The sequence below is a fragment of the Triticum aestivum genome, chromosome 4A, assembly GCF_018294505.1.
Source record: "Triticum aestivum cultivar Chinese Spring chromosome 4A, IWGSC CS RefSeq v2.1, whole genome shotgun sequence".
NCBI lineage: Eukaryota > Viridiplantae > Streptophyta > Magnoliopsida > Poales > Poaceae > Triticum > Triticum aestivum.
The window spans coordinates 684,466,805-684,538,893 of NC_057803.1; positions in this window are offsets into that span (position 1 = coordinate 684,466,805).

Sequence of the window (72,089 nt, forward strand, 5' to 3'; positions counted from 1 at the left end):
CCGCACGGAGTTGATCGACTTCGACATTGCCTCCATTGGCCTCCCCAACAACGCCATCCTCGGCTATCCGGCCTTGGCTTGGTTCATGGCAGCAACTCACCCGGCGTACAACCTCATCAAGATGCCTGGGAGCAGCGGCGTCCTCACCGTGTCAGGAGACACAAGGGATGCGCTGCAGGTGCTCCAGATTGTTTTCAGGGCGGAAGCGGTGGCACAGCCCACCAGCACCGATGCCCTTGAGCCCAAGGGGGCTGCACCGGCTAAAAAGAAGAAGTTGTTCACCCAAGACAAGGCGGAAACCAAGCAGGTACCAGTCGATGAGGACGGGTCCACTGGCGCCACCTTCACCATAGGGGCCAACCTCGAGCCCGAGCAGGAGAAGGCCCTGATTATGTTCCTGCGTGCGAACAAGAAGGTGTTCGCGTGGGAACCTAATCAGTTAGCAGGGGTCCCAAGGGAAGTGATTGAGCATCACCTCAACGTGTGCCCCAATGTGCGTCCTGTGAAGCAGAAGGCAAGGCGGCAGTCTACTGAGAAACATGCTTTCATTGTTCAAGAGACCCGGAAGCTAGAGGCGGCAGGAGTTATCCGCGAGGTCCGCTACCCTGATTGGCTGGCTAATCCGGTCGTTGTGCCAAAAAAGGGAGGAAAGGAGCGCATGTGCGTCGACTTCACCAACCTCAACAAGGCCTACCCACAGGATCCATTTCCGCTCCCCTGCATTGACCAGATAGCCGACTCCACCGCAGAGTGTGACCTATTGTGCTTCCTAGATGCCTTCTCGGGCTATCACCAGATCAAGATGGAGGTAGAAGACGTGGAGAAGACGGCTTTCCTGACCCCGTGTGGAGTGTACTGCTATACGTGCATGCCGTTTGGGTTGCGCAAGCAGGCGTGACCTTTCAGCGGCTGATGTACATCGCCTTAGGCCGCCATCTCGGGAGGAATGCCGAAGCTTACGTCGATGACATTGTGGTGAAGTCTCGTGAAGCAAAAACCCTGATACAGGACCTGGAAGAAACCTATGCAAGCCTCAACGAAGTGGACCTACGCCTCAACCCGGAGAAGTGTGTATTTGGAGTCCCCTCGGGCAAGCTCCTGGGTTTCCTCGTATCCCACAGGGGCATCGAGGCCAACCCGGAGAAGGTCAAGGTAGTCAAAGACATGAGCCCACCGAGGACCCTCAGAGAAATACAGAAGCTCACCGGGCGTGTGACTGCGCTGGGGCGCTTCATCTCCAAGATGGGGGAACGAGCGCTGCCCTTCTTCAAGCTGATGTAGAAAAAGGGCCCCTTGAAATGGACTGAAGAGGCTGACAAGGCATTCCAAGACCTCAAGAGGTACCTTACCAGTCCACCAGTGATGGTAGCTCCGCTTCCTCGGGAGCCCCTGGTGCTCTACCTTGCGGCCACCCCCTACTCCGCTAGCGCAGCCCTGGTGGCGGTCAGGGAGGAGCGCTGTGCCAAGGCCGCGTCGACCGTCCGAACTGAAGCAAAGCGGAGCCATGAGGGCCTCGCGAAGGCCACAACCGCAGCCGGAAAGGAACAGCCGTAGCAGGAGAACGCACCCGGAGCAGGAGAGGCCTCTTCAGGCGACCAAGCATTGGGAGCCCCGTCGTCTCAAGAGATGCCTCGACCTCTGGAGGGCGCAAGCTGCGCCAGCACCCTCATCCTCGTCGAGCATCCTGTGTACTTCGTCAGCATGGTGCTACGAGACGCAAAGGCACGGTATCCCATGCCCCAAAAACTCCTCCTCACGCTGCTAGTGGCCTCACGCAAGCTGCAACACTACTTCCAAGGACATCCCATCAAAGTCGTCTCAGCATACCCCTTAGAAAGAGTGCTCAGGAGCTCCAACTCAGCTGGAAGGGTTGCTAAATGGAACATCGAGCTATAGGCATTTCAGCTAGAATTCAGTATGACTAGAGTCATCAAGGGAGCCGCACTTGCTGATTTCATGGCAGAATGGGCAGAAGCGCCGGGTCTCGAGGCAGGCGAAGACCGATCACTTTCCCCGGGAAGTGAAGCACCGGATGGCTGGGTCATGTACTTTGATGGAGTGTTCTCCCGACACGGTGCGGGAGCTGGCGCAGTGCTCGTATCCCCTACCCAGGACAAACTCTACTACGATGTACAATTTTGCTTCCAGCACAGAGAAAAGGTCTCCAACAACATAGCGGGGTACGAAGGCCTAATAGCAGGCTTGAAGGCCGCAATTGCCTTAGGGGTGAAGCGCCTAATCATCAACGGCGATTCGCAGCTCCTCGTCAACTTCTCCAACAAGATATACAAGCCAAAGGACGACCACATGGAAGCCTACCTCGCTGAGGTTCGCAAGATGGAGAAACAGTTCTGGGGGCTAGAGTTGCAGCATGTGCCTCGCGGCACCAATCAGGAGGCTGATGACATTGCCAAGAGGGCATCTAGGCGGCTGCCTCAGGAGCCTGGCGTCGAGGAGCGGCTCTTCAAACCCTCGACGGTGCCATCACTATCGAGCACGGCGCAACCAAGGGAGGAGCTCCCTCAGCCGCCTGCCTCAGGAGCCACGGTCTGCGGCCCAGCCTCAGGGGCGCACCTGCTCCTGGCGTTAGGGCCTCAAGAAGGGTGTTGGATCCTGGAGCTCAAGAACTACCTGATGCAAGGGACTCTGCCGGAGAATGAGGAGGAAGCGGAGCGTGTGGCGCGGCAGGCCACGGCTTATTGCATCAGGGATGGAGAGCTCTACAGGAAGCGACCAAATGATGTGTCCCTACATTGCATCTCCCAAGAGCAAGGGAAGGAGCTACTGGCGGACATACATGGCGGAGACTGCGGGCACCACTCGTCGTCACGGACCCTCGTCGGCAAGGCATTCCTTAGTGGATTCTATTGGCCCACAGCACCCAACGACGCCGTTGAGCTTGTGAAGGCTTGCGAGGCCTGCCAGTTTCACGCTAAGCAGACCCATCAGCCTGCGGGGGGGGGGGGGTCTACAGACTATACCTCTCTCATGGCCGTTCGCAGTTTGGGGGCTGGACATTCTGGGCCCGTTTCCTTGGGCGCCAGGGGGCTATCGCTACCTCTATGTCGCCGTGGACAAATTCACCAAGTGGGCTGAGGTGGAAGCCGTCCACACAATCTCGGCAGGCTCAGCGGTCAAATTCATCAAGGGCCTTGTGAGCCGATTTGGGGTGCGCAACCGCATCATCACCGACAACGGCACCAGTAATCTCTTCAAAACGTACATTGCTAACCTTGGAACGCAGATATGTTACGCTTTGGTAGCACACCCCCGGAGCAATGGCCAGGCTGAGCGGGCCAACGCGGAGGTCTTGAGGGGCCTCCAGGCCAGGACCTTCAGGAAGAAGCTGGAAGCCTGCGGCAGGGGCTGGTACGATGAGCTCCAGTCCGTGTTGTGGTCAATCCGCACAACTGCGACCAAGCCGACTGGCGAGACCCCGTTCTTCCTCGTCTACGGAGCAGGGGCTGTTCTCCCTCACAAGGTCAAGCGTCGCTCCGCACGGGTCCTGGCGTTCGACGAGACGCAGCAGGACGCCATGCGGGGGGAAGGATCTCGTGCTGGGGGAGGAACACCGTCGAGAAGCCGCGCTGCAAGCGGCAAGGTATCAACAGGCGCTCCGACGATACCACTGCCGCAACATCTGCCCCAGAACTCTTGAGGTAGGGGATCTCGTGCTCAGATGGGTTCTCTCCTGGGAGGGGTTGCACAAGCTCTCTCCCATGTGGGAGGGCCCATTCAAGGTTGTTCATGTTCCCAGGCCTGGCTCCGCGCGCTTGGAGACCCTGGAGGGGGTACCCATCCAGAACGCGTGGAACATTCAACATCTTCGGAGGTTCTATCCCTGAGCGAGGCCTAGCGCCTAGGAAAGGCCCGGTGCCTGTGAAGAAGGCGAATGCCTGTGAAGTTGCTGCGTTTTGGGAAAGGCCCGGTGCCTGTGAAGAAGGTGAATGCCTGTGAAGCTGCTGCATTTTGGGAAAGGCCCGGTGCCTGTGAAGAAGGCGAATGCCTGTGAAGCTGCTGCGTTTTGGGAAAGGCCCAGTGCCTGTGAAGAAGGTGAATGCCTATGAAGCTGCTGCGTTTTGGGAAAGGCCCGGTGCCTGTGAAGAAGGTGAATGCCTATGAAGCTGCTGCATTTTGGGAAAGGCCCGGTGCCTGTGAACAAGGCAAATGCCTGTGAAGCTCGCCGCCCATGATACTCTCACATAATAATGAGTGGGGTTGTACACGCCCCGGAGTCTCCGGAGTGCCACCCTCGGGCCTCGGGGGCTCCCGCCCACGCCCAATGGCAGCACTTAGCTCCGCGCTGGTGAGAAGACGTCGAAGACTAGAATAGGTGCCAGACGCGGCTTTCCCATTTGCTTTCTGCAGTTGGCTTGTTTATTCCCGTTTGAAGTTTTATTGGAGTTGCTGACGTTCCTTGCTTGTGACTCTTCGTCTTTCTTGCTCGCTTGCCTCGTTTTCTCCCGCACAAGCCTCGCGAGGGAGGTTCGCGGGCGCCCTCGGGAGTGTTTTCTGCCCCGATTGTTTGGAGCTTTCCTACCCGAGTCCTCTGCGGGAGCACCCCTCCCAGTCCATGCCCCATGGGCATCGTGACACGAGCGCAGGACATGGGCCGATCGCTCCCACAACCAAGACCGTAAGTTACCCCTCCTACTGATCCTTGCAGGGCATGAAGCGCACGACGAGGTCATGGCCTCGGGAGGTGACGACCGCGCCAAGCCCCACCGAGCTAAAATAGTTCCCGCGCATGGGTGCGCGGTGTAGAAACACAGCGTAGAAATAGCGAAAACAGCGCGATGGTTAAACAGCAGCAGTTCTAACACGCCCCTGCGGGGCCCTACATTACTTTCTATTTCTGTGCAGGATAAGAAAGAAAACAAAACGGGCGCGATTCGTCTTGCGCTAACCCACAGCGAAGGCTCGAGCTGCTCCTGGGGCTCAGGCGGATCCCTCCTCTCGCTTCACCGGGGCGCAACTGCGGGCTGACCTGCTACCTTCACCCAGGCAGGCGCGACGGTGCGGGGGCTAGTCGTGGCCATCGCTGGAGGAGCTGCTGCCTGAGAGGGGGTCGCCGAAGCTCTGCGAACCCCGAGCACCGCCGCCTGTACGCCAGTTGCCATGTTCATCCTGGTCAGTGCCGGGGCTGGGCAGGCGGCCGCGGTTGTCGACTTCAGGGCAGCACCCGGCACGGTGACCATCTTCCCCGAACACCCTCACGTAGAGGGTGGCGTCGCCATCAAACTTGAAGTACAGGGTGCACCACCAGCCCAGGCTGCGCGCGCGGGCAAACGTTTGTCAGCCGCGTGTCAGAGCCCCATTCCCAGAAACGGAGACCTCCAGCGAAGCCCAGGAGGCCCTGCTGCAGCAGCCGTCTGCCTGGAGCCAGAAGCCGCACCGAGCGCTGGCCGGGAGTTCATCTACGAAGAAATGGGGGAGCTAGAGCCTGGTGCTAGATGGGTCCGCCGACCACACGACGAACTCCGGCAGCACCTCCGCAGAGCAAAAGCGTGGCCTAGGGGGCGTGCACCCATGGCGTGCCCCCCGTCGACAATCGGGCACTCACCACCGCGCAGGGAACCGCCTCCATGGCCGCAGGAGGCCATCACGGGGACCGTGGTATACTTGCGAGGGCGGCCTCGGCCGTGCTTGGTCGGGGGGAAGTCAGGCCCTGCCTGGGGGGCTTTTCCTTTCTCCGCCGCCGAGAACCTCTTTGGGGCCACGGGGACGGCGAGTAGCCAAGAAGAAGAAACGGAGCAGCAAGAAGGGACGGGCTGAAGGGGCTCACGCGGCCCCGTACTTATAGCCGGAGGAGGCCAACCGCCGAGCACCACGATCGCAGGTAATCATGATCGGTTTCTATGCATGCATGGACTTATCAAGTCGTGCGGTTTCCGAGGCGTCGTGGGGAAGCACAGTCGCCCACGTCCAATCAATCGCCACGCGGCGCCCAAGGCCGCAGGCTGTTAGGGCCCATGGGGCTTCGCGCTTGCCCCTTCGCTTTCCTGCTAGGCCAAGCCCGGGCACGCCTTGGGCCCGGGGGCTACTGTTGGCGTTCTGGGAATGGTGGTCCCTAGACTTGCCTGCCTGCGGCCTGCGGCGTGGCTCAAGTGGGGGCCCAGCACGGCCCACCTTCATCAGCTCAAGCTCAAGACCCTCGCGAGGGGCCAAGCCTCGCGGGGCGGATGACCGGAAGCTTCCTTAGAGGCAGCCTCATTAGGCAGGCTCGCGAGGAGGCGGAGAGATCAAGGCAGGGGTACCTCACGAGGAGCCCGTGACGCAAGCCATGACGATCGAGACCAGGCGGGCGCCAGCCTGCGCAGTGTCCTTGTTTCCCCTTTGGTGGAAAGGGGGCAAGCACAGACCAAGGCATCGGGCAAAGGTTACCATTCCGGTGCAACGAGACCAAGACCAACAGAGCGGCAGGACGGAGGTCACCGTGGAGCCCAAGACAGTGTCATCACCAGTACTTTTGGCAGCCAAAGACCACCTTTGGTCAGGATAACTTGTACTAGATGTTCCCCTTCAAAATGGCCAATTGTTGGCGCCTGAGGGAGTCCTCGATTAGGGGGTGTCCGGATGGCCGGACTATACCTTCGGCCGGACTCCTGGACTATGAAGATACAAGATTGAAGACTTCGTCCCGTGTCCAGAAGGAACTTTCCTCGGCGTGGAAGGCAAGCATGGTGATACGGATATGTAGATCTCTTACCATTGTAACCGACTCTATGTAACCCTAGCCCTCTCCGGTGTCTATATAAACCGGAGAGTTTTAGTCCATAGGACGAACAACAATCATACATAGCATAGGCTAGCTTCTAGGGTTTAGCCTCTCAGATCTCGTGGTAGATCTACTCTTGTACTACCCATCTCATCAATATCAATCAAGCATGACGTAGGGTTTTACCTCCATCAAGAGGTCCCGAATGTCACACCCTAGCTAGTTCAAGCATTAGAGTGTGCATCATGTTTAAATTCCTCTTAAATTTGAAATGGGGATGATAGAACCCCCAGCACCCCCCTGGAACAACTAGGGTTTACTAAAAACTTTTTCAATGAACCTGAAATGCCCTTCTAAAAAGCCCACCCTTTTTGTTTTGGGTTAAAACCTTTGACAAAAATGGTGCACATTTTTCTAGGACATCATAAGGTCATTGGATTAATTCTTATAGTATTTGCATTTGGGCATTTAAATGCTATAAATTATTTTAAATGCTCAAATAATGATAAACTAAAATGTTTGCTATTGGATATATTCTAAGCAGTAGCCATGATTAATTTTATGATTTATGGAAATGCCCTGGCATTTTTAATAAAGCCCTGAAGTTACAGAAATAATAGAATAAATGAAAAACAGAAAAGGAGAGACAGAACAGAGACTTACCTGGCGCAGCCCACCTAGCCCACCAGCTCGGCCCAGTCCACTGGCTCCTGCCAGTCATCCTCCTCCTCTCACCAGGAGGACGAGAAGCGCGTGGCCGGGGCCCGCGGCCACACGCCGGCCACCTCCTGCTTCCGCCGACGCCCCGGACGCGCCTACGAGTGCCACGCACTCCCCCACGTCCCCCTCTCATTCTCACCACTCTCCCCGTGGCCCTCTCCCCCTCTCTGGCTCTCTTCCCATTCCCTGCCGAGCGCAGCCATCGCCGCCGACAAGCTCCACCGCAGCCACCGCCGTCCACTCGTTGCCTTGTCGTGCCAAGAAGCTCCGCCATCGTCCACTGCTTCGCCTCGACCCATCCACGAACGCTCGCTCGCCCCGGAGACGCTGCACAGAGCTCATCTTCAACCTTGGTCGCCGAAGATCCCCCTCGCCACCCCGCTTGCTCCAGCTCTTCCCCGAGCTCGCCGTTCGCTCCCCTGCAACCGCAGTGAGCTACTGACCTTCTCCCCCTCTCCGAGCTAGCTCTCGTGCACCGTACGCGCCGCCTCAAGTTCGCCCGAACGCGCCGCTGCGGAGCTCGTCATCGACAAGGCTCCGACCATGCCACGGCCACGCCACTTAGTCCACTAACCTCACCACGTCTCCAGGAGTCTAACGCACCTTACCACGCACCTCGCCGTGCCCCGCAGCCTCGGTTCCGAGCTCACCCGAGCTCCGGCTGCCGCCAAGGTCGACGCCCGCGACGACTCCGGCCACCCCAGGCCCAACCACTCATACCACTCGACACAGACGAGTGCCCGCATCACTTAGATGCTCTCCGCCGTCCTTTTGGTCGCCGGAGTGCAAAACCCGAGCCCCTCTGCCGCGTCTGGCCACGCCGGCAGCTAAACACCGGCGAGTTTGACCACTTTTGACCGTGGACTGACGCGTGGGCCCAGGTTGACTCCCCCTGAGCCTATGACAGGTGGGGCCGGCCTGCTAATTTGTTTAGGATTAGTGTTAACTAATTTTAATTAGTTTAGTCACTGACATGTGGGCCCAGGCCCCACTGACAGTTAATTAGTACTAATTTAATCCTGTTAATTAGCTGAGACACTGACAGACAGGGCCCACCAGTCAGGTTTGACCTGGCCGACCCAGTTGACCCGCTGACGTCACACCTATGTCATGCTGCCGCATTAATTCAATTATTGGAATTATTCTTATATAGGAAATTCCAGAAAATAGCCAAAACTTCTAAAAATTATAGAAAATCAACCATAGCTCCAAATCAAACAAATTATATATGAAAAATGATCGGAAAAATTCAATCTATCCATCTGTAATGGTTTCATGCATGACAAAACAAGTTAACCTTGATGTTTAAGCAAAATAAGATAATGCACTAATAAGGCTATGTTAAATGAGCTAACATTTGAATCTTTGATTCAAATGAGCTCATTCCTTTCTGTTTTAGCTTGCATTAGGCCAAGACACTTTCATTTTGCCATGTCATAGCATGCATCATATTGTTGCATATTGTCATGTGTTGATTATGTTCGGTGTGTCTTTCGTGGTAGGTTCTGCCTCCAAGAATAACCCCGAGTATCCGTCTGAAGGGCAGTACCCTACTACCACTACATCAGGCAAGCAACCCATTGATCATTCTGATACAAACCCATGTTCTCGCTTCTGCTCTTGTATACTGCATTAAGACAACGCGATTCAAACTGCTGTGTGCTACGGTAGTTGAACCCTTATCCTCTGCATGACGTGTCATTGCCACAGTAACTACATGAAACACACTAGCATGTGTAGGAGTTGATTGAGCCATGTATGTGTTTCCTACCTTGCTATGCCTGCTATGCTTAGAGTTGTGTCAGGTCTGGTTCATCTGGGTGATGGGCTAGAGTGAACTGATTATGTCGGTAATGTGAGGGATGTGTTGAACATGATTTGGTAAAGGTATCGATGAGAGGCCATGTAGGAGTACATGGTGGGTTGTTTCATTGAGACCGTCCATAAGAACTAAGATCTGTATGCGTGATTTAAGATTCAGCTACTACCACACATTGGGCCCCGAAATATGGCCCCGCTCGACTTATGGACCCCTCTCGTCCTCTGTCCAGGAGTTGCAACTAGTTTCTGGTGTTGTAGTTATGTGTTGGCGGCCGTGCGTAGCGCTGACCCTAGGGGTGGGCTATGATGCGGTAGATACAGCGTGGCACGATGTACCGAGTCGCCCGTTTGGTGTCTCGGGAACCCTGCACACATCGTTTGGGGCCGTTGAGGACACCCCGGCCGGCTCTCCTTGCGGATGGAACCTGAATAGGCGATAAACCTGGACTAGAGACTTGTGAGGTTAGTCAGGTCGTGGTCTACACCCACGTCGGCTTTCGCTTGAAGTCTGCCGAGCACATGTCGTGTGCAGACGCTAAGTGGTGGAAACATGTGTGAAGAAGTACACCCCTGCAGGGTATAAAACTATTAGAATAGCCGCGTCCGCGGTTAAGGACTACTTGGTTGCTTATACAGTTCATAGACAAGCTAATGGATACTACCAAAAGACTCAAGATAAGTGTGAGTACCGAGGATGGGCCTCTCGTAGGATGACGAGGGAGGATCCCCGGTGGAGTATTGTGTTGGTGAGTAGTGGACTCGTGTGCGAAAACTATTTTTACTAGTGGAGTTCCGTAGGATAGCTTAGCCAAGAGTCAAAGCTGGCTTGCTGCAATAACCCTACCACCTTCTTGAGAATGAGCATGTATAGTAGGTTCTGATGTAAGACTTGCCGAATACCTTTGTACTCATGTTTGCTTATTACTGTTTTCAGACGACAACACCGCCCCCTCCGATGGTTTTATGTAGACCTTGACATCGATGAGTGACTAGCCACCCAGGTGGTGATCCTGGCCATGGAGGGCCCTATGTAGATAGACAGGCTTCGAGAAGCCTTCTTGCTTTCTAGTGTCTATACTCAGACTATTTGCTTCCGCATGTGCTTGTATGCTTGTATGACTTAAGTGTCGGGTCATGTGACCCCTATCTGTATGAACATGTTATGTATGGCTCTCTGGAGCCTTTAAGTAAAGTACTTGAGTTGTAGAGTTTTGTTGTGATGCCATGTTGTATGTACTCATATCAGGCATATTGTGTGTATGATTGAAATGCTTAGTATGAGTGGGATCCAACAATCTAGTTGATTATCCTTGGCAGCCTTTCTTATGGGGAAATGTAGTCTAGTGTTCCTCGAGCCATAGTAGTCCGCTACAGCCCGGTTCACCGGAGTCTTGCTAGCCCAGCACTACTGCTCAGGACACTTGACTGGCCGGCATTTGTTTCACTTCGTTCCTATGTCTGTCCCTTCAGGGAAATGTCACGCGGTGACATCCGGAGTCCTGCCTAGCCTGCTACAGCCCGGGTTCCCCGGAGTCCTGTTAGCCCAGTGCTACAGCCCGGATTCACTCGCTGATGACCGACATGCTCGATGTGATTCATGTATGCCTGTCTCCATAGGTCTGCACTGCTTTGGGTTCACGACTAGCCATGTCGGCCCGGGTTCTCTGTCATATGGATGCTAGCGACACTATCATATACGTGAGCCAAAAGGCGCAAATAGTCCCAGGCCATGGTAAGGCGACACCCGTGGGGATACCGTGCGTGAGGCCACAATGTGATATGAGGTGTTACCGGCTAGATCGATGTGACTTGGAATCGGGGTCCTGACACCGAACCTGGGTAAAACATCGTGTCCCCTGCCTCCTGTTACCATCCGGCCTATATGCACAGTTCGGGACCCCCTACCCGATATCCGCCGGTTTTGACACCGACATTGGTGCTTTCATTGAGAGTTCCTCTGTGTCGTCACTTTTAGGCCCGATGGCTTCTCCGATCATCAATAGCGATGCGATCCAGGGTGAGATTTTTCTCCCCGGACAGATCTTCGTATTCGGTGGCTTTGCACTGCGGGTCAATTCGCTTGGTCATGTGGAGCAGATCGAAAGCTACGCCCCTGGCCATCAGGTCAGATTTGGAAGTTTGAACTACACGGCCGACATCCGCGGAGACTTGATCTTCGATGGATTCGAGCTACAGCCGAGCGCGCCGCACTGTCATGATGGGCATGATTTAGCTCTGTTGCCGAATAGTGCCCTGGAGGCCGCACCCGTGTCCGCTCCGACCCCTAGCTCGGAGCTGATCACACCAACCGAGGATGGGTGGTTAGACACCACCACGGGGGCTGCAATCTCTACGGCGATCGAGTCGAACACCAGCCCTATTCTATGCGAAGACCGTGACTCCAAGGAGCCGGACTCCTCTCCGGACTTTGAGCCCTCTGCGCCCTGACCGATCGAACCCGATTGGGCACCGATCATGGAGTTCACCACCGCGGACATCTTTCAGCACTCGCCCTTCGGAGATATTCTAAATTCACTAAAGTCTCTCTCTTTGTCAGGAGAGCCCTGGCCGGACTATGGTCGGCAAGGTTGGGATGCGGATGATGAAGAAATTCAAAGCCTACCCACCACCCATTTCGTAGCCACTGTCGATGATTTAACCGACATGCTCGACTTCGACTCCGAAGACATCAACGGTATGGACGCCAACGCAGGAGAAGATCAAGAACCAGCGCCTATAGGGCACTGGAAAGCCACCTCGTCGTATGATATATACATGGTGGACACCCCAAAAGAAGGCAATGGTGATGGAACAGTGGAGGATGACCCCTCCAAGAAGCAGCCTAAGCGCCGGCGTCAGCGGCGCCACTCTAAATCCCGCCAAAACAAGAATGGTGATTCCGGCACGGGGGATAATAACACCCCGGACAGTGCCAAAGACAACCGCCTCCAACAAGATTCAGCATAGGAGGATAGAGAAGCCAGCCCTCATGAGAGAGCGGCAGACAAAGAGGTCGAGGACGATAATTATATGCCTCCCTCCGAAGATGAGGCAAGCCTCGACGATGATGAATTTGTCATGCGGGAGGATCCCATCGAACAAGAGCATTTCAAACGCAGGCTTATGGACACGGCGAGCAGCCTCAAGAAGAAACAACAATAGCTTAGAGCTGTTCAAGATTTGCTAGCCAACAGATGGACTGAAGTCTTTGCGGCCGAAGAGTATGAACTCGAACGCCCCTCCAAGAGCTACCCAAAGTGCAGGTTGATACCCCAATTAGAGGAGGAAGCACCTAAATCACCAGCGCATGATGCGGCCGACCGGCCACCCCGTGGCCGCGACAGAGAGGCCTCTTGGCCCTCCACTCAAGCCGCACCCCAGTGCCGCTCAAAAAGTACCAAGGCATGGGAAAATGCGCCAGACCTGCGAGATATATTGGAGGACAAAGCAAGGCAAACAAGATCGATCTACGAATCACGTGGGCGCCCCACGGCACAAGACGGTACTCGTTACGCCGGATACAGTAAATCCGGCCGGGCCAAACACAGTAGGCAAAGCTCGTTTGAGCTGCGTCGTGATGTAGCCCAGTACAGAGGCGCCGCACACCCACTATGCTTTACAGATGAAGTAATGGATCATCAAATCCCCGAGGGTTTCAAACCCGTGAACATCGAATCATATGATGGCACAACAGATCCTGCGGTATGGTTCGAGGACTATCTCCTTCATATCCACATGGCCCGCGGTGATGACCTACATGCCATCAAATACCTCCCACTCAAGCTTAAAGGACCAGCCCAGCATTTGATTAACAGCTTGCCAGCAAAATCAATTGGTTGTTGGGAGGACCTGGAAGCCGCATTCCTCGACAATTTCCAGGGCACTTATGTGCGACCACCAGACACCGATGACCTAAGCCACATAATTCAGCAGCCAGAGGAATCGGCCAGACAATTCTGGACACGGTTCCTAACCAAGAAAAATCAAATCGTCGACTGTCCGGACGCAGAGGCCCTAGCAGCCTTTAAGCATAACATCCATGACGAGTGGCTTGCACGGCACCTAGGACAGGAAAAGCCAAAATCTATGGCATCCCTCACGACACTTATGACCCGCTTTTGCGCGGGAGAAGACAGCTGGCTAGCTCGCAGCAATAACATGACCAAGAACCCTGGTAATTCGGATACCAAGGACAGCAGTGGCAGGTCGCGTCGCAACAAGCAAAAGCGCCGCATCAATGGAGACAATGCTGACGATACGGCAGTTAATGCCGGATTCAGAGGCTCTAAACCCGGTCAACGGAAAAAGCCATTCAAAAGAACTACTCCGGGCCCGTCCAGTTTGGACCAAATACTCGACCGCTCATGCTAGATACATGGCACCCCCAAAAAACCAGCCAATCACACCAACAGGGATTGTTGGGTTTTCAAGCAGGCACGCAAGTTAAATGCTGAAAGCAGAGACAAGGGGCTGCATAGCGATGACGAGGAGGAGCCCCGGCCGCTGAACAACAGTGGACAGAAAGGTTTTCCCCCACAAGTGCGGACGGTGAACATGATATACGCAACCCACGTCCTCAAGAGGAAGCGGAAGCGTGTGCTAAGGGACGTATACGCGATGGAGCCAGTCGCCCCAAAGTTCAACCCATGGTCTTCCTGCCCGATCACTTTTGATTGAAGGGACCACCCCCACTAGCATCCGTCATGGCGGATTCGCCGCATTGGTTCTAGACACAATTATTGATGGATTTCACCTCACTAGAGTCCTTATGGACGGCGACAGCAGTCTGAACCTGCTTTATCAGGATACAGTGCGGAAAATGGGCATCGATCCCTCGAGGATTAAACCCACCAGAATGACCTTTAAAGCCGTCATACCAGGTGTAGAAGCCAATTGTACAGGCTCAGTTACACTTGAAGTGGTCTTCGGATCTCCGGATAATTTCCGAAGCGAGGAGTTAATCTTCGACATAGTCCCGTTCCGCAGTGGCTATCACGCACTGCTCGGGCGAACCGCATTTGACAAGTTCAATGCGGTGCCGCACTACGCATACCTCAAGCTCAAGATGCCAGGCCCTCGAGGCATCATCACGGTCAATGGAAACACCAAATGCTCTCTCCGAACGGAGGAGCATACGGCGGCTATCGCAGCGGAAGTACAAAGCAGCCTCTCAAGGCAATTCTCCAGTCCGGCCATTAAACGTCCGGACACCGTCAAGCGCGCCCGGAGTAACCTACAACAAGACCACCTGGCACGTTCCGAGCAAGCATAGCAATGCGACCCCAACCCCAGCCTTCGCGAACTTGCGAAACCAGTGTTGCCGTACATAACTACGCTCTAGAAATACCATGGGCACAGGGGGAGGGCACCATCACGGCACGCCCGAAACGCGGCTTAATCCGCACTAGGGGCTGCCGATTTCTTAATTTTCTCTTATTTTCAGGACTCCATTCTTCGGAAGGCTTGTCCCGCAGTACAATTGTCGCACAAACGATACAACTAGGGAAGCAGAACACTACGCTGCACTACAGAACTCTAAGGTGGTCTCTATAATGAGCAGTATACCTGTTTCGCATAACATTCCGCAGCTCGCCCCTAGAAAGGACATATTTGATAGTCCCATCTTTTGCTTATCGCACTATTTGTATCGTTCTGCTTTGATTGCAGCTTTTTTAAATAAACAATGCATAGCTTCCGTCTATTATTCCATTACCTCTTTTTTACGAATATATGTTCATTAATGACATGTTGCACCCGTACACTTTGGTACGGCCAATACGCCAGGGGCTTAAGTACCCCACAACATGGTGTGAGAAGTCCGAACACTTTCACAAGTGCGGCACCCCGAACTTATAGCATTATACGCATCGGCTCCGAATCATGTCTTGGGTCAAATGTTGGGTTTGCCCGGCTCCTATGTTTTGGTACCTTACGTTCCGTTATATCGGCTAAGGTAGCACTAGGAGAACTACTGCGATTGTGCCCCAGTTGAGCTGGGCTAAGCACCTTAGTAGAGAAATCTAAAACTGACCGTCATGATGAGGCGAGAGCTGGTCGCTGTTCGAGAGGTTTTCGAGTCCCTAAAGACTTATGCCGCTTAGAGCGAGGAGTCGGCTTCGTCCGGCCTAGGCGTGGATAGCGCCCAAAACTCGGTCTTCCGAACACTAGGGGCTTTGCCGAATTTTTTTAATTATAGAATTCTATGGCTAAGTGAGAGTGTTCAAGCATTATAGTCCGATTGCCTTGTTCGTTGTGTTGAGCGCCTCCCTCGAAGGACCCAAGAATGGGAAAAAGAGCGCTCATGTTTATCCCGAACACCCCAGCACTCGTGGCATGGGGGCAGAAGCCGACGACTCGCCATCTCTCAAATTTGATAAACGGCCGCACAAAAGGTAATATTTTAAATTCAAAAGCATTGCTTAGCGCATATGAACAAGTTTTCAGCGCACAGGATCACAAATGCAAGTTTACTCAAAAATTACATCTTTGGAGCATTCATCCGCTATAAGGCGGGCACCCTTCAGGACGCCCTCATCATACATCTCGGGCTTGCGATGCTCCTTGCCCGACGTTGGCCCGTCCTTCACAAGCTTCTCAGCATCCAGCTTGCCCCAGTGCACCTTCGCACGGGCAAGCGCCCTACGGCACCCTCGACGCATACGGAGTGCTTGATGACTTCGAGCCTTGGACAGGCCTCCACCAGCCACCTCACCAGCCCGAAGTAGCTCCCAGGCATGGCCTCTTCAGGCCACAGCCAGACTATGAGGCCCTTCATGGCCTATTCGGCCACCTTATGGAGCTCGACCAGCTGTTTCAGCTGGTCGCTTAAGGGCACCAGGTGTTCGGCCTCACCATACTGAGACCAGAACACCTTCTCCTCGAGCTTCCCTCCTTGGCGCGGTAGAAGGTGGCGGCATCCAACACGCTACGGGGCAAATCTGTGAATGCTCCTGGAGAGCTCCAGATTCAGGTAAGTGACAAGTAATTCACTTTTACGTGCTTGCTTTGCATAAAGAATGCCTTACCCGCCGCTATCTTTTTTATTGCCTCAACCTCCTGGAGGGCCTTCTGGGCTTCGGCCTTGGCAGACTTGGCATCTTCAGTGGCCGCCGCGAGCTCAGACTCTCGCGTCTTTGACTCAAGCTCCAAACTCTCATGTTTTTTCATGAGAGCTTGGAGCTCTTGCCGCACCTCGCCAACCTGCGTCTCATGCTTCTCCCGCTTGGTGCGCTCCGTGGCCACCCTCTTTTCGGCCTCGGACAGCGCTTGCTTAAGGGTCGCCACCTCAGTTATGGCCCCTACAATAGCTGCGTTAATCTTGCCACTTTTTGCAATTGCACCTTTCACATATTTCAATAAGGCATTTCTTACCTTCCTTCTCCTCGAGCTGCTAGGACGAGCTCTTGCTTGGACCACTCGAGGTTCTGCTTCAGCGTATCCACCTCCACAATCAGTGCGGCGGCGGCCAGCAGCGAAGCCTGCATACGCATATTGACTTGATTATGTTAGACTCCTGCGATTATTAGATCCTCTATTCGGCTTTTCTTTCCGAACGTCGAACAGAGCATCAGGGGATACTATCTGTGCGGTAATTATTTTTTACATATTCTTTACTTACCTCAAAGCCTGTTAGAAGGTTGGCACAGGCTTCAGTCAGTCCGCTCTTGGCGGACCGAACCTTCTAGATCACCACACTCATAACAGTGCGGTGCTCCTTGTCGATGGAGGCGCCGTTAAGCGTCTCCAACAAATTGTCCGGTGCCTCCGGTTGGACGGAGGTCACTGGCTCGGTAGGCTTGCTCCTCTTGGAAGGAGGCTGCCTACCGGAGTCCGGAACCGTTGAAGGTTCCGGCGCGGTGTCCGGCTCAAGGCCGAACTTGGAGCCCTTGGGGGTTCTATCCCCTCTACGCTTGGAGTCCGAGAGGTTGCCTTGCGGCACCTCCAGGACCACCTCCTCCTGGCTTGGAACCTGTTGGGACGCCACCTCGGCGCCATCCGTAGGGTGGGGGAGGAAGCCGTCGGAAGCGAATTCACATCCAACGAGTCCAGGGAGACGCTCGACGACTCGTCGAGCCCGACCTTGGGTGGACTGCACAATCAAGTTCGACGTAAGGAAAAGCTGTGCAATGTGGGAATACTATGAATCACTCTGGTATCCGGATACTTACGATTTCGCCAGGGGCTTGGCCCTGTGCGGCCACTCCTCTTTGCCGTTGTCGGCGTTGGTGGAGTACTCCAAAGGAGGGGTCTTCCCCCTCTTGGACCCTTCGGCCTCCCCGGTTGGGGCGGCCTTCCTTTTCTTCCCTCCCCTCGCTGGGGGGGGGAGAGGTTTCTTCTCCCTCCTCCTTGTCTTCATGGGAGGAGTGCGCCTTGGAGTCGTCGGATGGTGAATCCGACACCTCCTGGCGTCGGGCACTCTTTCGAGTCCCCGTGGCCTTCTTCTTGGCCTTCTTCTCCGGCACCACGTAAGGTGCCGGAACCAGCAGCTTCGCCAAGCGAGCATCCGCTGGGCCTTCAGGCAAAGGAGCCAGACAGTTGATCTGTCCGGACGTCTCCTGCCAATCCTGTCAAAGGCAAGGGAACTTAGATCCCGCATGGAGTCAAACTATGAAAAACTAATACCCTGTAAAAGGTGAAAACAGCTTACCGCACGAGCGTGATGCTGCGTGCTGAATCCGCGATCCTCGGTAGCGGATGCGGGGGCCTCGGAGCCCTTGAAAAGCACCTTCCAGCATCTTTGTACGTCGTGTCGAAGAGCCTGCTCAGAGTTCGGTGCCGCGCCGGGTCGAACTCCCACAGGTTGAAAGCCCGTTGTTGACACGGGAGGATCCGACGGATGAGCATAACCTGGACTACGTTGACAAGTTTGAGATTCCTGTCCACCAGGGTTTGGACGCATGTTTGGAGTTCGGTCAGCTCTCCTTTTTTACCCCACGACAGGCCCGTCTCTTTCCAGGAGGCGAGCCGCGTAGGGGGTCCGGATCGAAACTCGGGGGCTGCGACCCATTCAGGGTCGCGCGGCTCGGTGATGTAAAACCACCCCGACTGCCACCCCTTTAGGGACTCCACGAAGGAGCCCTCGAACCATAGGATGTTGGGCATCTTGCCCACCATGGCGCCTCCGCACTCTACTTGGGTGCCGTGCACCACCTTCGGCTTGACATTGAAAGTCTTGAGCCATAGGCCGAAATGGGGGCGGATGCGGAAGAAAGCCTCGCACACGATGATAAACGCCGAGATGTTGAGGACGAAATTCAGGGCCAGATCGTGGAAATCCAGGCCATAGTAGAACATGAGCCCCCGGACAAATGGGTGGAGAGGGAAGCCCAGACCGCGGAGGAAATGGGGGAGGAACACCACCCTCTCATGGGGCCTAGGGGTGGGGATGAGCTGCCCCTCTTCGGGAAGTCGGTGCGCAATGTCATTAGACAAGTATCCGGCCTTCCTCAGTCTTTTGATGTGTCCCTCCGTGACGGAGGAGACCATCCACTTGCCTCCCGCTCCGGACATGGCTGGAGAAGGTTGAGGTGGGGTGTGCGGACTTGGGCGCTGGAGCTCGAGTGCGCGGAAATGGATAGGCAAAGGAGGAAGAAAGCGTGGATGAAAAGGTGGATCCTTATCCCCTTATATGGGCGGACGCGACTATGCATCCCCACTAGCCTGGTAAAACTCGCTTATCTCCCAAGCGCCGTAGTCAATGGTGCGGTTGGGTTACCCACACCCGTATTGATGAGGATCCCGGAATAAGGGGACACGATCTCTGCTTTAACAAGACGTGCCAAGGAAACCGCCTCGCTAAACGCGCTGAGGTGGGACGATGAAACGATTCGAATAAAGACTTGGCCGTGGTGTGATGTCATGCCACGGAATACGTCAACAGATTAGATTTGTGTAAATATTATTCTCTCTATGGCAATATTTGGAAACTTATTTTGTAGAGCCGGACACTACCTTTGTGTTCAAAATCTTCTATGAAGTACTTGGAGGAGGAACCCGCCTTGCAATGCCGAAGACAATCTGCGCGCCGGACTCGTCGTCATTGAAGCCTGGTTCAGGGGCTACTGAGCTACTGAGGGAGTCCTGGATTAGGGGGTGTCCGGATGGCCGGACTATACCTTCGGCCAGACTCCTGGACTATGAAGATACAAGATTGAAGACTTCGTCCTGTGTCTAGAAGGAACTTTCCTTGGCGTGGAAGGCAAGCTTGGCGATACGGATATGTAGATCTCTTACCATTGTAACCAACTCTGTGTAACCCTAGCCCTCTCCAGTGTCTATATAAACCGGAGAGTTTTAGTCCGTAGGACGAACAACAATCATACCATAGGCTAGCTTCTAGGGTTTAGCCCCTCTGATCTCGTGGTAGATCTACTCTTGTACTACCCATACCATCAATATCAATCAAGCAGGACGTAGGGTTTTACCTCCATCAAGAGGGCCTGAACCTGGGTAAAACATCGTGTCCCCTGCCTCCTGTTACCATCCGGCCTAGATGCACAGTTCGGGACCCCCTACCCGAGATCCGCCGGTTTTGACACCGACAACGCCCTTCCTGCTCGTTATTTGGGGAGAGGCCCAGGGCCTCTATAAATAGAGCTAGCCATCACAGAGTAGAGAGACGGCTATAGATCTGGTAGAACCCTAGCAGATAGAGAGAGAGGCAACTGAACTCACCCTAGCAGTTCATCGCACCAGCTCAAGAACACCTCTCACGAGGTTGTTCTTCCCTTGTACTGTTCATCATCATCCCCTGAGGCTATCCACCACACCACACACTGGAGTGGGGTATTACACCACAACGGTGGCCTGAACTAGTATAAACCTCGTGTCCCTTGTGTTGTTCGTTGTTTCCAGCTTGGATCACGCGAGGAGATTGGGCGTAGATCGGTAGGGGAGAGATCTCCGCGCGCACCCCAGTGTTCGAACCTCAAGGGTCTGCCGAAAACTAAAATCCGACAACGGCCCAACGGAATACTGGGCCGTTAATGGGTATAAAGTGATACACTGTTCATTACGGGCCAGTTTTACCATGGACCGTTAATGGGACGAGGGTTACTAAGGGCCTCATATCGGCTGAAAGACGTCATGGGCCATACATGGGCCGGAAGTTAAAACGGTCTGGAATTATATTGGACGCCCCATATGATGCTACTGGGCCTAATTCGGGTAGGCCGTAAACGGGCCCTAGGTTAGCGGGCTAAATGGGCTATATGCGAACAGGCCGTTAATAGGCTTGCCGTGGGCCGGCCCGCCACCTTTTGACCAAGTCAAACGGGGTGGCCTTTTCACACGAATGGGCCTCTGTTGGGCCGTGCCACATGTCGATGTATCATAGGCGCTTTGGGTCCAATGAGTGGATGACATCTGTCCCAACGGTGAGCCGACACGTGTTTCCTCCATCCAATGATGATTTTACATGTGGAAAATCCCCATTGGTCAGGGCTGTTAACGGGTTATCGGATCCAAAACTGGACCTGATAGCTTAACGTAGTTCTGTTATGGTGGATGCCACGTGTCGGTCACCCTTGACGAAAGCACTTCTGTGACATGCGATTTATCGTCATGGAAGTGGACACTTCCATGATGATAATTTTGGTAATGTCATGGAACGCTTCTACGACAGCACAAGTATGACTATCTTGATTCTGTCATAAAATTGTCATGGATGTACATGCATGACAGAAAACGTGACCTACTGTGACAAACACGTATCATCAGGGAATTGTATTTTTTTGTAGTGTGTGTTGTTGCCATCAAGGATAGAAAGATGGGGTTTTCATCATATTGCTTGCGTTAATTCCTCTACCTCATGTCATCTTGCTTAAGGCGTTACTCCATTCTTCATGAACTTAATACTCTAGATGCATGCTGGATAGCGGTCGATGTGTGGAGTAATAGTAGTAGCTGCAGAATCGTTTCAGTCTACTTGACACGGACATGATGCCTATATTCATGATCACTGCCTTAGATATCATCATAATTTTGCACGTTTCTATCAATTACTCGGCAGTAATTTGTTCACCCACAATAATATCTTCTATCTTGAGAGAAGCCTCTAGTGAAACCTATGGCCCCTAGGTCTATTTTCCATCATATAAGTTTCCGATCTACAATTCTAGTTTCCTATTTACTTTCTTTTGCAGTCTTTTACTTTTCGTTCCATAAACCAAAAATACCAAAAATATTACTTTACCATTTATCCATCTCTATCAGATCTCACATTGCAAATAACCGTGAAGGGATTAACAACCCCTTTATCGCGTTGGGTGCAAGGTTGGTGTTTGTTTGTGCAGGTATTTGGTAGCTTGCGCGTTGTCTCCTACTGGATTGATACCTTGGTTCTCAAAAATGAGGGAAATACTTACGCTACTTTGCTGCATCACCCTTTCCTCTTCAAGGGAAAAATCAACGCAAGCTCAAGAGGTAGCACAGAATTAAGGTAATAAGTCTATAGTGTCTCATTCAGTCGGTTGGCACTGCAAGAATCCACTTTCTTAAAGATTAAGCAATCGTCAGTAAAGGGAAAATCTGAAATCCATGGAGCACTAGACCGAGCTTGAATTCCTTTGTTAACCCATCCACCATCATAATTTTTCAACATGCACCACAACCCTTCCCCACACAATAAAAATAAAATACCAGGAGGTGGGTGTTGGGGAACGTAGCAGAATTTTAAAGTTTTCTACGCATCACCAAGATCAATCTATGGAGTCATCAAGCAACGAGGGAGAGGGGAGTGCATCTACATACCCTTGTAGATCGCGAGCGGAAGCGTTCAAGAGGACGGGGTTGATGGAGTCGTACTCGTCGTGATCCAAATCACTGATGACCTAGCGCCGAACGAACGGCACCTCCGCGTTCAACACACGTACGGTTGGGAAGACGTCTCCTCCAACTTGATCCAGCAAGGGGGAAGGCGTGGTGGTGGAAGCAACGGCGATCTCGGCAGGGCTTCGCCAAGCTTAGCGAGAGGGAGAGGTGTCACGAGAGGGAGAGGGAGGCGCCAGGGGCATGGGTGCGGCTGCCCTCCCTCCCCCCACTATATATAGGACCCCTAAGGGGGGCGCCAGCCCTAGGAGATGGGATCTCCAAGGGGGGGCGGCGACCAAGGGGGGTGGCTTGCCCCCCAAGCCAAGTGGGGCGCCCCCCACCCCTAGGGTTTCCAACCCTAGGCGCAGGGGGAGGCCCATGGGGGGCGCACCAGCCCACCAGGGGCTGGTCCCCCCCCCACTTCAGCCCATGGGGACCTCCGGGATAGGTGGCCCCACCCGGTGGACCCTCGGGACCCTTCCGGTGGTCCCGATACAATACCGATTACCCCCGGAACTTTCCTGATGGCCGAAACTTGACATTCTACATATAAATCTTCACCTCCAGACCATTCCGGAACTCCTCGTGACGTCCGAGATCTCATCCGGGACTCCGAACAACTTTCGGGTTACCGTACACTAATATCTCAACAACCCTAGCGTCACCGAACCTTAAGTGTGTAGACCCTACGGGTTTGGGAGACATGCAGACATGACCGAGACGACTCTCCAGTAAATAACCAACAACAGTATCTGGATACCCATGTTGGCTCCCACATGCTCCTCGATGATCTCATCGGATGAACTACGATGTCGAGGATTCAATCAATCCCGTATACAATTCCCTTTGTCAATCGGTATGTTACTTGCCCGAGACTCGAGCATCGGTATCCCAATACCTCGTTCAATCTCGTTACCAGCAAGTCACTTTACTCGTACCGTAATGCATGATCCCGTGATCAACCACTTGGTCACATTGAGCTCATTATGATGATGCATTACCGAGTGGGCCCAGAGATACCTCTCCGTCATACGAAGTGACAAATCCCAGTCTCGATTCGTGCCAACCCAACAGACACTTTCGGAGATACCCGTAGTGCACCTTTATAGTCACCCAGTTACGTTGTGACGTTTGGCACACCCAAAGCACTCCTACGGTATCCGGGAGTTGCATAATCTCATGGTCTAAGGAAATGATACTTGACATTTGGGAAAACTCTAGCAAACGAACTACACGATCTTTGAGCTATGCTTAGGATTGGGTCTTGTCCATCACATCATTCTCCTAATGATGTGATCCTGCTATCAATGACATCCAATGTCCACATCAGGAAACCATGACTATCTTTTGATCAACAAGCTAGTCAACTAGAGGCTCACTAGGGACGTGTTGTGGTCTATGTATTCACACATGTATTATGATTTCCAGATAACACAATTATAGCATGAACAATAGACAATTATCATGAACAAGGAAATATAATAATAACCATTTTATTATTGCCTCTAGGGTATATTTCCAACAGTCTCCCACTTGCACTAGAGTCAATAGTCTAGTTACATTGTGATGAATCGAACACCCATAGAGTTCTGGTGTTGATCATGTTTTGCTCTAGGGAGAGGTTTAGTCAACAGATCTGCTACATTCAGGTCCGTATGTACTTTACAAATATCTATGTCTCCATTTTGAACACTTTCATGAATGGAGTTGAAGCAACGCTTGATATGCCTGGTCTTCCTGTGAAACCTGGGCTCCTTGGCAAGGGCAATGGCTCCAGTGTTGTCACAGAAGAGAGTCATCGGGCCCGACACATTGGGTATGACTACTAGGTCGGTAATGAACTCCTTCACCCAGATTGCTTCTTGTGCTGCCTCCGAGGCTGCCATGTACTCCGCTTCACATGTAGATCCCGCCACAACACTTTGCTTGCAACTGCACCAGCTTACTGCCCCACCATTCAAAATATACACGTATCCGGTTTGTGACTTAGAGTCATCCAGATCTGTGTCGAAGCTAGCATCGACGTAACCCTTTACGATGAGCTCTTTGTCACCTCCATAAACGAGAAACATATCCTTAGTCCTCTTCAGGTACTTCAGGATATTCTTGACTGCTGTCCAGTGTTCCATGTCGGGATTACTTTGGTACCTTCCTACCAAACTTACGGCAAGGTTTACATCAGGTCTGGTACACATCATAGCATACATGATAGACCCTATGGCCGAGGCATAGGGGACGACACTCATCTTTTCTCTATCTTCTGTCGTGGTCGGGCATTGAGCCGTGCTCAATCTCGTACCTTGCAACATAGGCAATAACCCCTTCTTTGACTGATCCATATTGAACTTCTTCAATATCTTGTCAAGGTACGTACTCTGTGAAAAGACCAATGAGGCGTCTCGATCTATCTCTATAGATCTTGATGCCTAATATGTAAGCAGCTTCACCAAGATCCTTCATTGAAAAACACTTGTTCAAGTAGGCCTTTATGCTTTCCAAGAATTCTATATCATTTCCCATCAATAGTATGTCATCCACAACAATATGAGAAATGCTACAGAGCTCCCGCTCACTTTCTTGTAAATGCAGGCTTCTCCATAAGTCTGCGTAAACCCAAACGCTTTGATCATCTCATCAAAACGAATGTTCCAACTCCGAGATGCTTGCACCAGCCCATAGATCGAGCGTTGGATCTTGCACACCTTGTTAGCATTCTTAGGATCGACAAAACCTTCCGACAGCATCATATACAATTCTTCCTTAAGGAAACCATTAAGGAATGCCGTTTTGACGTCCATTTGCCATATCTCATAATCATAGAATGCGGCAATTGCTAACATGATTCGGACGGACTTCAACTTCGCTACGGGTGAAAAAGTCTCATCATAGTCAACCCCTTGAACTTGTCGATAACCCTTAGCGACAAGCCGAGCTTTATAGATGGTTACATTACCATCTGCTTCTGTCTTCTTCTTAAAGATCCATTTATTTTCTATGGCTCGCCGATCATCGGGCAAGTCAGTCAAAGTCCATACTTCGTTTTCATACATGGATCCTATCTCGGATTTCATGGCTTCCAGCCATTTGTCGGAATCTGGGCCCCCCATCACTTCTTCATAGTTCGAAGGTTCACCGTTGTCTAACAACATGATTTCCAAGACAGGGTTGCCGTACCACTCTGGTGCGGAACGTGTCCTTGTGGACCTACGAAGTTCAGTAGCAACTTGATCTGAAGTTTCATGATCATCATCATTAACTTCCTCTCTAGTCGGTGCAGGCACCTCAGAAACAATTTCCTGAGCTGCGCTACTCTCCGGTTCAAGAGGCAATACTTCATCAAGTTCTACTTTCCTCCCACTTACTTCTTTCGAGAGAAACTCTTTCTCTAGAAAGGATCCATTCTTGGCAACAAAGATCTTGCCTTCGGATCTGAGGTAGAAGGTATACCCAATAGTTTCTTTAGGGTATCCTATGAAGACGCATTTTTCCGATTTGGGTTCGAGCTTTTGAGGTTGAAGTTTCTTGACATAAGCATTGCATCCCCAAACTTGTAGAAACGACAGCTTAGGTTTCTTCCCAAACCATAATTCATATGGTGTTGTCTCAACAGATTTCAACGGAGCCCTATTTAAAGTGAATGCGGCAGTCTCTAAAGCATAGCCCCAAAATGACAGTGGTAGATCGGTAAGAGACATCATAGATCGCACCATATCCAATAGAGTGCGGTTACGACGTTCGGACACACCATTACGCTGAGGTGTTCCAGGCGGCGTGAGTTGTGAAACTATTCCACATTTCCTTAAGTGTGTGCCAAATTCATGACTCAAGTATTCCCCCCCACGATCTGATCGCAAGAACTTGATTTTCCTGTCACGTTGATTCTCAACCTCACTCTGAAATTCCTTGAACTTTTCAAAGGTCTCAGACTTGTGTTTCATTAAGTAGACATACCCATATCTACTCAAGTCATCAGTGAGGGTGAGAACATAACGATAGCCATCGTGATCCTCAACACTCATTGGACCGCACACATCAGTATGTATGATTTGCAATAGTTGGTTGCTCGCTCCATTGTTCCTGAGAACGGAGTCTTGGTCATTTTACCCATGCATGGTTCGCACGTGTCAAATGATTCATAATCAAGAGACTCCAAAAGTCCATCTACATGGAGCTTCTTCATGCGTTTGACACCTATGTGACCAAGGCGGCAGTGCCACAAGTATGTGGGACTATCATTATCAACCTTACATCTTTTCGTATTCACACTATGAATATGTGTAACATTATGCTCGAGATTCATTAAGAATAAACCATTCACCAGCGGATCATGACCATAAAACATATCTCTCATATAAATAGAACAACCATTATTCTCGGATTTAAATGAGTAGCCATCTCGAATTAAACAAGATCCTGATACAATGATCATGCTCAAAGCTGGCACTAAATAACAATTATTGAGGTTTAAAACTAATATCATAGGTAAATGTAGAGGTAGCGTGCCGACGACGATCACATCGACCTTGGAACCATTCCCGACGCGCATCGTCACCTCGTCCTTCGCCAGTCTCCGCTTATTCCGCAGCTCCTGCTTTGAGTTACAAATGTGAGCAACTGCACCGGTATCAAAGACCCAGGAGCTACTACGAGTACTGGTAAGGTACACATCAATTACATGTATATCACATATACCTTTAGTGTTGCCGGCCTTCTTGTCCGCTAAGTATTTGGGGTAGTTCTGCTTCCAGTGACCACTTCCCTTGCAATAAAAACACTCAGTCTCAGGCTTGGGTCCATTCTTTGACTTCTTCCTGGCAGCTTGCTTACCGGGCGCGGCAACTCCCTTGCCATCCTTCTTGAAGTTCCTTTTACCCTTGCCTTTCTTGAACTTAGTGGTTTTATTCACCATCAACACTTGATGTTCCTTTTTGATTTCCACCTCCGCTGATTTCAGCATTCAATATACCTCAGGAATGGTCTTTTCCATCCCCTGCATATTGAAGTTCATCACAAAGCTCTTGTAGCTCGGTGGAAGCGACTGAAGGATTCTATCAATGACCGTGTCATCCGGGAGATTAACTCCCAGCTGAGTCAGGCGGTTATGCAACCCATACATTTTGAGTATGTGCTCACTGACAGAACTATTTTCCTCCATCTTACAACTGAAGAACTTGTCGAAGACTTCATATCTCTCGACCCGGGCATGAGCTTGGAAAACCATTTTCAGCTCTTCGAACATCTCATATGCTCCGTGTTGCTCAAAACGCTTTTGAAGCCCCGGTTCTAAGATGTAAAGCATGCCGCACTGAACGAGGGAGTAATCATCAGCACGTGACTGCCAAGCGTTCATAATGTCTTGGTTCTCTGGGATGGGTGCATCACCTAGCGGTGCTTCTAGGACATAATCTTTCTTGGCAGCTATGAGGATGATCCTCAGGTTCCGGACCGAGTCTGTATAGTTGCTGCCATCATCTTTCAGCTTGGTTTTCTCTAGGAACGCGTTGAAGTTGAGGACAACATGGGCCATTTGATCTACAAGACATATTGTAAAGATTTTAGACTAAGTTCATGATAATTAAGTTCATCTAATCAAATTATTCAATGAACTCCCACTCAGATAGACATCCCTCTAGTCATCTAAGTGAAACATGATCCGAGTCAACTAGGCCATGTCCGATCATCACTTGAGACGGACTAGTCAACATCGGTGAACATCTTCATGTTGATCGTATCTTCTATATGACTCATGCTCGACCTTTCGGTCTTCCGTGTTCCGAGGCCATGTCTGTACATGCTAGGCTCGTCAAGTCAACCTAAGTGTATTGCGTGTGTAAATCTGGCTTACACCCGTTGTATTCCTACGTTAGAATCTATCACACCCGATCATCACGTGGTGCTCCGAAACAACGAACCTTTGCAATGGTGCACAGTTAGGGGGAACACTTTCTTGAAATTATTACAAGGGATCATCTTATTTAAGCTACCGTCGTTCTAAGCAAATAAGATGTAAAACATGATAAACATCACATGCTATCAAATAGTGACATGATATGGCCAATATCATTTGCTCCTTTTGATCTCCATCTTCGGGGCTCCATGATCATCGTTGTCACCGGCATGACACCATGATCTCCATCATCATGATCTCCATCATCGTGTCTTCTTGAAGTTGTATCGTCATCTATGACTTCTACTACTATGGCTAACGCTTTAGCAATAAAGTAAAGTAATTACATGATGTTTATGTTGACACGCATGTCATAAATAAATTAAGACAACTCCTATGGCTCCTGCCAGTTGTCATACTCATCGACATGCAAGTCGTGATTCCTATTACAAGAACATGATCAATCTCATACATCACATATATCATTCATCACATCCTTTTGGCCATACCACATCACACGGCACATGCCGCAAAAACAAGTTAGACGTCCTCTAATTGTTGTTGCAAGTTTTTACGTGGCTGCTATAGGTTTCTAGCAAGAACGTTTCTTACCTACGCCAAAACCACAACGTGATATGCCAATTTCTATTTACCCTTCATAAGGACCCATTTCATCGAATCCGATCCGACTAAAGTGGGAGAGACAGACACCTGCTAGCCACCTTACGCAACTAGTGCATGTCAGTCGGTGGAACCAGTCTCACGTAAGCGTACGTGTAAGGTCGGTCCGGGCCGCATCATCCCACGATGCCGCCGAATCAAGATAAGACTAGTAACGGCAAGTAAATTGACAATATCGACGCCCACAACTGCTTTGTGTTCTACTCGTGCATAGAAACTACGTGTAGACCTAGCTCATGATGCCACTGTTGGGGAACATAGCAGAATTTTAAAATTTTCTACGCATCACCAAGATCAATCTATGGAGTCATCTAGCAATGAGGGAGAGGGGAGTGCATCTACATACCCTTGTAGATTGCGAGCAGAAGCTTTCAAGAGAACGGGGTTGATGGAGTCGTACTCGTCGTGATCCAAATCACCGATGACCTAGCGCCGAACGGACGACACCTCCGCGTTCAACACACGTACGGTTGGGAAGATGTCTCCTCCAACTTGATCCAGCAAGGGGGAAGGAGAGGTTGATGGAGATCCAGCAGCACGACGGCGTGGTGGTGGAAGCAACGGCGATCTCGGCAGGGCTTCGCCAAGCTTAGCGAGAGGGAGAGGTGTCACGGGAGGGAGAGGGAGGCGCCAGGGGAATGGGTGCGGCTGCCCTACCTCCCCCCACTATATATAGGACCCCTAAGGGGGGGCGCCGTCCCTAGGAGATGGGTTCTCCAAGGGGGGCGGCGGCCAAGGGGGGTGGCTTGCCCCCCAAGCCAAGTGGGGCGCCCCCCACCCCTAGGGTTTCCAACCCTAGGCGCAGGGGGAGGTCCATGAGGGGCACACCGGCCCACCAGGGCCTGGTTCCCCTCCCACTTCAGCCCATGGGGCCCTCTGCGATAGGTGGCCCCACCCGGTGGACCCCCGGGACCCTTCCGGTGGTCCCGGTACAATACCGATTACCCCCGAAACTTTCCTGATGGCCGAAACTTGACTTCCTATATATAAATCTTCACCTCCAAACCATTCTGGAACTCCTCGTGACGCCTGGGATCTCATCCGGGACTCTGAACAACTTTTGGGTTACCGTATACTAATATCTCAACAACCCTAGCGTCACCGAACCTTAAGTGTGTAGACCCTGCGGGTTCAGGAGACATGCAGACATGACCGAGATGACTCTCCAGTCAATAACCAACAGTGGGATCTGGATACCCATGTTGGCTCCCACATGCTCCTCGATGATCTCATCGGATGAACCACGATGTCGAGGATTCAATCAATCTTGTATACAATTCCCTTTGTCAATCGGTACGTTACTTGCCCGAGACTCGATCGTCGGTATCCCAATACCTCGTTCAATCTCATTACCGGCAAGTCACTTTACTCGTACCATAATGCATGATCCCGTGATCAACCACTTGGTCACATTGAGCTCATTATGATGATGCATTACCGAGTGGGCCCAGAGATACCTCTCCGTCATACGGAGTGACAAATCCCAGTCTCGATTCGTGCCAACCCAACAGACACTTTCGAAGATACCCGTAGTGCACCTTTATAGTCACCCAGTTACGTTGTGACGTTTGGCACACCCAAAGCACTCCTACGGTATCCGGGAGTTGCACAATCTCATGGTCTAAGGAAATGATAGTTGACATTTGGAAAAGCTCTAGCAAACGAACACGATCTTTGAGCTATGCTTAGGATTGGGTCTTGTCCATCACATCATTCTCCTAACGATGTGATCCTGTTATCAATGACATCCAATGTCCATAGTCAGGAAACCATGACTATCTTTTGATCAATGAGCTAGTCAACTAGAGGCTCACTAGGGACGTGTTGTCGTCTATGTATTCACACATGTAGTACGATTTCCGGATAACACAATTATAGCATGAACAATAGACAATTATCATGAACAAGGAAATATAATAATAACCATTTTATTATTGCCTCTAGGGCATATTTCCAACAGTGGGGTCCCATTGTCGGATACCTCTAGATGGGCATAATGATGGCGGTAGCTGCCCATTAACCTTCACCTGAAAGCTCACATAGGCTACACACCTCATTACAAATGAAACCCACCCATCCTGCAAAGCCAAGTTACAGCATGATGCCCTAAAGGTAAACCACCCAATGCAGTCAGACGCCATCGTGTCTATTTTTGCTGCACACCAGCCTTGCTTTCCTTTCTTCCTTACTACAGAATGGACGCATTCATAAGTATTTAAAACATTACCGATATTGGCCTTTCTAGCAAAAAAATAATCTGCTCTTCTGCTATAAGCTCATCAAGTATTTCACGTTGACGATTAGCAAAGGACTTTAGAGCGTAACTTATAAATCAAATTGCATAATGAAATCCACCTAAATTGAGTAATGTTCCTAGGGTTTTTGACCTTCGGAATTAAGTAAGTTGTCATGTAAGACACATATTCCCATGAATAAAATTGAGAACCATCATAGTCACATCATCCTTGAACAATGGCCATTGACCTTGAAAAACCAACATTGAAGACATCAAGTCCCGCCACCTTAGACAGACTAATCATGAACAATGCTTGTTTGAATTCGAGTGTTATAAATAGCATGGTCAGGGACTCATTCATTTCTTGAGTAATTTTTGCACACACATTATGCAGAACTGCATGAACGTCTTCTCTAGAGCCGTATACAAGCCAATATAGAAGTTATGCACCTTGACATGAAATTGTTGCTTAATCTTGAACACTACCCTAGCCACATTCTTGAACATAATTATTCTGTTTTGGTTGTGTCTCATAGTTGCACATGCATGAAAAAAATTCATATTGTGATCTCCCACGTGCAACCACGCCACTTGTACCACTAGCGGGCCATGACTTCCTCTTTGTGCAAGAAAATGTTTAGTTGCCCCGACAATTCTCTGTCCCTTGGAGACACAACATAGTACATAAAGTTGGCACACTCCCACTAAAAATCTCTTCTCGCCTTTTTAATCCTCCTCCCAACATCACCAAATATAAGTGTTTTCCAGCCAGTTAAGTGAACTTGTGTATCAAGGAATGCATCGTTCAATCCAACGATTCAGTCACACCCGCAACCAACTTTTCATCCTTGTAACACATCATCATCATTATATGATTCCTCTCATTGACAAGCTTACTCATGCATGAACCTCCTAGGAACATTATCACCATACTACTCTAATAGCCGAGAAAATTTGGCCACTAACATGCAAGAATCCGACATCCGAGATGGCATATCTTTACCAATTGTTGCCAAGAAATTCATAAACTCTAGAACTACTAGAAAATAATCTAACCGAACCTTGAAATTAGCTCTGCCCTCTTGCCTATTCTGTGTGAAGGGAATGCAATAGTAGCCAACATCATGAAAGTTAGAAAAATCAACAACCTCTCTGAAACCTCCCATTTGCCAATCTGATCTCTCACTACTACTAGAATACTCTGAATTATCCAGGATCTCATTAAAATCACCCCACATAAACCATGGTAGGTCGCTCTTGTCCTCTGGGCCACTTCAACAGACCCCAACTTAGGGAACGCTCACTCTGAGCCTTGGCATAAAAGATAGTAAAATGTCAGGTCTTCATATCAACCCCGACATATTGTATATTAGGATCAATATGATGATCTTAGACATTATTAATCGTTACATCAACCTCCTTTCGCCAAAACAAAGCTAAATCACCACTTAAGCCTTCACTTCTTATGGACATACAACTAGCAAATCCCAACCTCGTGATAGGTTGGAAACTCTCTTCCCCTCAACCTTAGTCACACGCACACACACAAAACCAACGTGAGAGCTCACGAACTATCTTCAATTTCCCTAGCCCACAACAGTTCCATGCTAAGAAACTCATTAGTGTTGATGGGGCTACTCTGCGACCACTGCCAAATCCATATCTACATTCTCTCTATATTCCCTCTTCTTCTTTGAGTCCCTACTACATTGATTCAAGTATTTTTAGGAGTCCCCTTCTTTCTTCCTATTTTTGTTAAAAGTTTATTGATCAGCCAACATCAAAACATTACTTGCTCCAGCTTGGCCATGCCCATTCTTCCCTTCCATATTCACTGGCCGGTACACATCACTTTTTCCTTGTCCTCGGCCTGGCCCCCTGTACCCCTGAAAGCCACGACCATTCGTTTCTTGATTGGTCGCTTCTCAATCTTTTGCTAGCCTTCATTTTGCACTAAGTATGATCACTATTTGTGCATCCAAAATCCTTTAAACCAGTTTTGCCACATGAGTCCGCTATACCTACCTATATGCGGTATTCTTTTGCCATTCTAAGCAAATTTGTATGTGCCATCTCTAATATTCAAAATAAATTTCTCTTTTGTGTGCTCGTACCACTCGCGAGGCAGTGAGGGGTGGCCAGTATTTTCCATGCTAGACGTGTTATTCTCACGATGAGTGTTTATTCACTTATCATTGCACAAGAGTAAGGCAAAGGTATTAGGGATGCACAGTCTCGAAATAAAAAATAAATTTACTTTATATTGTCAAATAATAAATTACTTGGAATGTGTTGATATGGAAGGCACCCGTGGATACGATTAGCCATGGAAAGTGAAAGCATGGTGGAAAAAGGAATAAACTTTAATTTCCGTTTGGGAACCACCTATGATATATCTAGCATGAAAAGTGTTGGGAACTCTAAGTCATTTTCGTTGGTGGGAAAAGTATGCCTCTCAAAATGTTTTCATCTCTAAATTTACGCTTTGAGCTCTGGCACCTCTACAAATCCCTACTTCCCTCCATGAAGGGCCTTTCTTTTTTACTTTATGCAATTTTTATTTTTGAATTTGAGTCTCCATCTTCTCTTATAAATCACCAACTAGGGGGCACTATGATCGTACTTGAGCATTGGGTGTAGCTAATATGCGAGTGTGTTTCATGAATGGATCAATGATTGAGCATGATGGGCTAGGGATAACTTATTTTGGCGTTGATGTTTTGAAAGACTTGGTTGCTTGTTCATATGCTTGAGTATTTAAGTTATCATGTCAAAACTAGACTATTGCTTTGAACAATATAAAAGTCCAAATGTCCATGCTATAAAGTAAAGAATATGAGATGACATGTTAGGCAGCATTCCACATCAAAAAAAAAATCTGTTTTTGTCATTTACCTACTCGAGGACGAGCAGGAATTAAGCTTGGGGATGCTGATACGTCTCCAACGTATCTATAATTTTTCATTCTTCCATGCTGTTATATTATCATCCTTGGATGTTTTATAATCATTTTATAGTCATTTTATATCATTTTTTGGTACTAACCTATTGACATAGTGCCAAGTGCCAGTTGCATTTTTTGCATGTTTTTACTCCCTCCGTTCCAAAATAGATGACTCAACTTTGTACTAGAGTTGGTACAAAGTTGAGTCATCTATTTTGGAACGGAGGGAGTGCATCGCAGGTAATCAATATCAAACGGAGTCCAAATGCAACAAAACTTTTTGTGGATTTTTTGGGACCAGAAGACACCCAATGGGCCGGAGAAGCGCTTGGGTGGTGCTCCGAGGGGAGCACAACCCACCAGGGCGTGCCTGGGGGCCCAGGCGCTCCCTGGTGGGTTGTGCCCACCTCGAGTGCCGGCAGACCACCTCTTTACTCTATAAATACCCCAATATTCCAGAAACCCTAGGGGAGTCGACGAAAATCAATTCTAGCCGCCATAGAGTCTAGAACCACCAGATCCAATCTAGACACTATCACGGAGGGGTTCACCACTTTCGCTGGTGCCTCTGTGATGATGCGTGAGTAGTTCTTTGTAGACCTTCGGGGTCCGTAGTTAGTAGCTAGATGGCTTACTCTCTCTCTCTCTCTCTCTCTCTCTCTCTTATTATCAATACAATGTCCTCTTGGAGATCCATATGATGTAAATCTTTTTGTGGTGTGTTTGTTGGGATCGTATGAACTTTGAGTTTATGATCAGATCTATCTTTTTATCCATGAAAGTTATTTGAGTTTCTTTGATCTCTTATATGAATGATTGCTTATTGCCCCGTATTTCTTCTCCAGTATTTGGGTTTTGTTTGGCCAACTTGATCTATTTATCCTGTAATGGGAAGAGGTGCTTTGTAGTGGGTTCGATCTTATGGTGCTTGATCCCAGTGATAGAAGGGGAACCGACACGTATGTATCGTTGCTAATAAGGATAAAACGATGGGGCCTATTTCTACATAATTAGAACTTGTCTACATCATGTCATTGTTCTTATTGCATTACTCCGTTTCTCCATGAACTTTATACACTAGATGCATGCTGGATTGCGGTCGATGTGTGGAGTAATAGTAGTAGATGCAGGCAGGAGTCGGTCTACTAATCTTGGACATGATGCCTTTATAATGATCATTGCCTGGATATCGTCATGATTATTTGAAGTTCTATCAATTTCCCAACAATAATTTGTTTACCCACCATTTGCTATTTTTCTCGAGAGAAGTCACTAGTGAAACCTACGGCCCCGGCGTCTCTTTCTCATATTATTTGCCTTTGCGATCTATTTTACTTGCCTTTTATTTTCAGATCTATTAATACAAAAATACAAAAATACCTTGCTGCAATTTATTCTTATTTATTTTATTTGGAGTTCGATCTATCAATCTACTACAATTTATTCATGTCTGTTTGCCAATTTCTAGCGTCTTTACCCGAAAGGGATTGACAACCCCTTTAATACGTTGGGTTGCGAGTATTTGTTATTTGTGTGCAGGGGCTGTTTACGTTGTGTTGCTTGGTTCTCCTACTGGTTCGATAGCCTTGGTTTCATCACTGAGGGAAATACCTACCGTCACTGTGCTCCATCATCCCTTCCTCTTTGGGGAAATACCGATGTAGCTTCAAGCCACATCAAAAGGGATTTCTGGCGCCATTGCCGGGGAGGATCATCTACATATACCAGGTTGCTAATCACAAATCCCATCTCCTCACAATTTAGATTATTTGCCATTTGCCTCTCATTTTTCTCTCCCCCACTTCACAAAAATTTGTCATTTATTCGCCCTCTTTTTCGTTCGTCGTTTTCTTGCCGGATATGTTTTTGAGTGCAATCTTGTTGCATAGTCATCATGGCTCAAGAGAACACCAAGTTGTGTGATTTCTCAAATACCAACAACAATGATTTTATTGGCACTTCGATTGCTCCTGCCACTATTGCGGAGTTGTGGCACCCGGCTCAGAGCGATCGGTTTACCCTGCATTGCCAGCCCAGAGACCATGTCTTGTGGCAACACACAACATCTTGGTACAGAAAGACAACCGCTTTATTGATGCTAGCGGCTCAGATTTTATATTACAATAGATGTCGAGGCCGAGCGGCACGCACGGTGCAGCTGAACAATATGTACATTATTTAGTGAACATAAAGGGGGCCTCGATCATAACAACTACGCTGCAGTGGAACAATGTCGTAGCGGAAACTCCATATCACAGGGACACCGATGTGGGCACGATCTAGACTCGAGCAGCGCTCCTTTCGAACGCGACTTTCCTGAGATCTGGCATGACACGCCAGGTCAGTACATTGAATGTACTTGCAAGCTCACAACAGGCATAATCATAATGACAAACAATGTCAAGATATTTAACCAATTAATAATGCAATAATGTTCCAACATGATGTGCTCATGCTCCTGGGATAAACATCCCTCGGTACCACCTTACCAATCGTGATCGTTCTCGGATCACCACCAAACCACCATCGTGGTTTTAACCAGAGTAACTTGTGATCCTTACGGCGATCACCACCAAAGTAACTTGTGATCCTTACGGCGATCACCACCAAAGTAACTAGTGATCCTTACGGCGATCACCACCAAAGTAACTCGTTGATCCTTACGGCGATCACCACCAAATTAACTCATGATCCTTACGGTGATCACCACCAAATTAACTCGTGATCCTTACGGCGATCACCACCAAACCACCATCGTGGTCTCGAACATCTTGATGGCATTTCAGCCCTCAACATCAGTGCAATGATCATAACTTAGTGTGCATCTTTATTAAACGTTGACTCATGGTGGGACCTACTACGAGTTGTCCGTAACCGTGGACTCGGCTATTGATAGATTATACACTCTGCAGAGGTAGCACACTGTACCCACACCTCAGAACCCATGGTCTCGCACTCCCATTTGGGTGGACCAACGACATTCCGACGAAACCCTTCCATTGCCATGACACTCTCCCGGTCACTCCGACCCAATCCCCAACGGGCTAGTCCTGGGTGGCCCCGTGTCTACCAAAGACACACCAAACATCGTCGTGGCCAAAACTTCCCTCACGGGGACTGAGGGATTCCTGGATTAGGGGGTCTCCGGATAGCCGGACTATATCCTTTGGCCGGACTGTTGACTACGAAGATACAAGATTGAAGACTTCGTCTCGTGTCCGGATGGGACTCTACTTGGCGTGGAAGGCAAGCTAGGAAATACGTATGTGGATATCTCCTCCTTTGTAACCGACCTTGTGTAACCCTAACCCTCTCCGGTGTCTATATAAACCGAAGGGTTTTAGTACGTAGGACAACAATCACAACATACAATCATACCATAGGCTAGCTTCTAGGGTTTAGCCTCTCTGATCTCGTGGTAGATCTACTCTTGTACTACCCAGATCATCAATATTAATCAAGAAGGACGTAGGGTTTTACCTCCATCAAGAGGGCCCGAACCTGGGTAAAACATCGTGTCCCCTGCCTCCTGTTACCATCTGGCCTAGACGCACAGTTCAGGACCCCCTACCCAAGATCCACCGGTTTTGACACCGACATTGGTGCTTTCATTGAGAGTTCCTTTGTGTCGTCGTCGTTAGGCTTGATGGCTCCTACTATCATCGATAGCGATGCGGTCCAGGGTGAGACTTTTCTCCCCGGACAGATCTTCGTATTCGGCGGCTTTGCACTGCGGGCTAATTCTCTTGGCCATCTGGAGCAGATTGAAAGCTACGCCCCTGGCCGTTAGGTCAGATTTGGAAGTTTGAACTACATGGCCGACATCCCCGAAGACTTGATCTTCGACGGATTCAAGCCACAACTGGGCGCGCCGCACTATCGCGATGGGTATGACCTAGCTGTGCCGCCGAACAGTACCCCAGAAGCCGCGCCCGCATCAGCTCCGACCCTTACCTCGGAGCCAACTGCGCCAATCGAGGATGGGTGGTTAGACACCGCCTCAGGGGCTGCAGTCTCAATGGCAGTCGAGCCGAACACCTGCCTAACCCTCTGTGCAGCCCGTGACTCCAAGGTGTCGAACTCTTTTTCTGACTCTGAACCGCCCGCGCCCCTGCCAATCGATTGGGCGCTGATCATGGAATTCACCGCCGCGGATATCTTTCAGCACTCGCCCTTCGCGCGACATCCGGAATTCACTAAAAACTCTCACTTTGTCAGGAGAGCTCTGGCCGGACTATGGACAACAGGATTGGGATGCGGACAACAAAGAAATTCGACGCCCACCCACCACCCACTTTGTATCCACTGTCGATGATTTAACCGACATGCTCGACTTCGACTCCAAAGACATCGACGGTATGGACGAGGATGTAGGAGACGAACATGAACCAGCGCCTATAGGGCACTGGAAAGCTACCTCGTCATATGACATATACATGGTGGATACACCCAACGAAGGCAATGGCGATGAGACAGCGGAGGATGACCCCTCCAAGAAGCAACCCAAGCGTTGACGTCAGCGGCGCCGCTCTAAGTCCTGCCAAAGCAAAAGTGGTGATACCGACACAGGAGATAATAACACTCCGGATAGTGTCGAAGACAACAACAATCCCCTCCAGCAAGATTTAGAGCAGTAGGATGAAGGAGCCTGCTCTCCTGAGAGAGCGGCAGACGGAGAGGAGGAGGATGACAATTACATCCCCCCTCCAAAGATGAGGCAAGCCTCGGCGATGGTGAATTCGACGTACCAGAGGATCCCGTCGAACAAGAGCGCTTCAAGTGCTGGCTTATGGCCACGAAAAATAGCCTGAAGAAAAAGCACCAGCAGCTTCAAGCTGATCAAGATCTGCTAGCTGACAGATGGACTGAAGTCCTCGCGGCCGAGGAATATAAACTCGAGCGCCCCTCCAAGAACTACCCAAAGTGCAGGTTACTACCCCGACTGGAGGAAGAAGCGTATGATACGGCTGAGCGGCCACCTCATGGCCGCGATAGAGAGGCATTCCAGCCAAAAGCTCAGCCTCCACCCCGACGCCATTCAAATAAAAAGGCATGGGGAGATACGCTAGACCTGCGAGACATATTGGAGGACAAAGCAAAGCATGCAAGATCGATCTATGGATCACGATGGTGCACCACTCTGCGAGACGATAAACGTCACGCCGGATACAGTAGAAGCAAATCCGGTCGGGCCGAACACAGCGGGCAAGACCCATTCGAGCTACGTTGCGATATAGCCCAATACAGAGGCGCCGCACACCCCTTATGCTTCACAGACGAAGTAATGGAACATCAATTCCCAGAAGGTTCCAAACCTATAAATATCGAATCATACGACGGCACAACAGATCCCGCGGTATGGATTGAGGACTTCCTCCTCCACATCCACATGGCCCGCGGTGATGGCTTACACACCATCAAATACCTCCCACTAAAGCTCAAAGGACCAGCGCGACATTGGCTTAACAGCTTGCTAGCGGACTCCATTAGTTATTGGGAATATCTGGAAGCCGCATTCCTCGACAACTTTCATGGCACCTATGTGCAACTACCAGACGCCGATGACTTGAGTCACATAATTCAGCAGCCAGAAGAGTCGGCCAGGCAATTCTGGACTCGGTTTCTTACAAAGAAAAATCAAATCGTCGACTGTCTGGATGCGGAGGCCTTAGCGGCTTTCAAGCACAACATCCGAGACGAGTGGCTAGCCCGACACCTTCGTCAGGAAAAGCCGAAATCTATGGCAGCTCTCACAATGCTCATGACCCGCTTTTGTGCGGGAGAAGACAGCTGGCTGCTCGCAGTAATAACAAAATCAAAGAACCATAGTACCTCAGATACCAAGGACGGCAATAGCAGATCACGTCGCAACAAACATAAGCGCCGCATTAACAGCGAAAATACTAAGGATACGACAGTCAATGCCGGATTCAAAGGCTCTAAACTCAGTCAGCAGAAAAAGCCATTCAAACAAAGTACGCTGGGTCCGTCCAGCTTGGACCGTATACTCGATCCCTCGTGTCAAATACACGGCACCCCAGACAAGCCAGCCAATCACACCAACAGGGATTGTTGGGTGTTCAAGCAGGCCGGCAAGTTAATTACTAAAAACAAGGACAAGGGGCCGCATAGCGATGACGAGGAGGAGCCCAGGTAGCCACACACTGGAGGACAGAAGAGGTTTCCCTCGCAAGTGCGGACAGTGAATATGATATACGCAACCCACATCCCCAAGAGGGAGCGGAAGCGTGAGCTCAAGGACGTATATGCGCTGGAGCCAGTCGCCCCAAAATTCAACCCTTGGTCCTCCTGTCCGATCACCTTCGATCGCAGGGACCATCCCACTAGTATCCATCATGGCGGATTCGCAGCACTAGTCCTAGACCCAATCATTGATGGGTTTCACCTCACTCGAGTCCTTATGGATGGTGGCAGCAGCCTAAACCTGCTTTATCAGGACACAGTGCGCAAAATGGGTATAGACCCCTCAAGGACCAAACCCACAAAAACGACCTCTAAGGGCGTCATTCCAGGTGTTGAGGCCCATTGCACAGGCTCAATTACACTGGAAGTGGTCTTCGGATCCCCGGATAACTTCCGAAGCGAAGAGTTAATCTTCGATATAGTCCTGTTCCGTAGTGGTTATCACGCGCTGCTCGGGCGAACAACATTTGCTAGATTCAATGCGTACCGCATTATGCATACCTCAAGCTCAAGATGCCAGGACCCCGCGGATTTATTACTGTCAATGGAAACACAGAGCGCTCTCTCCGAACAGAGGAGCACACCGCGGCCCTTGCAGCAGAAGCGCAAAACAGCCTTTCAAGGCAATCCACCAGTTCGGCGTTTCAAAACCCGGACACCTTCAAGCGCGCTCGGAGCAACCGGAAAATAGATTGCCTGGGGCAATCTGAGCTCGCGTAGCAATGCGGCCCCCACCCCAGCCCCAGCCAAACGGCGAAACTCATGCCACGCGTACATAATTACGCATTAAAAATACCATGGGCACAGGTAGGGAGGGGGGCACAACTGCGGCACGCCCCAAGACGCGACTTAAACCACACTAGGGGCTTCCCTTTTGGTTTTTTTTCTTTTTTTTCAGGACCTTAATCTCTGGAAACACTGTCCGGCAGCACTATTGTCGAACACATGATGCAGCAACCAAGGAGGCAGACAACTACGTCATACCACGGAATTCCCAGGTTGATTACATTAACGAGTGAAATATTCGATTTAATATCATTCCTCAGCTCACGCTTGGAAGGGACATAGTCCTACTCTTTTCTTATCGAAATATCTGTATCACTCTGCTTTAGCACAATTTTTTAATAAACAATGCATGACATTACGACTATTATTGCATTCTTGTTATATATATATATATATATATATATATATATATGTGTGTGTGTGTGTGTGTGTGTGTGTTCATTAACGACGCCTTGCAACCGTACACTTTGGTACGGCCAATACACCAGTGGCTTACGTACCCCACAATATGGTGTGAAAAGTCTGAACACCTTCACAAGTGCGGCATCCCGAACTTATAGCATTATATGCATCAGCTCCGAATCATGTCTTTGGTCAAATGTTGGGTTTGCGCGGCTCCTATGTTTTGGTACCTTACATTCCGCTCTATCGGCTAAGGTAGCACCAGGAGAACTACTGCGATTGTGCCCCGGTTCTGCCGGGCTTAGCACCTCAGTAGAGAAAGCTAAAACTGACTGTCATGATAAGGCGAGAGACTGGTCGCTGTTCGGCGAGGTTTTTCGAGTCCCTAAAGACTTATGCCGCTTAGGGCGAGGGGCCGGCCCTGTTCGGCTTACAGGCATGTATCGTGCCCCGAATTTGGCCTTCCGAATTCCAGGGGCTTCGCCGAAATTTAAAATTATAGAATTCTATGGCTAAGTGAGAGTGATAAAGCATTATTAGCCTGGTTCCCTTGTTCGTTGTGCTGAGCACCTCCCTCGAAGGACCCAAATATGGGAACAAGAGTGCTTAGGCTTATCCCAAACACCCCAGCACTCGTGGCATGAGGGCAGAGGCCGAGGACTAGCCATCTCTCAGATTGGATAAACGGCCAAACAGAAGGTAATATTTTAAATTCACACAAGCGTTGCATAGCGCATATGAAACAAGTTTTCATCATACATGATCACACGAGCAAGTTTACTCAAATATTACATCCTTCGAACATTCGTCCGCTACAAGACGGGCACCCTTCAGGACATTCTCATAATAAATTTCGGGGGTGCGATGCTCCTTGCCCTGCGGCAGCCCTTCCTTGATCAGCTTCACAGTGTCTAGCTTGGCCCACTTCACCTTCACACGGGTGAAAGCCCGGCGTGCACCTTCGATGCAGACGGACCGCTTGATGACCTCCAGCCGTGGGCAGGCATCCACAAGCCGCCTCACCAGGCTGAAGTAGCTGTTCGGAAGGACATCGCCAGGCCACAGCCGTACTATAAGGCCCTTCATGGCCTGTTCGGCCGCCTTGTGCAGCTCGACCAGCTGCTTTAGCTGGTCGCTCAGAGGCATTGGGTGTTCGGTCCCATTATACTGAGACCAGAACAGCTTCTCCGTTGAGCTTCCCTCCTCGGCCTGGTAAAACTGTGTGGCATCCGATAAGCTGTGGGGCAAATCTGTGAATGCTCCTGGAGAGCTCCGAATTCGGGTAAGTAATCGGTAATTTACTTTTACATGCTTGCTCTGCATATAGAATGCCTTACCCGCCGCTATCTTCTTCATCGCGTCAATCTCCTGGTGGGCCTTCTGGGCCTCGGCCTTGGCACTCTTTGCGCTCTCAAGGGCCGCGGCAAGCTCAGACTCTCGCATCTTCGAGTCAAGCTCCAACGCCTCGTGCTTTGTCAAGAGAGCCTGGAGCTCTTGCTACACCTCGCCCACCCGAGCCTCGTGCTTCTCTAGCTCGGTGCGCTCCTTGGCCGCTGTATCTTCGGCCTTGGTTAGCGCTTGCTTCAGGGTCGCCACCTCGATCGTGGCCCCTGGAAAACATACGATGATCCTGTCATTTTGCAATCGCGTCCTCTTATATATATATATATACATAAGACAGGGTATTACTTACCCTTGTTCTCCTCGAGCTGCCTCTTGGCAAGGACGATCTCTTTCCTGGACCCGTCGAGGTCCTGCTTCAGTACGGTGACCTCCACAGTTAGTGCGGCGGACGCCAGCAGCGAAGCCTGCATATGCATATTGACATACTTATATTAGACTCCTGCGATATTATTTGATCCTCTGTTCAGCATTTCTTTGTGAACACCGAACAAAGCATCAGGGGCTACTGTCTATGCGGTAATATTTCTACTACATTTTAAAACACTTACCTCGAAGCCTGTTAGAAGGCTGGCACAGGCTTCGGTCAATCCGCTCTTGGCGGACTGAACCTTCTGGATCACCGTACTCATGATAGTGCGGTGCTCCTCGTCGATGGAAGCATTGCGAAGCGCTTCCAGCAGATTGCCCGGCGCCTCTGGATGGACAGAGGTCACCGGCATAGGCGTCTTGCCCCTCTTACAAGGAGGCCGCCTGCCCGAGCCTAGAACCGCTAGAGGTTCTGGCGCGGTGTTCGGCTGAGGGCCGAACTCGGAGCTCTCAAGGGGCCCGTCCCCTCGGCTCCTGGAGTCCGGAAGGTCGCCTTGAGGCGCCTCCAGGACTGTCTCCCCTCGATCCGGTGCCTCTTGAGACAACACCTCGGCGTCGTCGGCAGGATGAGGGGAGGTGGCGGTCGGGACTGGATCACTATCCATGTCCGACAAGCCCAAGGAGCCGTCCGATGATACATCGATACTGGATCGTGGCGGCCTGCATAATTGCGTTCAGCGTTAGGGAAAGCAGTGCGACAAAGGAATCCTATGAGTTACTCTGGTATCCGAATACTTAGGATCTCCCCGGGGGCTTGACCCTGGGCAACCACTCGTCTTCGCCTTTGTCGGTGGCGGTGGAATCGTCCGAAAGGAGAGTCCTTCCCTTCTTGGACCCTCCGGCCTCCCCGGTTGGGGCGGCCTTCCTTTTATTGTCTCCCCCAGTCGATGGGGGAGCATCTTCTTCTTCTTCTTCCTCGTCTTTGAGGGAAGAGTGCACCGCAGAGTCATCGGACAGTGAGTCCGACGACGCCTGGTGTCGTGAACTCTTTCGGATTCCCTTGGCCTTCTTGGTCTTCTCCGGCACCGTATAAGGGGCCGGAGTCAACATCTTCGCCAGAAGATCGTATGCGGGGCCTTCGGGCGAAGGAGCCGGACAGTTGATCTGTCCAACCATCTTCTGCCAGTCCTGTCAAAGGTACGGGAGTTTAGATCCCGCATAGAGTCAATCTATATAAAAATAATAATTATCCTGTGAAAGGTAAAGCAGCTTACCGCACTGGCTTGGCGCTTCGTGCTGAATCCGTGATCCTCAGTAATGGGGGGGGGGACCTCGGCACTTTTGAACAGCACCCTCCAGGCGTCTTCATGAGTCGTATCGAAGAGCCCGTTCAGAGTTCGATGCTGCGCCGGATTGAACTCCCACAAGTTGAACTCCCGTTGTTGGCACCGGAGTATCCGGCGGATGAGTATAACTTGGACTATGTTGACAAGCTTGAGCTTCTTGTCCATCATGTTTTGTATGTTTGGAGTCCGGTCAGCTCTTTCAAACTACCCCAGGACAGGCCCTTCTCTTTCCAGGAGGTGAGCCGCGTGGGGATGCCAGATCGGAACTCGGGGCCGCTGCCCATGCAGGGTCGCGCGGCTCGGTGATATAGAACCACCCCGATTGCCACCCCTTTATGGTTTCCACAAAGGAGCCCTCGAGCCATGTTACGTTGGGCATCTTGCCCACCATGGCGCCTCCGCACTCCACCAGGCGGCCGTCAACCACCTTCGGCTTGACATTGAAGGTCTTCAGCCATAAGCCGAAGTGGGGCTTGATGCGGAGGAAGGCCTCGCACATGATGATAAACGTCGAGATGTTGAGGATGAAGTTCGGGGCAGTTGAAAAAGGTTGGAACTCCGGGAAAAGAGAAGATGAACAATTGAAATCAGGAATTTGATGAGCCTCCGGAATAGGGAATTAATCATTTGGATGAAACAAGAATAAGAATTACATTATGCTTATCCTTCACCATTTTAAATTGATGATAATCAACGGATTTGACATATTACTTATTCTCATAGAAAGGATTAAGATATATAATGCGCAAACTTGAAGAGGCCTTCGATGATCCATCGGTAGGATTTGAAAGAACGGAAGTATGATAACGTAAGAAGAGGAATCTTGAACAAACCACCGTAAGAATTGAAAATGAAAGAAGAAAAGATAAAGAAACACTGGAAAGAATTAGCAAATGAACGAAGAAGCTTGAGGGGATTTAGATACATCAGAACAAAGAGATCAAGAACTGATTAGAGGATATTTGATTGATGCACCGGTAAGATTAGGAGGATGAGAGCTCAAAGCTAGAATGAATAATCTGAGATGATGGGCTCTGGATGAACAAACTGAAAAAGGCTCCTGAATTGCTCCGGATATTTAAAAAGAATTCTCGCAATCAAACAATTATGAGAGGATGGCCTCGAATTAGAACCACGAATCTCTGAGAGAGCGGATAAGATATAGAGGTAAAACTCTTCTTTGGTCTTCAAATGTTGAGAATGACGATGAGAGACACCACCAAATTGTTGAGATACTCCGGGATGAAAATTAGAAAGGTTGAACCAACGATGAAAAGAATTTGAAAGATCTTGGAGGAAGACATATGACTGATGATAAATCATTCTTATGTCAAAACTTTGAAAAGAGATTTGAGGATAGCTCGGGGAAAATAAGAAGGGTAAGGTAAGATCCTGGGAAAAGACCTGTGGGTTAGGGCCACTCAAAAGAAACACCGTTGAAATGATTTAAAAGAGAGGTTGCACCGGTTGGATTGAATGGCTTGAATGGGATAACAACCTCGAAATAGGTTGAACTGATCTTGAATGAAAAGACGAGCCTTCTGAGATATCTTGGGCACTCCGGGACAATAGGATAGCGAGAGGTGAACGATTAAGAATTGCACCGGCATGAGAAAGCCTTAACATGAGGAAAGGGTATGATCAACAAAGCTTGACTAGAATCCACCAGAGAAGAAAAAGAATGAGAAGTGACGAACTAGTAGAACATTTTCAAGAGAACCACGGGGTAAGAGTATTGACGGAAAAGAATGGAGAGACTTCTCATCAATCACATGATAATTGATTCAGAAATCTGAATCCTTGAATGAAAAGGGTGGATGGGTGGGAAAACAAAGATGGCTTAGGACGGAAGAAATGAACACAGTAGAAAGAACTGGTAATTGATCTTGCGGATGTAGAAAAGATCGGATCCACTTGAAGAGACACACACTGGTTGAAAAGGATTGGCATGACAATCTCGATTATTGAAAAGGATTAGTATTCACATCGAAGTATGAGAACACCATTTCGGAAAGGTATGGAATCAAAACTTGACTTTGAAGCAACTCGAATACCACAACTCAAAACAAACAAAGGATTGGCTTGCAGAATAAGCCGGAACAAACATATGATAGAGAATTCGTCCGAAGTTTTCATGGTGGGGCCTACACGGGCTCGATCGTACAGCACCATCATGTACAATGCAGTGCACATGACATACGAAGCGTTCCCGAGTTGGCATAGCCAAGGACTCTTTAAGACACAACGAGACCACTGTAAAACCAACCGTGAATAGGCGGACCACTAGACGTCGAACCCCAATTTCATATCATACATCCATCGGAAAGATATCCTAAGAGCTACTTGAATTCCCACTTATAAACTCCCGGAACTTTTCGGTTATGCAATCAGGTGTTGGGGATACAGGGGAAGCATAATATCTCACCCAAAACTAGCAAATTCTACATCCAGCTGTATCCATCCTTCAACACATAACCAAGAAACATTCGGAAATCATCTACCTCAACCTTCGAAAAGCATCCATTATACGAGTGATGGCAATACTCCCGAACTCCTGCCCCAGTACTGGGTGGCGTCCAGGTTATCTCACCAACAACTGCATAAAAGAGATTTTCGATGTCGGTGAATTAAACTCAGGTATTCCAGAACTACAACGATAAAATTGTGACGACAACACCTTGGAGCTCAACTCCCCGGGACACTGCCACAACCCCTAAATGACAGGAGGCACCAAGAACAATGTTCTCGTCACAAATCGATCGGAACAATTCCAAGATACCCGCGTGATCCTAAATTTTTTTTAGTGAAATTTGAGAAGAGAAGAGTCAAAACTCTACATCAGGATGCCTTACCAGAGCGATGAAGGGACTGGGGAGTAAAAGAATTCCTAAACTCTCCGATATATAATTCCTAAATGACTCAAAACATTTTTCTAGACTCAACAACGGCTGCTAAAAATGATCAAGCAGTGGGGGCTCCTAAGGTCGGGGAAGGCTCTGATTACCAACTTGTAACGCCCTCGATGCGGCTATATCTCCCACGTGTCGAAGCACGACTTAGAGGCATAACCGCATTGAAAGCAATGTCGCAAGTGAGGTAATCTTCACACAACCCATGTAATACATAAGGGAAAGAGATACATAGTTGGCTTACAATCGCCACTTCATACAATTACATGAATAAAGCATTACATCATCCAAATACAATCAAGGTCCGACTATGGAACCAAAATGAAAGAAGAACCCCAAATGCGACAAGGTCCCCGATCGACCCCAACTAGGCTCCACTACTGATCAACTAGAACGAAACAACACAAAGGACAAGATCTTCATCGAGCTCCTCCTGTGCATCATCTGCAAGGACTCATCGGCACCTGCAAGCTGGTTTTGGAAGTATCTGTGCGTCACAGGGACTCAGCAATCTCGCACCCTCGCGATCAAGACTATTTAAGCTTATGGGAAAGGTAAAGGTATGAGGTGGAGCTGCAGCAAGCGACTAGCATATATGGTGGCTAAACATACGCAAAAGAGAGCGAGAAGACAAGGCAAAGCACGATCGAGAAACTATGATCAAGAAGTGATCCTAGAACAACCTACGTCAAGCATAACTCCAACACCGTGTTCACTTCCCGAACTCCGTTGGGAAGAGACCATCACGGTAACACACGCGGTTGATGTATTTTAATTAAGGTCAACTTCAGGTTTTCTACAACCGGACATTAACAAATTCCCATCTGCCCATAACCGTGGGCACGACTTTCGAAAGTTCAAATCCCTGCAGGGGTGTCCCAACTTAGCCCATCACAAGCTCTCACAGTAAACGAAGGATATTCCTTCTAGCGGGAAGACCCGATCAGACTCGGAATCCCGGTTACAAGACATTTCGACAATGGTAAAACAAATCCAGCAACACCGCCCGAATGTGCGGACAAATCCCAATAGGAGCTGCACATATCTCATTCTCAGGGCACACCGGATGAGCAAGACGTCGGGTAAGCCAGCCCAGAGTTGCCCCTGGTAGCCTCGGACATCGCTCAGTTGGACCAACACTCAAAGGAGCACTGGCCCGGGGGGTTAAAATAATGATGACCCTTGAGTCTGCAGAACACAAGGGGAAGAAAAGGCTAGGTGGTGAATGGTAAAACCAATGTTGGGCATTGCTAGAGGAGTTTTATTCAAGGCGAACTGTCAAGGTGTTCCCATTATAACCCAACCGCGTAAGGAACGCAAAATCCGGAAACATAACACCGATATGATGGAAACTAGGGCGGCAATAGTGGAACAAAACACCAGGCATAAGACCGAGCCTTCCACCCTTTACCAAGTATATAGATGCATTAATTAAATAAGGTATATTGTGATATCCCAACAAGTAAACATGTTCCAACAAGGAACGACATCTCCATGTTCCAACAAGGAACAAACTTCAATCTTCACCTGCAACTAACAACGCTATAAGAGGGGCTGAGCAAAGTGGTAACATAGCCAATCAACGGTTTGCTAGGACAAGGTGGGTTAGAGGCTTGGTTCAACAATATGGGAGGCATGATAAGCAAGTGGTAGGTATCGCAGCATAGGCATAGCAAAAGAGCGAGCAACAAGCAAGCAAAGATAGAAGTGATTTCGAGGGTATGGTCATCTTGCCTGAAATCCCGCAAGGAAGAAGAACGAGTCCATGAAGAAGACAAACGGACGTAGTCGAATGGTTTCTCACAAACGCGACGTTACCGGAACCAACCCGAAGAAGCAAACACCGGAAAGAAGCACACAACATAGTAAACAACCAACACATGAACATGGTATGATATGCGGGATGCGGTATGCGATGCATATGCATGATTTGGAAAGGAATGATTGAACCTGGCCTCAACATGGAAATCCAAGAGTGCTAGTGGAAAGGTGAAGTGATTTCGGTTGAAATTGATATAAAGATCACCGGAATCGGATGCACGGTTTGGAAATGGCAAGCAAAACAAATATGGCACCGGTCTGCGATAAACAGCAAGTAGCCATCTAAATGCATCAAGATAAATATGCTACGGCACTCAAACATGGCAAAAAAATACATGGCAGGGATCCACTCATAATTCTTGACAAAAGATGAACACTGAGCTACGGCTAATTCATCCATTAACAGGTTCAAACAAGCATGGAAAAGTGCAATTGATAAAAAGTCTGGAATTTCAGATCAGGTAGCACACTTCAGAGCAAGAAAACTATATGCTACAGGAACTTAACATGGCAAAGTAAGGCATGGCATGGAGCTACTCAAAGAGCTTAACAAAAGTCCCTTATTGACCTTGAGCCAAAAGGGATCAGAAAATAGAATTGCAAGCATGTGAACATGGCAAAAACATAATCAGATCACAGACTTAGTGAAAAACTGGAGCATGCGAATATGATAGCAAGTAGGCATGTTCACGAGCTCGATGCACTCACTACAGAGCAAGGCATGACAAAATAAGCATACACCCATCAAGAATACATATTATATAAACTATACATGGCAAGAACAACAACATAGCATGCACGGATCAACTACAACATCTTCGGCAAAATCGCTAACAAGTAGACAATCTGCCCAGATTCACGAAATAGCAAAAGTAGAGCTCGATTGACTCAAGCTAGGGTGCTCCATAATTGCAAACAAAGACATGGATGGATAAAAGCACCATAATATTAACAAAACATCCTTACTGATCATCCTCAAAAGAGGCACAGATCGCTAGGAAACAACATGAACATATGGCATATTGGTAAGAACAGATCAAGGACTTAGTGGAATTGCTAAGTCCCTGAAATCAGCATTAACGAATGCACTACTTTGCAAGCTTGTGCTAGTCACCACACACATCAAAAAAATACATGGATATCACCTCCGGAAATATGGAAAAGCATGTAACAAAACTCATGTAGAGCTCAGGGGCATATCATGCACATATTAATCATGGCAAAAATGACAAATAGCTATTTGGTGCAGCAGATCTGACAATTAACTCAAATAGCTCTCTTCCAACAGCATTTCGGGCATCAAGATGAACTCAAATGAAAATGATGCAATGAGATGAAATGATGTACTCTCTGAGACGAACATTTTGATATGCTAAACGCGTAAAATGGATCTGCGGATGCAAAGTTACGGTACGATGAACATGGCAATATAATTAGGGTTAGGGACGAAAAGTCAACCGAGTTTTGGATCTGGATCTGGATCCGGTTACTGTTCACGCGCGCTTCCCCAGGTTCGCCAGAGAACTCAAGGTCGCCGGAGGAAGAGTCGGCCGGAGCGGGGAGGTGCTCGCCGGCTTGCCGGAGTGGAGGAGGAGGCCGGAACCGGGGCGGCCACGGGCGTCGGAGGAAAACGGCGACGCGGGCGCGGCGGAGGAGCACAGGGACCGCGAGCGGCGGCGGGGTACTCCGGTGAGGGCGACGCCGGTGAACGGGCGGCGGGACGGCTCCCAGGCGGCGGCGCAGGGCGGTCAACACCGGCGAAGGGGATGCACGGCGAGGGAGACGTGCTCGGGCCGCGGCGGCGCGCGGACGGGCTCACACGGGCCTGCGATTGGCCGCGGCGGGCCGGTGCGGCGGCGAGAGGGCGGCGGGATAGGTGGCGCCATGCGGTTGGACGCGGGAGGCGGAGAGACTGACGTGTCGCACTCTCATTGGTCGGGCGACGTGGCGGCTGGGTGGACGCGTCCGCCGGCGAGACAGACATGTCCGGCGGCGCTGAGGGAGGAGTTTTAGGGTTTCAGGGAAAAGATCCAAAAACGAAAATGAAGGGGTCTATTTATAGAGGTAGAGGGAGCTAGGAAGCTCCAAATGAGGTGCGGTTTCCGGCCATGCGATCGTGATCGAACGCTCTAGATGATAGAAGGGGCTTAGGTGGGTTTTGGGCCAAAATGGAGGGTGTTGTGCTGCAACACACACGAGGCCTTTTCGGTCCCTCGGTTAACCGTTGGAGTATCAAACGAAGTCCAAATGGTACGAAACTTGACAGGCGGTCTACCGGTAGTAAACTAAGGCCTCTTGGCAAGTCTCGGTCCAATCCGGAAATGTTTAACCCCCATACATGAAAGAAAGGTAGAAATGACCACCGGAGGAGATAGGAGCGTCGGAAAGCAAAACGGACAACGGGGAAAATGCTCGGATGCTTGAGACGAACATGTATGCAAATGAAATGCACATGATGACATGATATGCAATGCATGACATGCAAGCAATGACAAGGCAACAACAACGAAATAAACTGGAGGACACCTGGCACATCGGTCTCGGGGCGTTACACTATATCATTCTAGTTTATGTTGCCAAATCAAGATAGATACATTTTGAATCATATCTATTTAAGACAAAGCAGCATAGACAGAATATAAGTGTGGGAAACTACACAGCAATAACAACACTTGTAATGTGCATGGCATGAGAACGCAACTATTTATTCAATTGAAACTGAAATCAACATAGAGCAAGTCACAGCAGCAAACACGTTAAAGAAACAGGTTTAAAACATACCTGTTGCGCCATTGGAGTTTCAGTTGCATCCTTCAAATTTGAAATTAGTCGGTATGAGTAAATACAGTGATGCAAGAGCAAAGTAGTATGAACCATAGCTATGGAACCTGACCTGAGAACAATTCTTCTTCTGCTTTAGGCGTTGACTTTGGGTTCGGAGTGGTGGTCCTCGTGCTTTGGGCACTACAGTTGCCTTACTAACTGCTCATGTTTGGGTGCTCTGTGGTGGAGACGGTACTGTGTCAATGGGAACTGGGTTACTATCTGCTGGGGTTTGGGTTAGAAGGGGTATAGTTGGTTCTCTGTCCAATTGGGAAGGGGTACAATCTGCGTGAGTCTGGCTTATGTGTGGTGGGGCTGGTTCTTGGACAAGTACAACCATGGTTCTATCTCCATCGACAGGTAGCACGATCTTTCTGAAGACCGTGTTTTTACTCCCACATATACTGCCATCACCCCCTCCAATTGAAATGGCTGATAAACAAGAAAAGTAATTGAATGTACATACATTGTAAGATAGACATGTGCAACGGATAGTAGGGAAGAAAACAGGGCATGCAATAATTTACATTTATGTTGTCTAACCAAACAGAATAGCAGGACATAAGTTCACATATATGATGGCTAATTAAATAGGATAGCATGACACAATTTCACATGTATGATGGCTAACTAAACAGGATAGAATGACATAATTCAAAATATGATGACTATGTAAACATGATGACATGATATAACTATACGATGTGTCTATTAAAGTGGTTGGCATGCCATAAATCACAAACATGTCATCGATGGAAACATGATGGCATGATATAATTCACGGATGGAATGACATAATTCAAAATATGATGGCTATGTGAAAATGATGAGATGATATAACTATATTATGTCTTTAGGAAATGGGTTGGCATGCCATAATTCAGATACATGGTGTCTATGTAAACATCATGGCATGATATAATTCAAATATATGATTTATATACTAAGGAAGTGAGCAGAGGGCAATCGCATATATGATGTGTCAACTAAGGAGATGGCATTCAATATCGTGTATATGATGTAAAAACTAAGCATTGCAATACAACATATGCATGATATGAGTAATATAACCCTACGAAGTTTGAGCATACACCTCAGGGGGATAATAGGACTGGTCATCTGCCTCTAAATCCTCCTCTGAAGATCTATCTGTAACCAGCAAGATATCTGCTTCAGCAGGTAGCATTGTCTGCTCTGAAGACCTTGTTTTCACTCTAGATTTCTCCATCACCAATTCAAATGGCTGTTGCATAGGAAGAGCAGTTGAATATACAAACTTTGTCGACAAAAGCAATGAGAAATACAAAAAAGGATGTCATGATATAATTCACATATATGACGCTCGGCTAAACAGCATGGCACTGCATAATTCACATATATAATGCCTTGCACCAAGATAGCATTGTATAATCCACATATATAATGTCTTGCAACAAGATGGCATTGCATAATTCACATATATGGTAATTAGACACTAAAAAGGTGGCATTCACACAAAGCATGTCTAAACTAAGAAAATGACATAGCAATGCAAGATACCATACACACGATATGAGCAACATAACCCTGCCAAGTTAGAGCTTGCACCTCGGGGGGGGGGATAGGACTGGTCATCTATCTCTGAATCCTCCTCTGAGGAGCTATCTATAACCAGCAAGACATGCGCTAGCATTGTCTGCTCTGAAGACCTTGTTTCCACTCTAGATTTTTCCATGACCGTGCCGAATGGCTGATGCACAAGAAGAGTAATTGAATGTACTAAAATTGTTGACAAATTTAACACGTAATAAAAAATGATGTCCTGATATAATTCACATATAAGATGACTGGCTAACCAGGGTGGCATTGCAAAATTCACATATATGATGCCTGGCTAAACAAGATGGCATTGCATGATTCACATATACGATAAAGAAACTAAACAGATGGCATTGACACAAAGCATGTCTTTGATGTATATAGTAAGCAATGCAAGGCACCATATGCATGATATTACCAACATCAGCATGCCAAGTTAGAGCGAAGACCTCATGGAGTAAATAGGAGTGCTCTTCTGCTTCTGAATCCCCCTCAGAACAGTTATCTTCCTCTTGATTACGATTCGAAATGGGTGGAGGGGGGCTGCCTTTGCGACCACCATGGAGCGATGTCTGCATGAAATTTTATTGCCACGCAAGGCTCGTCTCTTTTGCTCTATATGTTCAGTTCTATTGTGCACAATAACTGACATGCATAGGAATAAAACATAGTGAGATTATGTAAGGAGTGCATGCACAAATCCAGAGTGATGGTAACTGTGGATCGACCCAAAACCAATGATAGTAGGCAGATAATAGCTTAGTAAAAAATATAGATAATGGCTCCTTTAATGTTTGTTTGCACCGAACATGAAACTCATAGTAGACACCCGAGATTAACCAAATAGTAGACAGATAGTACTTATTGTTGCCCCAATATGTACCCCACAACCATATAAAAACTCAAGTTTCAGCATAAGTTTGGACCTGACTTGGTGTCTAATAGGTGAACACGACGATAAAGTAGCATCTCATCATATTAAGCGATGCATAACTTAAGCAGACATGGAAGAGTGCGACCTCTCTAGCGGACCCGTGTAGTCCTCAAGGTCATCTACTCAGTTGATGATGGTAATGCAGTTGTCATGGCTGCCGGTGGCGGGGAAGAAGATCTGAGGCGGCGAAAGACAGTCTGGAGAGTGGATCCCTACTGTGGTGAACCCTTCCGTCGTTGGAGCAGCTGAGCTGGGGTGGAACACAGCACCGCAGGAGTAGGACAAACCACGCAAGGTTTTCTTTGACACATACCTGTAACGGAAGTAATTGTGTAAGGGCTTGTTTAAATTTGAGGATTCTAACAATGCAGGGATAGGAAATAGACAGGAATAGGATAGGAATGCACGTGCAAAACAGAGAATTTAAAAACACAGGATTTCTGCCAATCTGGGTGTCTGGTTCACAAGAATTGGAAGATCACAGGATGCAAAGAAGCATGGTGAGATTAAGTCAAACCACAAGAAAATGTACGGTTATAATGCTATTATGCTACTATCTCTTAGTCTTGTGCTTCCTGAATAGGAATTTGAAAAGGAGGACAAGTGGAAATTAAACTTCCTACGGTTTTTCTTTCAAGGAGACACTAAATGAACAAATCCTACATTTTTCCTTTGCTCCATTCCTTTGCACCAAATTCATGAAATGTAGTACCATAGGAAACTTTCCAATTCCTAAGTTTTTCATTCACTTTTCCTTTCAAGCACTAGCGATTCTAGTAGGCAGGCTTGAGCAAGGAAAAGCCTACACTAAAAAAATGTTTTTGTGCTACTTCTATTACTTTGGACCCAGGCCACTGCCCTACTAGCTCAATTCCCAGGGCCATCGAGAAATGCACAGCTCAAACACGCAGAGATAAATAGTGATGGCGTTCAAGAGAGTCGATCACGGATAGCTAAGTTTCCTGGTACCTCACTGCTTGTCATATAGTAGGATAAAATAATCGTATTTCCCGTTACTCCGTGTGCTTAGTGGACAATATATATATAACATGTAGAGTAAAAAAGAAGTGCAACAAGTGTACATCCTCTTTGGCGAAGCCATGTCGACCTCATCGTGATTGGGTTGGCCGGTGAGGATGCTCCGGCTGACTTGGCTGCCGGAGGAGGGGAAGAAGATCTTAGGCGTCTGGAGATGGAGCTCGAGGTACTGCTCCGCTATGATGGAAGGTTTCGTCGTTGGAGCAGCTCTAGTGAGTTGTACGACGCCGAGGCTAAAGCAGGATAAGAGATACAATGTTAATCCGAGTGGAATTCTAATAGCATCTCCAATAGATGACGTAAAATACATAACCACAAAGTGCTAGATGTAAAATACATCAGCCGCTCATATCTGAACTTAACTGTCGAAACTGAATTTAACTGTCGAAACTGAACTTGACTGTCGAAACTGAATTTTACTGTCGAAACTGAACGCACTAGAGGTGAGGCTACACGTCAGTCGACTGACTTTTCATCACTGGTCTGTCGATTTTGCAGCCGTTGGATACGAAATCAAGGGCCTGCAGTTCATCTTCAACCTCCATCCCCCTGAGCCGCCAGCCACCACCAGCCAAACAGCCGCCCGCGGCCGGCGGTGCGCCGCCCCGCCCGCCCCGAAAACACTCCCCACCACTGATCCGCCGCCGGGCCGGCCATCCCTCTAGGCCCCCCTGTTCCGAGCTTTTTCTCCGGCGATCCCCACGCCACCATCCCACCACCGCCGGCGACCACCGCCCCCACCCTGAACCCTAAGATAGATAGTGGGGTACCTCTCCGACGAGCCCCCCACTCGCTGTGGCTGGTTCTTCCTTAAGTCCGGCGAGCCCCCCACCCCCTGAAAATTGACTGACCCAAAAGTCGATTCAGTCGACTAAAGTGTAGCTAAATCGGAGCAGCATCGCAAGCAAGAGCAAGAGCGAGAGCAGCACCGCGAGCAAGAGAAAGAGCAGACAAGGCAGGGGACCGAGAGCAAGAGCAGAGCAGCAGCGTGAGCAAGAGCTAAAGAAGCAACAGCTCCTACTGATGTGGAAGTCGCCGCTGAGGGAGCGACACCATGGAGGAAGTCGCCGGCGATGCCGTCGTGGATGGAGCCGCGCCGTGTCAGCTCGGGACTGAGCGCCGGCATCACCGTGAGATTGAATTAAGAAGAAAATGCGGCGATTAGTGTACAACCTCTTTGGTGGCGCCGATTAGGCCGCAGCTTCATCCTAGGAAACGGTGATGATGATGCTCTTTCGATGGTGCAGGTGAAGACGACAGTGTGGGAATGGAGGTGGCGCAAAAGACGAGGGGATCGTCGGAGCAGCTCCTTGGAGGTGGAGGACGGGGTGGCTGAACCGGCGGGACGACCAGATCAACAACGGATCCTCATCCGGTATGATGGATGAGGGACGTCGTGGTGTTGCTGTGGATGACGTCGTCGGGGAAGAGGCTCCAGCAGGGTGGCGGACGGAGGAGGGTGTGGGGCTTCGCGGGTTTTCCAGGCCTCGGTGTACGAATGGGTGGGCAGATGGGATGGGAGTGGGGAACCATTGCCTAGGGATGCGCTTGTCCGAAATGTGGGGTAAGTTATGAAAGTACCCCCACCGATTTGTGGCGGTTCTTTCGGTTCAGGGGTATCATGGGCATTTCGCGTGTCGGGATTTCACAGGAGGTGGGAGTTTTCGCGCGCGTTGTAATTTTGGAATAGCAAGGCGCGGGTTGAGATGGAGGGAGTTGTCGGAGCACAGCGAGACAAAGATTTATCTTAAATATTTCGGGGTAACAAGGTGCGGGTTGAAGAGGCGGGAATTTCGCAGCACGACAGGGAGAGACGCTAGCTTGAAATTTCGGCATAACAAGGCGCGGCTTGAAATTTCAGGAGAACAAGCTTAACGTGTACCCAAAAAAGACAATTTAGACTAGTATGATATACTATGTACAATGTGTTTAACACGCACAACACACACAGACTCCATTTAGACTAGTAAGGTACACGTGCATTGCACGCATGAGATTTGGCAACCCAATTATGAATAAATAACACATTATAGCATGTAAGCTTTGAGTCATATATGCATGATGTAGATGTTCGTTTAATTCTTATAGTTCATTTCATTCAAAATCATCTAGTTTTTATAAGAAAGCTAATCTATTTTAAGATTCATGGAATTGTGCGTTGTAAGGCATAAAGTAAAAACAAATCATGTAGAAAAACATTTGGGCAATTCTGATACAGAAGATTCTAGAACAAAGAAGAAGTGCTTGTGTTTTGAGGTTTGTGCATTATGCTTAAGTTCAACCATAGAGTCTTCTAGATTGCACATGTGGCAAAATCTGGCAAAATCACATGTGCAATCTAGAAGACTCTATGGTTGAACTTAAGCATAATGCACAAACCTCAAAACACAAGCACTTCTTCTTTGTTCTAGAATCTTCCGTATCATAACCGCCCAAACTTTTTTCTAGTTGAATTGCCATTATTTGTTTTTACTTTATGCTTTATAATGCACAATTCCATGAATCATAAAATAGATTAAGGGCTTCTTTGATTCAAAGGATTCTCAAAGGAATTTTGGAGGATTCTAATCCTTTGGAATTTTTCCTATCTTGGTTGTTTGATTCGTAGGATTGTAAACCATAGGAATTTTTCCATATGATTCATTTGCACTAGATTTCATAGGAAACATCCCATCCACTCAAACCTCTTTGAAAGAATTCTGTGTTTTTTCTATGCACAATCAAACACTCGTACAATCCTGTAGGATTCAAGATGACATTCAACTCTAATCCCATGTTCTTCCTATTCCCGCGTTTTTGGAAATCCTACGAATCAAAGAGTCCCTAGGTTTTTTATAAAAACTAATTGATTTTGAATGAGATGAACTATAAGAATTAAATGAAGGTCTACATCATGCATATATGACTTAGAGCTTACATGCTATAGTGTGGTAATTATTCATAATTTGGTTGCAAAATCTGATGCGTGCAATGCATGTGTACCTTACTAGTACTCCGAGTATGTGCAAAAAACAATGGCACGCTACACAGTGTCTCTCTTACAGTTCATGAAGCCACGTGGCACATGCGGAGGCGCTGTCGTGACATCCTTGTGTGGATTGATCATAGTGACGTGCTGCTGGTTCCAGAAGAATGTGCTCGTCCTCCCTGAGCCACACTGGCGGTACATGCACGAAGCGAAGATGTGCACGCACGCCATGCACACAGTCATTCCCTCGCATGCACACGCGGGTACATGGGCGGACACAATTTTGTACCAAGATCCACCCCATGTGATAATTTGACGCGTGTAAAGTCCTTCACTTCATTGATGGTCAATTAATACAGCGCATGCAAATTGAGTGGACGTGAGGGCGGAAGAAAGACATTACTACTCCAGTGACGTGGCAGTACTTCCATTGGTATCCTTCATATTTTGTGCCAATTTTTGACAGTAACATAATATTTACGCATCTGAGCAGTGTAGAGTACTTGAAATTTATGCTCCACTAAACTCATCGGGAGCCATTTTGGGCCTCGAAACCAAAACTCGTCAATTTATCTTTACCTTGTTCCCATAACATTCGAAAGTACTAGTGCTACAATTAAGTGCAAGCTTGCTCACACCTACTAGTACGTAACAAACCTGAACGTGTTCCCACTATGCAGGTATTAGTACTAGTGCTAGTACTTAGGTTATAAAAAGGGGAACTACCTAACCGAAAATTACTCTACCTTTCCTCCTCATAAGTGCTTCTTCTTCGTCCATCCTTGCCATGTACGGTGTGCAAAGCTCTAGGTCAAGAAATACCTGTAACAAGGGAGCGGCAACTAAAACTGCAAAAAATAGAGGGCTCACCACCACGCAGAGACCTCAAAAGATCTCTCACGGGCTGGCGATGGCTCCTAGGAGCGCCCTAGCCACGGAGGAGAACATGCCAAGATGGCGGCGCTAGAGTCGTTATCCCTCGACGGCATGCCCGATCAGCTCAATAAGCACCTCAATAAGCAAAAGGAGTTCATCCACGGCTTGGTGGAGCTGTTGAAGGAGAGCCTCAATGACATGCCCGCTGAGCTCAATAAGCAAGGGGAATTGACCGCCGGCTTGGTGATGCTACTGAAGAAGAGCATTGCCTCGGAGAAGAAGGCGACCGGCGAAATCCTGCAACTTCAGGAGGACAAGGCGAAGCTCTGCCACGAGCTCGACCTGCTGAAGGAGAAGAACGCCGATTGGAAGAAGCTGGATGAGAGTAGTAGTTCCTCGATGAAGATGTTGTAGGCCCTCGTCATGGAACAGAAGGAGGAGTTCGTGAAGCTCCGCATCAAGCACCCGGCTTCTGTCTAGGTACGTAATGCGGCCATGGAACATATGATGAAGGCTCGCGTCGAGAAATCCCGCGCCATGGACAGAATGAAGAAGATGGCGAAGGAGACGCGGAAGGAGATGGAGGTCGTGGAGGCGATGAAGAAGCAGTTACGACTCCGCAGCGAATTAGATCATTTGGGGTGATAATCTTCCTTCTTCTTTTGCTCATGTGTTTCTTCTTTTGCTTCGGGTGTTTCGCTGCACGTGTCATGTTCTCTGCGAGGCATGAATAGAACAATGCTAACAATGAGATGACTAGCAAATTAGATCATTTTTTATCGCCATATGGCACTGGGCTGCCGTGTTTCGTGCTCCTCCGTCGTAGTACTACTCCAGTGGAAAACTTGAGTATACCACACGGTTCTTTACTCCTCCTCCGGTCGTCAACACATTTATACGAGCAGTCAGATCACAAGGCCCGGCCTTCCAGCAGTAATGAGCCGTCAAATCACAAATGCCCTCGCCTCTCGTGAAAAGGACCAAGCTAGATTACCCCACCCTCTAGCCTTTTAAAAAAATGTATACATTTGTATAGTAGTAGTATCGATGGATTGCACCATGGAGCAAAACTAACAAGATGAATGTCGGAGCAATGAGCCGCGGGTAGGCTAACCCGAGGCCCATAACCTTTCAAGACATCGGGGCTGACTGCGCCCCTCAAAACAACGGACAGAGAGCCGACTTCAGGAGGGCGGCTGGAGGAACAGCAGGCAGCCCATATGCGTCCGAGCCCTAGAGAAGAGATCAAGACCGGTCGACTCCGACTGGCAGCTTCCAGAGAAGCCGGCCACGGGGAGTCGGCCCACGACACTAGCAAAGCCCATGCCCTCATTAGGGGGGATGGGACAGGGAGTGGCGATAGTAAAGCCCACTCCCTCCCCTTTTCCGGGGGATGGCTAGGGCACAGTGCATTGTACCAGCGGAGATCTCCGTGTGGTGCAGCACTATTGCCATGCCATCCCTGACGTCAACAACAATGGGCGGAGTCCTGTACCCACGACGGTTTAACAGTACGATCCACGGAAGACGGCCCTACCAGTCAGTGAGAGTCTGGAAGACAACAAGGGCGCCACCAGTCAGACCCGTAGGGAGCCGGCCCACGGAAGTCGTCCTGCCCCTCCCATGGGTCCCCCGCGCCATTAACCAGACGAGACGGGGAGTGGCTACAGTAATCGCATGCCAGGCGGCAGGCCTGTAGCCATGACCCCATGACCAAGCCTGCGTCATTAGAGGCACGGCTATAGTAATCAGCAGCCGGCAGGACCCGCCAGCGGCGGGTGCGGCCTGTCGGCTCCATAGCAGACCAGTCGGCTGGGCCCACCAATCGGTGGGCCCCGGCAGTCGGCCGGCGGGCCCGCAGGCGAGGAGACTGACAGCTGGGCCCTATGTCCATACAGTTTACCCTTGTACCCCTAGGGGTAGGCTTATATAAACCCCCCAGGACACCCATGCAAAGGGTTCCGATTCATTAGAACTAGACCAGACCTTAGAGAAAGGAGAGAGCTAGCCCTGCCTTCTCCTGTCCACAGATACAGCTCGAGGAGTGCCTTTGTACTCACTTTGCCTTAGTGATCATGCGGAGACCCCGCAGAGCAGGACTAGGGGTGTTATCTCCTAGGAGATCCCCGAACCTGGGTAAAGCACGCTGGCGTTCGTGTCTATGCCTCATCCCGTTTCCAGGCACCGGCGACGTTCTACTCGCCCCCACCATGATAAGCCATCCATTGGCATGTGTCGCACCCAACCCCCGACATTTGGCGCCCACCGTGGGGCCTGGTGCACCATCGTCCGGAGACCTGTTCTGGACGGGAACCCTTTTTCTCCCTAGCGAGCGCAGCCAGCCCGGCACGCCAGACGGAGTCTGCGCTGACGTGCTGCATGGCGCTGAAATCGCCTGCGCGGCCAATTGCCTCGCCGATCTTGTCGGCGAGGTCCGCCTCTCCGACGAGCCTGCATCCGACGCAGGCTCGGGCGGCCCCAAGAGCCTCCTTGCGGGCCTCCTTGATCAACTCCACGTCGCCAGCGAGCCAGCTGGGGACTTGGAGTCCGTGGGCTCCACCAATCCGATGCTGGTCGACTCCGACACCGCGTCGCTTCACATGTTCCCCACCAACATGGTGGTCTACGATGTACCGCTTCCTCACGCGGAGAGCGGCGGAAGTACCGTCACAGAAGTGCTTGTCATTGATCATGACGAGCACTCGGGCGGGGGTGATTATGACCTACTCAATGCGGCGCTACAAGACCTGGCCGCGCCCATTCCCGAAGACGCCAACGCCGAGACGCTGGAGGCACGCCGCCTTCAGCTAGTCGAAGGCGCCAAAAAGCTGGCCAGCATGAGACGCCTGTCAGAAGCCTACCAGCGCGAGATGGACCGCACTGTGGGCGGCACGCCGGCTGTGGCTGGGCCTAGCCGCCTTGGCACGGTCCAGCAGCGCGGCGCGGCCATCGCCGATCTGTTCGGGGCGAATCGCCCCATCTACGCCACACATGCAGAGAATATTCGAGCCGACCAGGCGGCGGCGGATGAGCTGGACAAGTTCGAGGGCGAAGAACATTGCCTGATGACGGAGCGCGTCCAGTGACTCCTTGACGCGGCTACTGAGCAGAACGAAGCCGGCTGCCACACTGATGCGCCGCGCCAACAGAATGACGACCTGCTTCCGCGCCGAGACCAAGACGTGGAGTCTCGGACACTAACTGGCGGCGTCCGCGGAAGAAAGGACAAGGAGCCGGCTGCCAGCCGCAGTCAGACTCGCATCACCATAGAGCGCGACCGAGACGACCGCCCAAGAACAGTGGAACAATGGGACGACTGTCCGCCTCCTCCCCCTCGGAGGGAAAGGCGAATCTCCCGCCGCCTGTTGATCATCCGACGCTCGGCGACTGCCTTGGCCGCTGAGAGGGAGTCAGAGAGAATGATGCCCGCGACCAGATCGACCGTCTCCATCGATCCCTAGCGCTTGAAGAAGAAGATGAGTTGGGTCCGCCGTGTTTCGGCCCCCGCATCCGAAACGAGCCCTTCCCCAAAGGGTTCACGCTCCCCAGAGATACACCCAAATACACCGGCTCCGTGAAGCTGAAAGACTGGCTGGTCGACTACTCCACGGCCGTCAGCATAGCAAACGGCAACAAGCGTGTTGCCGTGAAATACGTTCCGCTCATGCTCCAAGGCACGGCCCGGACTTGGCTGAGTAGCTTAAGGCCCCGCAGCATCAATAGTTGGGTCGACTTCACTGATGCCTTCGTCCGCAACTTCACCAGCCCGTACAAGCGGCCTCCCAAGCCTCGCCAGCTCTCCCTATGTGTACAGGGCCCCAGCGAGTCAACCCGCGACTACCTCACGCGCTGGGCCGAGCTTCGCAACTCCTGCGAAGGCGTACACGAGGTGCATGCCATTGAGTACTTCACTGCAGGATGCCGAGAGGGCACCCTCCTCAAGCACAAGCTTCTCTATGACAAGCCGACATCCCTCGATGAACTGTTGATCATAGCGGACAAGTACGCCACGGCCGACTCCTCCATGAAGACAGAGATTCAAGTCAGCGCGACCGGCAAGGTGGCTCCTCAGGCTCCTCGAACTCCGGCCGGAGACACCAGTCGGCATCAACCGCAGAGCGACCACAAGTGCAAAGCCCCACCGCTGACTTCCACCAGTCTGCAGGTGGCGACGATCGAAAACCAGCAGCCGGAAGGGCAGCCCTCGCCAAAACGCCAGAAGGGCGGCAAGCCCAACTGGCAGCCGGCTTTCTCATATGAGCAGACCTTGCATGGACCCTGCAAGTTCCATAGCGGCGCAAAACCGTCCAACCACACCACTTGGAAATGCCACTGGCTCACCAGGATAGCCAAGGGAGACGGACTTTTGCCTCCCCCACCTGCAGAGCAGCCGCCTCCTTCGCCCCAGCAGCCGGCGGTCAGTCCAGTCGGCGCAGTACAAGATGAGTACCCCGACGAGCAGGGAGCTTATGTCGTGTTCACCAGTGTGGCTGACCCATGACACAGCAAGCGGCTACAGCAGCAGGAGGTGAATGCAGTAGCGTCTGACACCCCAGAGTTTAGGCACTGGTCTGAGAAGCCCATCAGCTGGAGCAGAGCTGACCACCCCGAAGTAATGCCCAAACCCGGCTCCTATGCGTTTGTTTTGGACGCCACCTTTTCCACGGACAAACGAGCTACTCGCTTCTCCAGAGTCCTGATAGACGGCGGCAGAAACATCAACATCCTGTACAAAGACACCATGGAGAAGTTAGGGATCAGGCAGAGGCAACTACAGTCCAGCCGGACGGTGTTCCACGGCATAGTTCCTGGCCTTTCCTGCTCTCCAATCGGCAAGATCTTGATCGACGTCCTCTTCGGAGACAAGGATCATTTCTGCCGAGAGTCAATTTGGTTTGAGGTGGTGGACCTAGAGAGCCCATACCATGCGCTGCTTGGCCGGCTAGCCCTGTCCAAGTTCATGGCCGTCCCCCCCTATGCCTACCTCAAGATGAAGAGGCCGAGTTCCAAGGGGATCCTGACCATAACTGGCGACTACGAGAATTTGCACCGATTTCAGATCAAGCTCAACCCAGAGAAGTGCGTCTTCGGAGTACCAGCCGGCCAGCTCCTTGGTTTCCTGGTCTCTGAACGCGGCATAGAATGCAACCATGTGAAGATCAAGGCAATTGAAAGGATGGAGGTACCCAGCCGACTGCTGGACGTACAAAAGTTCACCGGTTGTTTGGCGTCCATCAACCAATTCATCAGTCGGCTGGGCGAGAAGGCTCTTCCCCTGTACCAACTCATGAAGAAGACCACTTTTTTCGAGTGGAACCACAAGGCGGACGAAGCATTTTTCCAACTAAAGAAGATGCTGACTACTCCACCTATCCTAGCGGCTCCGACTACTAAGGAGCCCATGCTCCTCTACATCGCTACCACCAGCCGAGTGGTCAGCACGGTCATTGTGGTAGAGCGCAAGGAGGAAGGCAAAGCGCTACCAGTCCAGAGGCCGGTATATTATTTGAGTGAAGTATTGTCGACCTCCAAGCAAAACTAACCCCACTACCAGAAGATGTGCTATGGTGTGCATTTTGCCGCGAAGAAATTGAAGCCTTACTTCCAAGAACATCCAATCACTGTGGTCTGCACGGCTCCTCTAGCTGAGGTCATCGAGTGGCAAAGGTCATGTGGCCAAATGGGCCATAGATTTGGCCCCCTATACCATCTACTACCAACCTCGCACTGCCATCAAGTCACAAGCGCTGGCCGACTTCCTCGTCGACTGGGCCGAAACCCAGTATGTACCACCAGCGCCCGACTCCACCCATTGGCGAATGCATTTCGACGGTTCCAAGATGCGCACCGGCTTGGGAGCCGGCTTCGTCCTCACCTCTCCCAAGGGTGACAAGCTCAAGTATGTGCTGCAAATCCATTTTGCTGTCTCCAACAACGTCGCCGAGTACGAGGCACTCATTCCCGGGCTCCGGCTAGCCAAAGAGCTCGGCATTCGCCGGATCCTGTGCTATGGTGACTCCGACTTGGTGGTCCAGCAGTCGTCAGGCGATTGGGACGCCAAGGACGCAAACATGGCAAGCTACCACTTCCTCGTACAAGAACTTAGCGGATACTTTGAGGGGTGCGAGTTTCTCCATGTACCAAGAAATGACAACGACCAAGCAGACGCCCTGGCACGAATCGGGTCCACCAGTCAGGCGATACTGTCCGGCATCGCACTCCAGCGCCTCCTCAAGCCGTCCGCCAAGACATCACCGGAGTCAGACTCCATCTTCGTGCTGGCTCCTCCTGAAGTAGTCGGACCTGACTCAAGAGCCCCCGCAGACGGCACGAGTATTCCGGCAGGCAGCATGGAAATCGTGGCAGTCGCACTTGGCTCGGGGACTGCGGTAGTCAGCCCGGAGACTTCAGAGCCCGGCCCGGGGACTACGCCAATCCGCCCGGGGACTTCATCAACACAACAAGCGGCCGCCGACTCCAACCCGCCACCACCCGGCCCTGCCGCCCTCGTCCAAGTCGCAGTCTTGGCTGTTGCAGAAATCGCAACACCTTCATGGATTCATAGTAAACAAGGAGCTGCCAGTCGATGAGATCTCGGCTCGGCAAGTACAAAGCCGGGCAGTAGCATACACCATCGTCAATAGAGAGCTCGTAAGGCGCAGTGTCACTGGTGTTCACCAGCGATGTGTGGAGCCAGGGCAAGGCCAAGCAATCCTCAAAGACATCCATCAAGGCGAGTGTGGCCACCATGCGTCTTCGAGAGCACTCATCGCCAAAGCTTTCCGCCATGGCTTCTTCTGGCCGACTGCTCTTGAAGACGCCAAGTCTTGAGTCCAAAAATTCAAGGGGTGCCAGAAGTTTCGATCTAAGCCTCATCAGCCGGCTTCGGCACTCAAAACTATTCCTATTGCGTGGCCCTTTGCTGTTTGGGGACTGGACATGGTCAGACCATTCAAGACGGCACGAGGCGGTTTGACTCACTTACTTGTCGTAGTGGACAAGTTCACCAAGTGGATAGAAGCAAAACCAATCAAGAGTTTAAATGGTCCGACCGTTGTGACCTTCATCTCCGACATCACAACTCGGTACAGCATACCGCACAACATCATCACCGACAATGGCACAAATTTTGCCAAAGGTGCCTTGGCCTGTTTCTGCGCGACGCAGGGCATCCGACTGGACTTAGCGTCCGTTGCCCATCCACAGTCCAACTATCAGGTAGAGCGAGCAAATAGCCTAATCCTGTCCGGCATCAAGCCTCGGCTGGTCAAGCCTCTGGAGCGCTCGGCAGGCTGCTAGCTTGATGAGTTGCCAGCCATCCTCTGGAGCCTGCGCACGACTCCAAACAAGTCAACCAGCTTCACGCCCTTCTTCCTCGTCTACGGTGCTGAAGCCATCATCCCAACGGACATAGAGTTCGACTCCCGTCGAACCACCATGTACACCGAAGAGGAAGCAGAAGAAGCACATCAAGATGGCGTCGATCTGCTAGACGAGGGCCAGCTGTTGGCACTCAGCCGATCCAGCATCTACCAGCAGATCCTACACCGATACTACAACCGGAAGGTCAAGTCGCGATCTTTCCAAGAAGGAGACCTTGTGCTCCGGCTGATTCAGCGAACAGCCGGCCAGCACAAGCTCTCAGCACCTTGGGAAGGCCCTTTCATCATCAGCAAAGTGTTGGGCAATGACTCCTACTACCTGATCGATGCTCAGAAGCCCCGAGCACACAAGAGGGACGACTCCGACAAAGAGACGGAGCGACCATGGAATGCAAACCTCCTCCAAAGATTTTACAGTTAATGCAGTATGTATCATGCTACCTTTTGCATTAAAGTACGAAGACCTCGGGCCCCTCGAGGGGAGCTCGGGGACTGCCTTCTTTTATCTATATGATAAAAGAGTTATGCCTATGAATATGTTATTCTTCGTGATGCCACTTGGCACCGGGTTCGACTAGTCGGCCCAGGGACTTGCCGACTTGAGCTATGAAACGACTTCCTGCAGCCGGACAAGTAATGTTTGGCACTTAAGCCGTCTCCTGTTAGAAGCTGCAGATCGTAGAGCGACTGTCCGGTGAACAGGAGTAAGGTAGAATGGGTGCCCATATGAAAAATGGCTAAGGACTCAAAGCTCGCTCATAGTTTAAAGCCGGTTTTCAGCCTTTTACAACCGACTCTTTAGCAGCCGGCTTGCCGTTTCCTAAATTAACTTGCTAAAGACTCTAAAAGGCTAAGTACTTGCTTTCCCAAAGAAGCCAAGTTTTCGATCTAGCGCAGTCCACAGAGCGGCTGTCCGACTGGCAAGACGGCAACCAAGGGAAGGCGGCAAAGGAAAAAGTCAAAGAGCAATAAGCAAGAAGAGATAGAATGAGGATAAATATTGACATAGAAAGGCCCTTGGCCGAATCATCAAACAGAAGTTCAAGATACACCTAGTGGGTGCAATTGTGCAAAATAACAAGTTCATTGAGAATGCTAGGCAGGTAAAGTAAAGATAAAGTGGCAGCCTAGGAAGCCGCGGGTGGACTCGGAGGACCGGAGGGGTCGGCGGTGCCGGCTGCCGGGGCGGCCGGCTGGTTGGTCTCCGCTTGATCACCTCTGGCAATAGCTGGCTCAGTTGGGCGCGGCTCATTGCTAGAGGCACGGTCGAGCTGGGGCTGGCCATCTGCCTCGACCTCTGGCGCTTCCTCCTCGTCTCCTTCCTCCTCCTCGCCTTCCTCTTCGCTACTGGAGTCGATCACCTTCGCCGAGTCCTCATCGTTGTCTGGGTTTATCCCAAACCACTCCGGTGGCACCTCCTCGCCGTTCTAAGCTCGCTCTGGGATGAAGACGCTGGTGTCGGTGTACTCAGTGATAGACGTGGCACGCTTGAGAAGATCGTCTTCCTCCGCTGCCAGCTCCGCCTGAGCCTCCAGCCAGGACGTGGCTAACTTGGCTAAGCTCAGCCCAGGGTACCACGCCTTGGAGAACTCTAAAGCCCGGTGTGCTCCAGCCTGGGCCGAAGAACCCTTCCAGGCCTCAAGACGGCCGACTGCGACATCCAGCCAGTCAGCAGTCCGACTGGGGGTGCGCGGTGCCTGCATATCCGGCCATAGGGCGGCAATCACCTGGGCGCCGACACGTTGAAGCCGGCGCAACATCCAGTGGGCTGGCCGAAGGCGGGCCTTGATGCTAAGGATCTGCTCGCCAAGAGTTCGGGGGGCGTTGGCGGCGATCTGTGCGCCGTCCGCCCTCCGTGCTTCACGATCAGCCTCAATGGCTTGATTGGCGGCGTCCGAATGGCGAGGCAAGAAGTCTGCTAAGGAAGAAGAACGAAGAAACATGGTTTAAAAAAATTAAGGCCAACTCGACTAGCAGTCGGCAGCCTAGAAAAGGAAACGAGGGGAAGCTCACCATCGACAAGATCTTCGATTGCTTGGAAGCCGGAGACCAGCGTCGCCTCCTTGTCGGTCCAGGAGGAGCGCTCGGACGCAAATTCGGCGAGAAGGGCGGTCTCCTTGTCCTCTGCCTCCTTTTGGGCCCTCTGGAGCAGCTCCTTCTGCTCTGCCAGCTGCGTAGCCAGCCGGTCGCGCTCCTCCATCAGCCGGCCGCACTCCTCCTCCTTGACGCGTAGCGCGGTGTTGACTTCGCCCAGCTGCTGTTGAAGGGCGGCGTTGGCTTATGAGGAAGGAGGGGGAGGGGTGTCAGTCGTCAACAAAAAAAGAAAGGTCGCCGGGGAGATCCGGCCTGACTACTCAACAGTCGGCCCGAATCTCAGGGACTACAACCCGCGGGTGCGCCAACGCGCCCCCGCAGAGAAAGAAGAGGACTTACCCTGGCTGTCCGACAAGTCGGCGGTCCGCTTGGCCAGCTCCTCAACATTGGCGTTGAAGGAGGACACGCGAAGATTGTGGTAATCCTGCATCAAAATTTCAGAAAAAATGTTGGTACTTGGAACTAAACGATTAGAGTTCCGAGCCACCTGCTCAGCAGCCGGCCCGAAACTCGGGGACTACACCCAATGGGTGCGCTGGCGCGCCCCCACAAAGAAAAACAAGGAAGCAAAGCAAAAAGAAAGGATGCGTACCTGGGTGGCCGTTCGTGACGCCAGATATGCCTTGGTGCACTCCTTGATGGCATCACCCTCGGCCCGGAGCTTGGCTTGGACGTCCAAGAGCGCCCGGTTCAACGGGCCCGTCCCGCCTCCCCGCACCCACCTGGTGGGCGCGGCGCTCCACACCCCGGTGTCCGGGATCGTGGGGCTCGCAGCGCCGGTCTCCTAAGGACGTGGTGCTGAGGCCGCCTTCGCGAGACTGCGGCGCCTCAGCATGCTGACCTCGAGGGCCAGGCCCGTCACCGCCGTGCCTCCGGTTGGCGGCACTAGCGGGTCAGCCGGTTGTCCACCTGGCACGCCTCCGGAGGGTGGCGGTGGCGGCACAATGAATTCCGGTGTAGCAGTGACGCCGGCGTCCCTCTCCATGACCGGGTTCTCGTTGCCGACTTCCCTAATCTGCATCGTGAACTCCGGTGGCGGCAGCGCGGAGTTCAAGGGGACAACGAACACCATCGACTGGCGGTGTGCGGCTTCCTCTGCGCGCTTCTTCTCCGCATCGGCGGCCTTGGCCTCCGCCAGCTTCTTTAGAACGACGGCCTCCGCCTTGTCGGCTTCCGCCTTCTTCAAGAGGGCGGCTTCCCGCTCCTCCCGCGCCTCCCGCGCGTTCCGCTCTGTCGCCTCCTGGAGGTCAGCGGCGGGATCAATCCACCGGGAGGTGGAGGAGGTCTCCACCGACTTTACGACGGAGCCGGCGGCCGATTTCTCAAGAGAGAGAGGGGCCCTAAAGTCGGGAAAATAAAGTAAAGGGATTTCAGAAAGACTCAATAAAGAAACGTGAAGGTACAAAGGGAGGTAGTACTTACGCCGAAATCAGCTGCGGCGTCTTCACCACCTTGCGGAAGTGGTTGGCCTTTGCGGCCGCTTCGTCCCACTTGGTCGCCGCGGTTGAGCCCTTGGGTTTCTTCGTCCGGCTGCCGAACAGGCTCGTCCCGGCCCTGCGCTTCTTGCCGCCGCCTTGAGCATCCGGCGGGGTTGACAAGGCCGCGCCCGGCTGGCCGGCTCCTGGTTGGTGGCGTGGGGCAACCTCCTCGTCATCATCAGGCCAGTCCTCGAGACTGGCCCCAAGTCTCAGACCACCTGACGTGCCGCCTCCTCCCTCGTCGTCCTCCAGGGCCGCCGCTCCCAAGTCGGGGTCGTCCACATCGCTCTCCGCTCGGTCAGGGAGAAACTCGCGGTCCGGCCCCGCGGTGCCGGCTGCTGGCTGGAGGAGGGGGTTCTGACCAAAGCCGACTGGTCAAAACAAGCAAGACGGACTCGACAATAAAAATGTCAGGAGAATCGAAGAAAAAGAGAGAAGGAAAACAACTTACCAGAGGCGGAGGGGCAGCACGTGAATACGGCTCCTTGCCAAACTGCCACTCTTCGTTCAGGTCGCGGCTCGCAAGATAGTTCACCATGTAGGCTACCTCCTCGTGAGGCATCTCCTTGGTGCACATTCGGCTCGGGTCTCAGTGCCCGCTCATCTGGCAGATCATGTGGGGGCGACTTTGGAGGGGCAGCACTCAGCGCGCCATGAAGGCGGCCAGCAAGTCCGGCCCAGTCAGGCCCTCCGACTGCGCCAGTACTCGAAGCCGCGCAACGGCGCCGGCTCCTGTAGGCATCAGCGTCCGAGCTCGGTGTGACCAGTTGGGCTGTCTCCCAGCCGGCGGGCCGTCCACATAGGCCGGCAGGTTGACCCAATCACCCTCGGCGGAGACGTTCTTCACGTAAAATTACGACTGCTGCCACATCTTCACCGACTTGATCACCCTGATGGAGGGAAATGGGTTGTTGGCCCCGGACCTCCGCACGGTGATGAACGCGCCGCACTGAGCCGGCACGCCCGCGGCTTGGGTGCCGAGCTTGGAGAAGAAGAACTCCTCCCAAAGCTCGATGGTGGGGAGAATGCCGATGAAGCCTTCGCATAGGGTGACGAAGGCGGACAGCAGCACCACCGTGTTGGGGGTGAGGTGGTGCGGCTGGAGTCCATAGAACTCGAGGAAGGAGCGGAAGAAGTTGCTCGCCGGCAGGCCCAGGCCGCGCAGGCAGTGTGAGCGGAAGACAACCCGCTCGCCCTTCTGCGGCGCCGGTGAAATATCTCCCCTCCGCGCGAGGCAGACCCTCACAAGGTCCTTGCCAGGCAATCGACGCGTCTTGCGGAGGAAGTCGATGTGATCCTCGTGGACCTCCGAACCATCCCAAGTACCGAAGTGCGCCATCGGGGGCGTGACGGCGGAGGAAGAGCTCATCGTTAGCGGACCGCCGCAGCGTTCGACAAGGCTCGAGGAGCAGAGAGGGAGAGAAGAAGGAAAGGAAGCAGTGGGGAGGCGGGGCGCGCGTGCTCCGCCGTTTCCCCTCCTCCCCCTACTTATAGCCCAGTGGGCTGCGTAGCCGAGGGGGTGGTTGTGGGATTTACTGCGCCCACTATCCCACGCCCCCCGCATTTATCGCGCAAAGTTACTGCATGCGGTAACTCCATGGGAACCTCAACCGTCCCCCACAGCCGCAGCGGATCCGCTCGCGTGCCGAGGCGTGGTAGTGGCGGGCCCCGCCTGCGGACATGTCCCATTTCATGGATGGGTAGGCAGGCTGGCCTGGCCACTGGTTGCCACGTGGTGGGCACGGAGTGGGTGGCAGCCAGGAAGCTTAGCTTGTACGCCACTAAGCTCCCGCCGGGGGATTCAAAAGTATTTTTTGGACGAGTCAAAGTCAGGCGACTCCGACTCCTACCAGTCGGCCCGGCAGAGTCAAGCGGAATCCCCACCTCAGGTACTCGGAGAATGAAGCTACTGAGGCTCCTCGG